Source organism: Frieseomelitta varia, unplaced genomic scaffold, assembly GCF_011392965.1.
Source record: "Frieseomelitta varia isolate USP_RPSP 00005682 unplaced genomic scaffold, Fvar_1.2 scaffold_89, whole genome shotgun sequence".
Classification (NCBI taxonomy): domain Eukaryota; kingdom Metazoa; phylum Arthropoda; class Insecta; order Hymenoptera; family Apidae; genus Frieseomelitta; species Frieseomelitta varia.
Window position 1 is genome coordinate 727,856 of NW_025110689.1, and position 68,836 is coordinate 796,691.

At 35.1% G+C, this 68,836-nt stretch overlaps 10 protein-coding genes across 15 annotated transcripts in view; 2 read left to right on the forward strand and 8 right to left on the reverse strand.

Annotated features, from left to right (window-relative positions):
* Nucleotides 1-857, forward strand: part of LOC122537145 (L-threonine 3-dehydrogenase, mitochondrial) — a 3,390-nt gene extending 2,533 nt beyond the window's left edge. For both annotated transcript variants that reach the window (XM_043670127.1, XM_043670125.1), the window contains 2 exons: nt 258-524; nt 594-857. In XM_043670127.1, coding sequence (XP_043526062.1) covers nt 258-524; nt 594-754 — 428 coding nt within the window. In that variant the 3' untranslated portion in view covers nt 755-857. The remainder of the gene's footprint in view (nt 1-257; nt 525-593) is intronic.
* On the reverse strand, nt 790-3,104 carry LOC122537143 (DNA primase large subunit-like). Of its 2 annotated transcripts, XM_043670122.1 has the most exons (7): nt 2,815-3,104; nt 2,396-2,733; nt 2,079-2,312; nt 1,866-2,000; nt 1,432-1,810; nt 1,209-1,367; nt 790-1,129 (listed from the first exon to the last, which is right to left on the reverse strand). In XM_043670122.1, exons 1-7 carry the CDS (start codon nt 2,966-2,968, stop codon nt 855-857), a joined length of 1,674 nt encoding a protein of 557 aa, XP_043526057.1. In that variant the 5' UTR covers nt 2,969-3,104; the 3' UTR covers nt 790-854. The 2 variants fall into 2 exon arrangements, with proteins under 2 accessions (XP_043526057.1, XP_043526058.1); XM_043670123.1 differs by lacking the exon at nt 2,079-2,312.
* A 318-nt stretch (nt 3,105-3,422) lies between these two features.
* Nucleotides 3,423-5,225, reverse strand: LOC122537144 (nucleoside diphosphate-linked moiety X motif 19-like). The gene is made up of 5 exons (XM_043670124.1): nt 4,957-5,225; nt 4,348-4,693; nt 4,035-4,267; nt 3,798-3,956; nt 3,423-3,728 (listed from the first exon to the last, which is right to left on the reverse strand). The coding sequence occupies exons 1-5, from the start codon at nt 5,035-5,037 to the stop codon at nt 3,450-3,452; spliced, it is 1,098 nt and encodes a 365-aa protein (XP_043526059.1). The 5' UTR covers nt 5,038-5,225; the 3' UTR covers nt 3,423-3,449.
* A 199-nt stretch (nt 5,226-5,424) lies between these two features.
* On the reverse strand, nt 5,425-6,242 carry LOC122537152 (succinate dehydrogenase assembly factor 3, mitochondrial). Its single transcript, XM_043670136.1, has 2 exons — nt 5,934-6,242; nt 5,425-5,769 (listed from the first exon to the last, which is right to left on the reverse strand). Exons 1-2 carry the CDS (start codon nt 6,108-6,110, stop codon nt 5,590-5,592), a joined length of 357 nt encoding a protein of 118 aa, XP_043526071.1. The 5' UTR covers nt 6,111-6,242; the 3' UTR covers nt 5,425-5,589.
* A 7,355-nt stretch (nt 6,243-13,597) lies between these two features.
* On the reverse strand, nt 13,598-16,516 carry LOC122537155 (cysteine dioxygenase type 1). Its single transcript, XM_043670138.1, has 5 exons — nt 16,082-16,516; nt 14,186-14,327; nt 14,002-14,110; nt 13,752-13,921; nt 13,598-13,644 (listed from the first exon to the last, which is right to left on the reverse strand). The coding sequence occupies exons 1-5, from the start codon at nt 16,312-16,314 to the stop codon at nt 13,609-13,611; spliced, it is 690 nt and encodes a 229-aa protein (XP_043526073.1). The 5' UTR covers nt 16,315-16,516; the 3' UTR covers nt 13,598-13,608.
* A 6,619-nt stretch (nt 16,517-23,135) lies between these two features.
* On the reverse strand, nt 23,136-29,351 carry LOC122537166. The gene is made up of 19 exons (XM_043670151.1): nt 29,200-29,351; nt 28,837-29,112; nt 28,611-28,761; nt 28,356-28,515; nt 28,010-28,273; nt 27,723-27,936; nt 27,174-27,489; nt 26,692-26,999; nt 26,233-26,556; nt 26,115-26,163; nt 25,860-26,030; nt 25,706-25,817; nt 25,529-25,629; nt 25,128-25,454; nt 24,539-24,852; nt 24,314-24,485; nt 23,948-24,193; nt 23,427-23,666; nt 23,136-23,358 (listed from the first exon to the last, which is right to left on the reverse strand). Exons 1-19 carry the CDS (start codon nt 29,349-29,351, stop codon nt 23,152-23,154), a joined length of 4,104 nt encoding a protein of 1,367 aa, XP_043526086.1. The 3' UTR covers nt 23,136-23,151.
* Nucleotides 29,352-30,551: 1,200 nt separating this feature from the next.
* LOC122537185 (unconventional myosin-Va) lies at nt 30,552-49,400 on the forward strand. 4 transcript variants are annotated; one of them, XM_043670184.1, is made up of 22 exons: nt 30,552-31,217; nt 38,896-39,320; nt 39,746-40,046; nt 40,151-40,468; nt 40,880-41,368; nt 41,458-41,664; nt 41,901-42,023; nt 42,118-42,416; nt 42,700-43,318; nt 43,401-43,592; nt 43,663-44,025; nt 44,117-44,383; nt 44,463-44,565; nt 45,073-45,259; nt 45,365-45,397; nt 45,611-45,809; nt 45,885-45,978; nt 46,120-46,176; nt 46,444-46,614; nt 46,685-47,360; nt 47,425-47,707; nt 47,781-49,400. In XM_043670184.1, the coding sequence occupies exons 1-22, from the start codon at nt 31,191-31,193 to the stop codon at nt 47,898-47,900; spliced, it is 5,553 nt and encodes a 1,850-aa protein (XP_043526119.1). In that variant the 5' UTR covers nt 30,552-31,190; the 3' UTR covers nt 47,901-49,400. The 4 variants fall into 4 exon arrangements, with proteins under 4 accessions (XP_043526119.1, XP_043526121.1, XP_043526120.1 ...); XM_043670186.1 differs by lacking the exon at nt 46,120-46,176; XM_043670185.1 differs by lacking the exon at nt 45,365-45,397 and having other exon boundaries at nt 30,553-31,217.
* On the reverse strand, nt 49,034-52,407 carry LOC122537186 (T-complex protein 1 subunit epsilon). Its single transcript, XM_043670188.1, has 7 exons — nt 52,175-52,407; nt 51,296-51,720; nt 51,035-51,227; nt 50,442-50,711; nt 49,968-50,153; nt 49,413-49,731; nt 49,034-49,342 (listed from the first exon to the last, which is right to left on the reverse strand). Exons 1-7 carry the CDS (start codon nt 52,280-52,282, stop codon nt 49,209-49,211), a joined length of 1,635 nt encoding a protein of 544 aa, XP_043526123.1. The 5' UTR covers nt 52,283-52,407; the 3' UTR covers nt 49,034-49,208.
* A 1,570-nt stretch (nt 52,408-53,977) lies between these two features.
* LOC122537154 (prohormone-3) lies at nt 53,978-57,514 on the reverse strand. The gene is made up of 6 exons (XM_043670137.1): nt 57,360-57,514; nt 56,798-56,984; nt 55,922-56,048; nt 55,683-55,832; nt 55,356-55,444; nt 53,978-55,143 (listed from the first exon to the last, which is right to left on the reverse strand). Exons 2-6 carry the CDS (start codon nt 56,966-56,968, stop codon nt 55,000-55,002), a joined length of 681 nt encoding a protein of 226 aa, XP_043526072.1. The 5' UTR covers nt 56,969-56,984; nt 57,360-57,514; the 3' UTR covers nt 53,978-54,999.
* Nucleotides 57,515-59,057: 1,543 nt separating this feature from the next.
* The window catches only part of LOC122537157 (serine protease filzig-like), a 14,307-nt gene continuing 4,528 nt past the window's right edge, over nt 59,058-68,836 (reverse strand). Inside the window, exons 2-8 of the mRNA XM_043670140.1 lie at nt 66,977-67,064; nt 61,776-64,315; nt 61,159-61,609; nt 60,736-60,922; nt 60,354-60,619; nt 60,121-60,275; nt 59,058-59,740 (exon numbers count right to left, since the gene is read on the reverse strand). Of these exons, the coding sequence (XP_043526075.1) occupies nt 59,579-59,740; nt 60,121-60,275; nt 60,354-60,619; nt 60,736-60,922; nt 61,159-61,609; nt 61,776-64,315; nt 66,977-67,064 (3,849 nt within the window). The 3' untranslated portion in view covers nt 59,058-59,578. The remainder of the gene's footprint in view (nt 59,741-60,120; nt 60,276-60,353; nt 60,620-60,735; nt 60,923-61,158; nt 61,610-61,775; nt 64,316-66,976; nt 67,065-68,836) is intronic.

The following is a 68,836-nucleotide window of genomic DNA, read 5'->3' on the forward strand; positions in this document are numbered from 1 at the left end:
CTGCATCATGAACTGGAGCATCATCATTAGAATAATAAGGCAATTCATTGGTTTTTAAGGACAATAGTATTAGTAAATTGTTGAGCGTCTCTTGATCATGAACCGTGAGATCGCTTCTTGCGTTTCCCTTATCTCCTGAAGCGTAAATCTTAAAACAGTAAACTCACATGAAAAATAAAACCATGAATTGTAAAAAAAAAAGATATTTTTTATATAACTAATAATTGTATAGGATTATATCTTTTTTTTTTTTTTAGACTATGCGGTTGCAGTTTTTCACGAAGGATTAGTGACTAAAAGATACGAGTGTTACTTGGAACCTTACACAAGATTACCAATGATGTATATAAAAGATTGTTTGTCAGCGCTTTTTCAGTTTTTAAACATTCCAAACGAAAAATTACAAAGAAGGGTGTACAATGTTACTGCCATGAGTTTCACACCCGAAGAGTTATTCAGTGAACTTAAAAAGCACGTTCCAGATTTAAAGATTTCATATAAACCAGATGCAAGACAATATATTGGTTGGTTTATAACACTTACTATATATCATATATTATGTATAAAAAGACAATGTATTATTTAAATTTTAGCTGAGAATTGGCCACAAGTTTTTGATGACAGTGAGGCGCGTCGGGACTGGGGTTGGCAACACAAATACAATTTAGAGACATTGGTAGAATCAATGGTTCGCAATGTAAAGAAAAATATGTCAAACAAGAGATCATTAAAGGAGGTTAACAGTTATGTATAATACCGTTCTGAATTAATATAAATTAGCAAGACAAAAAATATTATTTATTTTGCAATAAAAATATAGTACATAATTTAGCAAATATATATTTTTTTACACTTCATATATCTTCACTCATTAATTGAGCAATATCATCATCATTGAGATGGGTTTCTATTCTTTTTGGAGTTGCTCTAGTGGTTCTAACTGGAGTCATATTTGTTCTTCCCATTTTTGTTGATGACATAGAACCTCTATCTCTCTTAGGTGTCATGGTATTCCTTAAAGGTGTACCAATACCTTTATCAATATTTCTGGGAGTACCGATGCTGGGAGATGCAAGTCCAGGACTAGTGAATCTTCCACTTTGTGAAAGTCTATCTTTATTTTCCAATTCTATGTAACCAAACAAAAATAACTTTATTTCTTAAAACAATTTAGATATGTAGTTTTTTAATATGAAACGTTATTATACCTGTTCCATTATTAGCTAATATAACACGACTTTCCGCGAAATATACATTTGGATGACTAATAAGTTTATCTGGCATACGTTTATGTATAAATTTAAAGTATGCTGTACAAGCACCAAGATAGTTCTGTTCTCTGGCGAGATCTGCTATTTCATTAATAGCTGAAATATACAGAACTGTAAATATCGTTTTTAGAATTTAAAAGTAAAGAAAGAATATTCTTACTTGCTGCAGGTACACCATAATTAAATAATTTTTGCCTCAATGAATTCTGATCCATGTGTTTAAATGCACAACCGTGATATTCTCCAGCACTTACAGAAGAAGATATAATTTTTGGACATCCAAGAGGAGTGTAATTCGTCTGTTTACCTTCTTTACCATAAGTATGTCTTATAGAATAGGCATATTCTTTATCAAACTTTGCTGAATCAATTTTCTTTGTGAATTCAGTTTTCCAGAAAGACAAAGCATCTGTCATTGTTACTCCTATGCCTTTTATAAATAAACCATACTGCATACGTCCACTGTTTTTAAGATGGTGATGAGTTTTAAGTGATTCATGTAATATTCTCATGCATAAGGGATATGATGTTTTTGATAACTGAAAATTATGCAACATTGTACAAATGTAAGTTTATGAAAAATAAAGTGATTACCTCATCTAATTTATCCACAGGTGTAGTATCAGTGGTCCAAACAACAGATATTCTATCAGCAACATTATTTAGAGATTTGAGACATGAGGTTATTCTCTCATCGCCATACATACGTCCAACAGACATTCTTGCTTCCTATATATTGAAAAAAAACACAAAATGAAGTACAATTTAAACAGTACTTGATTAATTAGGGCAATAAAAAAATCTTACTGGCATGCCATCATATAAATTTTTTTTAAAATAAGAAGCAAATAAAGATACTAAGTCTGCTTGTGGTATAAATGCTATTCCTTGATTCAAATAAACTCTACGTGATCTAATTAAGTCAGTAACTTTATGAAAAGGCACTTTATAAAATTCTGTCACATCAATATTCTTGACTCTTGCGGATGATGTAGATAAATGAAGTTCTTCCCTAAATTTATCTTTTTCTTCTGGTGTAATCTTAGAATAACATTAAAAAAAAAAAGAAACAATCATAATTTTAATCAGTAATGAATTTGTTTTGTTTTAATTCTATTTCTTACTTGTTGACATTCAATTTTATGCGTATTAAGCAATTTTTCTACTCCTTCTTTATCTAATGAACTAAACCTTAGTTTGAAAAACTCTACTTCTTGATTTATAAACCATGACAGGTTGTCTGATTCAAAGCAATATGACAGTCTCAATATAAAATGTGAAATATGATCTTTTCTTCTATATTCTAAATCTGTTTCTGTTGGTGAGTTGCAACTCTTTGCATATAGAAGATGTGCATAATATTTAAGCCCATCTTTAGTTAAAGCTGTGCTTAGATTTTGTTTACGTTCTTCTAGTGTTTTAAGATCGGTTCTTACTGCATTATTTTCAACATGTTGTAGAACTATAAAAAATTATAATGATATATAGTTGATGATAATTAAAATCAAATGACAAATCAGTCATGAAATTCAATAGTACTTACGTCTTAATCTTTCTTTAGCCAATTGTTCAAATTCTGTAAGTAGTAGTTCCCCTCTTGGAGGAAAGTCATACATTTGCAAATCATGTTGATAAATATCCTCAAGACCATTATTTTTCGGCTTAATTGTTAATCTTCTTTTTTTAGTATATTCCATTTTTTCAAAAATATACTCAATCTTTCTGTTATACCAAACTCATTTGTAATTCTATTGCTTTATATAATTATTCATACAATTTTTTTTAGAAAAAAATATTATATAATAGTTACAATTGACAAAATTACAAATGGAAAAATACGTAACTATTTAAAAATACTTTATTTGCCTACTACTAATTTAATGTCTTTTAAAGCACCTAAACACTAAAGCAGCCATATTTACTATATTACTACCTTTCCCGCGCTTTTTTCCCGCTATTTTTCAACGAAATAAATAATACGTTCATTACGAAATATTTATATATATATATATATATGTTCATTGCAAAATAATTATAACAAATCGATATATTAATATATCTTTATTAAAAATTAATATATAATTGTTAATAGCTTAGTACAATAAAATGTGATTCTTACAACTAGCACTTGATAAAAATGTATATTAAAAGAGAACTGTACATTATTAAATATATTTATTATAATTTAGAATTTTCATGTGTCATTGCAATAGAAACATTTCTTAACTGAAGAGGAGCCAAATGGCCATCGGCACTATCAAAATTTTGAACGTAAAATTCTTTCACTTGGAGATTGAAAAGTTCAATTCTATTTTTTATAGGAGATATATCTCGAAATTCAGAAATAGTGATGTCAGTTCTATTAATAATTTGTTTCTCAAGCAAATTAACTTTATCTGGATACATTGAGTCTCCTGGTAAAACTAGCACTTTTCCATCTTGTAATTCTATTTTTACCTAATAATATATATCGTTAAAGTCACTTTTTAAGTATTAAAATAGGTTTTTGAAAATTCTTTTACTTACCGGTAAATTTAAGAGTACGCCCATTTTACTACGATCAATTGCGAAATCTATTAAATTATGTATACTTTCGAACTTCGCTATTCTTGCAATTTCATACTGTTGTGGCACAGCAAATGCAACGTCAGAAGATGAAAATAAATAATTTCCGGGCGTATCCCACTAAATTAAAAAAAAATATATTTAAAAATTAATATATATCAATCACATTATATTGACACATTATTAAAACAATTTTACTTTCAAATTTTCCATTTCTGTAACTTCACAAATAGTTTGAGGCACAGTTGAAACACAAGCCAAGTAGAAAGCAGTATCATAACGTTCAGTAAGATGAGTTGGTGTTAACCAGTTACTCCATTCATAAAGGGACCATAGATCTGGATAACAGTTAAAGTTTTCGCATAATGTATAAAATTCTCTAGCATCGTTGTGTACCCTTGTTTGCCAATTGTATAATTCACTTTCAGAAACTGGACAAGGAAGAATAATTGACATTTAGTTTAATAAAATAGATTTCATTCTAATGATTGTCATATGTAAATCAAATTACTATTCATATATTGTGCCCAACCAAAATCTTCTCGTCTATCTTCTTGCGATTGCTTGCAAAGAAGTACACCACATTCTTCGAAAGTCTCACGAATTGCAGTAATTCGTAATGAAACTTCTTTTGGCAATTCGTTTGGTCTAAATTTGAAAATTTGAGGACGATTTGAAGTATTTAGACTTAGAGATGTAAAACTGTTAGTATCAAAACCGAAAGCGGTATAAAGATTGTGCCATTTTAAATCAGCATCGGATGGATCTGTTACTCCTCCAGGAAAAACATATGTATTGGGCAAGAACTTCGAATTCCGATGACGTTTCAAACACAGTAGATTATAATTATACTGAAACTAGATATTATTACTAAATTTTGAGTATTTAATAGCTGTTTTTCTAACAAAAGTAATTCATGTAAAGAATTTAAGTAAAGAATGATTCAAATTTTCGCGCGTATTTTGTGTATAAAGTATGATTTAAAAATACGATATAATATCGATATTGTAAGTTTGGTTATATATATATTATTATTTTCTTTTTATAACAACAATAAGTTTCATTATGTAATAATAATAAATGATATAAACATTTTAATCAAACATATAGCTTAAATTACCTTTGTAGAAGACGAGCGAATATATCTTTTTGTATGACGTGCAGCTAATATTAAACTAGCAGATTCTCTCCAAGCTTTCATGTTTTCTTGTTTTAATTAACGTACTTACGATTTTATATTATATTTATGTTTGTAATTTAAAAAATTTTTAAATAAAAATAATTTACAAGGTTATAATTCCACAAGACGTAGTTATAACTTAACTGTCCACACTTGTATACTTACAACGTAACCTCAATGATAAAATAAATGAATATTTATCGGTACTATCTTTTTTCACAATTGCTAAGTTTGAATTGAATATTTTCTGATATTTGTTGGCTTTACTTAATTTTTCAGTTATATTTTTATCAGTACTCTATCAATATAATAAAACACTTGTTTTTTTGTTGGAATTTCTTTATTTTATATTTTTTATAACATTAAATACATTAGAATGTGTTAAATATATTACAAGTTATGAAATATTATAACATATCTCATTTAAATTAAATTTTTATGGATTGTATATATACGTAAGAATTATAACAATGACATTGCATTCAATAAATTATAATTGCATTAATGATATACTATGTAATATCACATATCCTGAAAACTATAAAATATGAAGTAATTTAAGAGAAAAAAAAATTACGTATCTTTTCCTTTCTTGTTATTTTTGCCAGTTGCTGCAATCATTAGCTCATACAACTGATACATTTGTTCATCCCTAAATTTGTTTAAATCTTTTTCTTCTAAATTTTGACCTAGAGGTTTAGCTGTACGTGGCCCTTTTAGTCCAAGTTGTTTAGTAAGCATCATAGCATACTCCTATAAAATGAATTAATTTCATTATCTATTTTAATTAGGATTATTCTTAGCTACTGAAACAAAAATATCAATTTAATTCATGTTTATTGATACTTTTATTTTTACAATAGAGATAACCTACAAAATTACGTCAAAAAAATATTGAATTACTTAATATTACTCACTGCCCATTCTTTCAAAAATATGATTGCTGTAGTTTCATCACAATTTTTATGTCTTCTGAATTCATCTCGAACATAACTAGTTCCCAAAGCTTGAATTTCAGCTGGTAAACCACGATGTAACCTTAAAATTGCTTTGTACAGCATTCTAACGCGCTGTACGTGAGATAAATTAGACATAATTTATTTATTAAAAGAATGTTATCTACACATGCTAATTGATTGTTTGTATATATTTTCTTCAATATTACACTTTATTAAAGTAATACATTAAATAAAATCTCGCGCCAAATATCATATAATTCTGTATGTGTTTGTAAGAAAATGAAACAAAGAGAGAGAGAGAGAGAGAGAGAGAGAGAGAGAGAGAGAGAGAGAGAGAATGAAGATTTATATAAAGGATGTATGATGTATATAATTATTAGATATTAACAATAGTTAATATTCTCAAAATAAGCATCATGTTTTAAGACTTAAAATTTTAATGAAAATTACTTCTTAAAATGATCCAATCAACCATTCAGTGGATATAATTACATATTTTTTTCATATTAATATTTGCCACAGTCTTTTTTGTTAATATTTATTGTCATTTTTTTTTGTTAATATTTATTATTAAGTGGAAATAATTTGAATTTGCATTTTACTTTTATACTTTTAAATTTCGACCAATAGCGTTCATTAAACTTTGGACCAATCACCTGTCTTTTAATATTTTTAAATTTATAAACGCTATATATTTTTATTATTTTTTTTAAATTCATTGTGGAAAGGAATGAAGTGTTAGTAAATTATTAAACGTAGTTTTAGTTAATTTTCAGAATGGGAATTATTAATGTAGGATTTTTATCAAATTAAAATTAAATGCAGCTTTATTGTATATTGTGCGGATTATTGTTTAAAGATGATACTCCCTCCCGCCCTCACGCTATATTTTTATTGACCAATCAGATGCATTTATTGTCTTCCCTTAGTTATTGTTTCCACCTATTTGCAATTGGTCATTTGCCGTTGTGTCCTCGTCCTGTTAAGGCGTTTATGTAATTAGTTGGATTTAATACATTAATTTTTCAATATTATCTTTTGTTATGTGATCTAATTGATCATAAAAAGAAGAGGACAGATATTAGGAAGTCCACGTAAGCAATTCCATTTATAAAATTCATTTTTTTCTTAGTTTATCATCATAAGAAAAATTGGCAGTGTTCTGCCAATTTTTTTTATCGTATAAATATGTAATTTCATTATTTTTCATAATTTCTTGAAAATAATACTTATTTTAATTAATTTTCTTTCATTTTGGCATAAAATGAGTCTTTCACACAGCTAAAAAGCATAATTTCATGTTCAAAATTAATTTTTTTTTTAACCGTCACCGACGGGGTTCAACAATCTCCCCGCACGGAAAAGTCATTTTGGCCATTGTTAGTTTTAATATTAGAACATTTTATACTTTTGGCGTCCATCTTGAAAAAAAAATCTCTCTAATGAAGAATACAAATATTCTTCTCAAATATATTTTATGATAAATACTACCTGTTTACTTAAATAGTGAAAGAAAAAGTGAAAGATTAGTATTTTAATCTATTTTTAATGAAAATTTATTGTCAAATTATGAAATACTTGAGTTAAAATTCAATTTTTTGAAATGTTCTTTTATACTTGTCTACTGTATTGTTTGAAATTTCCGTTAAAAATTTTTGTAAATTTTTTGTAAATGGTTCTATATAAAAGAATTATTAATGTGTTATGAATATCATTTCAACTATTATTTTTATTATTATAATTATTTTTATTATTTTCTGTTGTAGAATTTTTAATTAAAATGGAATGTTTATCTATGTGATAAAATTGATGAGGTATCTATTACTATTTCTTTGAAATTGCTACACGTAAGTGAGTAAGAGATTTAGCTATAATATTTTAATTATAAAGAATAGTACAAATAACGAATATAACACTATTAAGGATTTTATCTACTATATATGACTGAATAGTTTATATAATTTTTTATTAATTTTAATGATTACGTTTTTTTAATAAATTGGGAATTATGTTTTATTAAATAAATTAATATAATAAATAAAATAAATGATTGAAATATTTATACAATGATGATTACTGCAATGATGATTTTCTATTTTCTATATTCTCGTAGAACTTTATTGTATGTGTATGTATAACAGAAACAAAAATATTTGACAAAAATGTGTTCTATGAATTTTCCTGTCTTCCCTTCTTTAATTATCTATTTCTTTCAGCAAATTTTGTGATCGTGCGTAATGCGATCGTAGAGTCTGTGTTTGTTACGTGGTATACTTTTTTGAGCATCGTGGCTCATTTCTTTTCTTTACTTGAATAATAACGTAAAAGTAGAGTCAGTGTCCGTTTGTTGTTTAACATTTTAATCGAGTTGTAAATAAAGTTGTAAATAAATCTGTACTTCGGTCGCGTTGTGAAATTGAAGTTAAATCTGGCTGAGGAGAGGATCTCCTTCGGGCTTAACACCGAAACTTAAAACGTAAGTATTTAAAGTCAGTACTGATATCTCAATTTAGTTAGATTTACAATTGATTAACAGTTTTTTTTTTTAATTTGTTTCAAAAAATAGCCGATGAACATTGCCGTTAAACAAAGAAGTGTCGATGTCCATAAATGTGCATAATAAGAATGCAATGTAAGTTTATTTCTTTTGTTTGTTGTCTAACATTATCTAATACTTCTATATTTTATATTATTAAAAATTGTTTTGTTGTATTACAGAAAAATTAATGTCGTACAAAATAATAGAAATGAAGAATATTTCCCACCAAATGATAGAGTCTAAATTAATTGTAAGTAACCTTTTTAAAATTGAAGAATATTTTGATTAACTTTAGAAAGTCTCTATTGTTCGTTCTTTCCTATTTTTGATGCAGTTGTACCTGTTTATGTGTATCGAATTTCAACTTTGAGGTAGCAGCCGTTTGTTATTATCATTGCCAGCAGCCGTGCATGGATGTGTACAATTTACCTATTTAACGAATGGTGAGTTTTACTTCAAAGATCTTTTATATTTTCGCGTGTGAGCATAGTGAAGATTATTTCCCTTTTGTTTTATTATGTGTTGTTATATTTGTTAGTTCAGGTTAGGGTTTTCTTGTTTCTTTTTTGCAAATTATTAGAGTAGAAGTCGGATGATCCTCCGATTTCATGAAAAACATTTGCTTGTTTTGTTGAATATACTTTCTGTCTTAATCTTGTTTTATGAAAATGAAATGTAAATATAAAAATAAAAGCAATAAATGTATAATACATATGATGATGATTCTGTGAAAGAGTATATATTAAAAATAAATAAAATTAAATAAAAATAAATAAGTTTTATATGTAAAATGATATTATTATGAACAAGAAGACAATTCGCGATGGTTAAATTCTAATAACGAAGTAATAATTTTAAATGTTTTTAATTGTATTTCGAGAAATTTACTTCGTAATAGGATTAACCAAGAGTATAATATGATGAAATAGAAAATGATTATCATAATAATGATTATCATAAATAAATAATAAATGTTTTTTTCATCCAAAATTTTTCACTTACTAAAGTTTTCAAATTCTTCGAATATCTTTGATTTTATTAAATATATATTTTTAGATTTCTAATTATTTTTGGTTAATTATATTTCTAAATATTTACATATTTTGTAATAGAATCGACCAAAAATATAATATAATGAAATAAAAAATGGATATCAATAAATAAATAATACAATTACACTTAATGGAAGTTTCCAATTAATAAAGTTTCTAATAAATTCTTTTAATACTTTTGATTTTATTAAATATGTATTTTATAATTTTATACTAAATATACAAACAAAGAAAATTAGCTCGTTTAGATATCTTATTAATGATTCTTTTAGTTTAGGATTTTCAGCATATAATCAAGGTATGTGTTATTTATTGTGGCCGTGTTTATTTTTTTTAACCCGAAACTTATGAGCGGGCTCAGGTGCTTCTCTCATAGATGAAGGTGGTGAACACGGTTTTATTTTTAAGACTCATTTTTAGCGACTGACAATATTTAGCGTTTGTGCACGATGCAAGTTCCATACGTGTGTGTGTGTGTGTGTGTGTGTGTGGTTAGGTTTATGGGAATTGCATCGGATAAATTTAATAAAAAGGAAATAAAATATAAAAGAATAATAAAAAGAGATAAATACGAAATCTGAATTTATATTTAAATTCAGAGTTTGATATTTAAGATATGAAATGAAGAACATGAAATACAGTATGTTATTGTATAGACAATATTATACAGATTATATGAACAATATACGAACAAATATGAACTGATATAAATAAAAATGATGTTAAGAGATATAATTATTATATAATATACAGAGAATGTTTTATGAAATCTCTGAAAGATACATAACAGATATAGTTGACACAAATGAATATAAATGAAATATTCTATACAGATGAATATTTAACGCAATATTCGCTAATGTTGTCAGTTGATTTCAGCAATTGGTACGTAAATTTACTGTATGAAAGATTGAATGCTACAAACTCAGATGACGGAGGCGTCCCGGGACGCATCTCCCTAGGGTAGGCTTGCATCTGGGTAGTATGTATGAGAACCGTGGAGTGTATTGTCATGTCTTATTGTTAGATCTAGCGGGAGGGGAGAATAGCTAGCTTCTGGTATGTATGTATGTGTGTATTAATTATAAGTAGGTAGGTCCAGGAAAGGCAGATAAAATCACATTCTTTATTTCGGGCAGGCTATTAGGTCGCGTGATTTATCTGTACCTGGGATTCAAGTGGAATCAATTAATGCTCCATTAGTTGATTCCAATTGCTTCTGGTTCATACCTTTAGTTTGTAAGTCCGCCCGCAGTTCTAGACTCGGACGAAAAATGAAGTATATAAGTGACATGAAGTATGGTTCTATTTGAAGATTCATGTTAGATCTTGTGTATTGTACATCGAACAGCTATTCTGTTAATGGTTGGTCGTAGTATGATGTACATTATTTAACAATGCTTGAATAGAACCCAGTGGATTAGTACAAGAAAGCTGAAGAGAGAAGAGGCTAAAAGCTGAAGATTTTAAAGAATGATTTTCCATTATCGAATGGAGAATCATTTTTGAGATTTATATTTGAATTTTATTATTGTTTTCTGCTTATTATCACTATGCTCACAGTATCGAAATTACATAAAATGCGCCGCGATGTTATTGCCAATGATATAGAAGAATAAATTAATAATAATTATTCGATTTTAAAAATGATTTTTTAAAGTTTTTTTTAAATGAATATTTATTTAAAACTATGATTTTTAAATCAAAAGAAATCATCATTGTAGTAATTAACATTTTAAAAGATGAATTTTTATCTTTTAGTTAAATATTATCATCTAAATATATGTTCATACTTCAAAGAACATACAAATATATGTTATACTTCCCAATTTAATATTACAGAATTTTTTAATTATAGAAGATGTACAGATAACAATTCAAAACGATATAAAACAAATTTTTTTACAATTCAATTTGTACTATATTCGACATTTTAATTGTACCGTTTATATAATATAAATGAATAACGTGTAAAATTTGATATTTAAAATTTGCTTTCTGTTACAGATTTATATTTTATATATGTACTTTCTTTAATTTTTGCATAATATAAATTTTGTTTGTTTCAGTTTGAATTATATTCTTTACTTATTTTTAGTATGTTTCTATATCTCATTTGTATTTACGTTTATGTCAGTGTTTAATGCAATTATATCTTTTGTATAAATAAAATTTTTTTTATTTGATGTATATAAAAATACTTGTCTGTTTCAGCTTTCAGTTATATTTTTTATACAAATTTTTTTAGTTTTTAAATAATTTTATTCATGAATTTGTTTATTTGTTTCAGGTTACAATTATAAGAACATATAAGTAAGATTGATAATGACATTATATTAAATATATTTGTTTATTATACTTTGTTGATTAATGTTTAAATGATTATATGTACATTCAAACATATATCCTAATGTCTGAAAAAAATCTCCATTTTTTAATCTGACCAAAAATTTAATTCTTTTTTTGCAGACTTTTATATATTAATTTAGACTTCCTATGTACTGTTCAATAAAGTTGGAAATTTATGACCAATAAGTATGGAAATTTATGTATGTTAGTATGATTTACGTTTGTTTATTTTATTTTAGTATTAAAAGAAATTCTTGCATTTATTTAGCAAACTAATTTATGTTCATTGTTTCAGGAAATTTTTATTCAAGTATTATTTTTTAATTTCCCGTCTAAAAATTTTTAACTATTAGTTTAGGCAGATTCTTAGATATTAGCTTAGGTAGGATTTTATACATCATTATTACCTCAGATTATAGAAATTGATAACGTATGATGATTTATGTATATTTGTTTGTATTTTTTCTGTTTCAGGAAATTTTTACAGGTATTATTTTTTAATTTTCCATCTAAAAATTTTTAACTATTAGTTTAGGTAGATTCTTAGATATTAGCTTAGGTAGGATTTTATACATCATTATTACATCGGATTATAGAAATTTATAACGTATGATGATTTGTGTATATTTGTTTGTATTTTTTTGTTTCAGGAAATTTTTTCAAGTGTTATTTTTTAATTTCCCATCTAGAAATTTTTAGCTATTAATTTAGGCAGGTTATTAGATACTAGTAGTAGAATTTTATACATCACTGTTACATGGAATTATAAAAATTTCTGCTAGCATATGATGATTTATATTTGTTGTATTTTATTTATACTTTTCTGTTTCAGAAAATTCTTTCAGGTATTATTCTTTAATTTCTCATTTAGAAATTTTTAGCTATTAGTTTAGGCAGGTTCTTAGATGTTAGTTCAGGCAGGTGCTTAGATATTAGCTTAGGCAGGTGCTTAGATATTAACTCAGGTAGGTTCTTAAATATTAGCTGAGGTAGGATTTTGTACATTATTGTTCTCTAGGGTTTGGGAAATTTGTGTTGGTATATGATGATTTATATTTATTCATTTTGTTTCTGTCAAGAGAAATTTATTAAATATTAATTTATACTTTTTTATTGTAGGAAAGTTTTTTTTCAAGGATTATTTTTTAATTTCGCGTTCGGGTAGGATAGAAAAAAAAGTTCATTCACATCACGTCTGTAAAACGAACTTAGTAAGTTCGTTATACAAATGTAGATCGAATGAAACTAATAAGATTGAATGAAAGATTTGCATAAAAGGAAGGGAGGATGGGCGCCGTGGATCAGGGTGGGTCTCCAGTTGCAGCAACCTCCACGTGGTGAGATCTGGGCAATCGATATTATTTAAAACATAGTTATTAATTATGTTTCAAATAATAAAGAGCTAATTGGCTGCGCTCGCGTTATAAAAATTGATCGCACTTTTTTCTTTTATTTTTTTTTTTAATGCACATACTAGCAAAAGACATTTTGAATAATTTGGTATAATTACATGAATTGAATCGTTAGAACATTTAATTATATTTAAATACACACTTTTAAATACTTAATAATTTTGTTTTTTTACAATCATATGCTAATATTTTAAAAAATAGTTATATTACCTTTTTATTTTATATAACCTAGAATAATTTTTCAAAAGATTATCATTGGCATTAATTTTATTCTTGATATATTAATTATCTTCAGGACACCTAGCATCTTGGATTTCCTGCAAATTTAAAGAATTTTGAGTTGCAACTCTAATATTGGTGATATTGGTGATAGTCACAAAAAAAGAAAGAAGATAGAAGAATGAAAAATGAATAGCAATCTTACCCGGTTTCGTTTCTCTCCGTATTTCGACCAAAATGTAACTTTACACGAGGTTCTTTGTCCAGTTTGTTTATTGAAGACGGAACAGGAAGAGAACGGTGGTGAATACAAGTGTAAAGAAATAGCAGGATTCGCAGTACTTGGATTTTCAACTCGATGAAGTCCTAAAGAATCTGTTGCAAGTTGTTTGTAAAGTTACAGTAAAATCTCATCAGTGTTATAATAACGATAATAATGCATCTATAAATTATACCATTAATGTAACATATTTCGTTCAGTCCAATGGTATTTCTTTCCAATTCTTGTAGTTCTTCTGGTTCCTTTGTCTCATCGTTGCGCTTTTTAGGCCATGCATACCGTGTCTGTCCATAAACCATAAACTTTTTAAAAATATATTCACTATCGACGTATGAAAAAAAGTAAAATATTTCATTCACCTCGCAAAGTTCACCTTGCAGAATTTTCATTACACAATGTGCATTCGCATGATCATGTATAGCTGAACCATGACCTTCTCCCCAACATAGAACCATTAGATTGAACCTTCCATTTCCTTCATCGACTAAATTCCTTGTATATCTGAGCAGAATGATTCACTTAAGTTTTCCTCTAAGGATTTGTATACTATTAAATTAAATTTAAAACATTGGTGAATCACACAAAACCAGAAGACAATAAATCTGTCTCATTGAGAATATAATCGATATAGGCATTGTTTCTAGGTGTTTAATGATGAAAATGTTTCATCCACTCGTTACTTTCGATCCGATAAGTGTCGCGTGTCAAAGAACCGATGTTCTGAATCAAGTATAATGTTCAAGAGAAGGGGGAATACGTGGAAAGTGTGTATAACTAGCCGTTCACCGTACAAACACTATCGATTTACGTGCAAAACACATGGACACTGAAATGTTCCGCATACTTACGTTTCGGTTGCAATGATGTCGAATATTTTTGATCATGTTTTTTGTTGGATTGTATTGTTAAATAACATTATAGATGATAATGCTTCCATGTCAATTAACGAAACGCAAGTAGAACATGCGCTACGATGTCTGTATGAAGTTGATCGAACGAAGTACAAGAGAAATCAATAGAACATGAATGTTCTCTTAATTTTTATGCAGTTAACTGTTTTTCTTCCGTTTAACGTAGTATGTTTTACTCTGTAAAGAGTTTATACATGAACTACAGTTTCCATACTTTCGCGTGTGATATAGAAATCGGTCATGTTAGTATTTACTTGTAATAATTCCCCTTATATACATACATATATGTTATAACGTGGTCATCATTATCTTTGCAATTCTTATTTTATTAATTTTCATTCAAAATTTGTGTTGTATTTTATGACAGACAGAGGAGAAAGTTGAAAACAAATTCATTTGTTTTCTCAAATCAATGACATGAATTTCTACTCTTAATTAAAAAAAAGAAAAAAAATTGATAAAAATTATTCTCTTAAATTGTTTTAATTATGATCTAGACACATCATATATTAATTAATATAAAATGTAATTAACTCACGAACACAAGATGGAATTACAAATGTATTAGTTGATATGTCGTTTTGCTGTAATAAACTTTAATAGACGTTATTTATCATTTTTCGATTATGTAAATGAAATCATCGTCTCAGATCAAACTATTGCAATGGTGTCATCATATAAGTTGTCATTTACATTTTTCTGGAATTCCAGACTATACTTTTATTGCTTTAATATACTGATAACTTGCTTGATGCTTGCGTTATTCCATTTATTTTAGTATTATAGCAATAATATGCGAAGTGTGACATTGTTGAAGTGTAGTACTTCTTGTAATATGTTTTTTTTTTTTTTTGCCCAGATAAGAATAATGACGCTTTTAGTAAATTAATTTTTGTTATTCCTATCATAAATCCGAGGTTCCCTTCTTATTTTTCTTAAGGTCATTTACTTTATGTACAGATAATGCCTGGGGTACAAGGTTATTAAAGTCATTATTTAAGATTGATTGTGTCTTCAATAAAGCAAAATATTCAATAGACGATCAGGGTTGAAGAAACAGTAATGGATGATAACCTATCGTAAAATTCGCCATGTTAATTTTATTTTACGATTCATGCAGTTGTGTCATGTTTGTGTGTCAACTGATATATTTACTGAGAAATTCGATAATCTCCTCGCGACCGTAAAATTTAGAGGAAAATATAAGATCTTGTTTGTGTTTGTTATTAATCGAACAATTAAGTATATGGTTTCGTTATGATTATATTTTATATTAAAAATTTTTACTGTTTATTTTAAATTATCGTAATAACTTTTAACAGAATTTTCAAATTGTTAGTTTACCTATATCTGTCAAACTTTGCATATTTTTTCCATTCCAAAGGGTTGCTTTTATATGATGCCATCAGATCTTGTACATCGTCTATGTTCACGTGGTCAGTTTTGAAAGCTTCGTGCAGAGCATCGACGAGTTCACGAAGAGTTAAAGAAACTTCTCTTTGACGTGCGTTCTTCTCGTTTAATTGTTTGTCCCGAGAAACACAAATTAATCCAGGATCTTCACTGTACACTTGCATTTTTCAATTTGTCACTTTTTTCAGTCGTATTGAATAAGAAATGAAAAAAAAATCGTGATCGAAATAAACGAGACAAAATAAAGAAAAAGCAAGGAAGAAGAATTGATTTTCAAAGAGAATTCTGAAAAATTATTTGGAAGTGAAAGCAAATAAGGAACACGTGCAGCGAAGGAAGAAAACGTTGTCGGTCTACGGTTCGTCCCGTTCTAATAAAGCGGAGGAGACAGTGTCTTGTATGAAGCCTAAGATACTCCCTACTCCTGACAACTCTAGCAATATTTTGTACACAGCTGTTAGGCAATTCTTTCGAGGTCTTAAGTGCATTTTCTTTCTTCAATTTCGGACAGAGTGCAGCAACAAAACACTCAATGTAACGTTTCTTAAAATTCAAAGAAAAAATTCTTAAAATTCAATGAAAATAATTTTTGCAATTAAAATTGCACAGAATTCTTTTGTATCGAAGATTAATTTAAATTATATTTTACATGACGTGGAAAAACAAAAATATTACAATAGTATGTTGTGATTTTAGCAAAAGTAAATGCTTGTTTCATTAATAACTCATTCTACATTATCAGAATGTTTTGCAATATGAATGCTCTATCGTAACTAAGGCGATCACAGAGTTCCCCTATTTTTTTACGATTACGTATGTAAAAGTGAATCTATCAATCTTTCTCATATACTTTGATAGAACCTTTATAGAAGCTGAAGTGGGGGTTACGTTTGATAATCAGTTAAAAAATGCTGCTTCTGATTGCAAGAAATGGAAGATCGAGAAAGCAATAGAATCGTGCAAATCGTTGTACAAAATATTCTTAACGATGTAATTCGAGGAAATTGCTATTTATTTCTAAATTTGAAAATTTTCCTGAAGACTGTGAGATTCATATTAGAGTTCACTCGAAAGAGTTGATCTTTGTTCCCACCGGTGATTTGTTTCAGTTGACTGTACATTCCAAATTGTAAGTCAGGTAACCACAGGTGTCACATTAGTGCACACAAATTGTCCTTTCGTCATTATTCTTCGGTTTCGTGGATGTTTTTCCGCATGGTGTGCTCTCCTTCTCTTTCGTGCAGCAAGGTGAATCAGTGCACCTGCATGGCCTCGACTTGTTGCGCTCTCTGGCTGCAATGCAGCTGTAGTAAAGAATGTAATAAAAAAAATCGACAACTGGAAGTACCAGATCTACGTCCGGGGTAATTAGTGAAAGAAGTTATTTCCATTAACGCGAAATTTCTCCCCCTTCGTTTTTCTTTTCTCTCTTTTGTAAAGTTATCGTAACTTACATGCACGGTGAATTTTTACAGTAATAACATTTCGCTTTCAACTTTTTCTGGCTGGGTTTGGATCTCTTGCATCTACAGGGTGTTGCTTTGCAAACACAGCAAAGAGCTACTATTATCTTCTTCTGTTTATCGCTCTTTGCGTGATTAGACTCACACTTGCAATTGTTGTTTGCTTTCTCCATACATACTGCGATAATTTTTCGTCGTGTTTTAGGGCTACAGCAAATAATACCTTGATAGGATATATCTGAAATGTCCTTTCTACTTAAACCCTTTGACAGTGTAATCAACGAAGATTTCGAGCATTTTTTTAATACTGAATGCAAAAAGTACACATTTTCTATTATTTACAGAAAATTAATATTAATAGTTGCGTTTTACTTTTGTAAAACATTTAAAATGTTGTGATTCGTCGTTCGTTTAAATTATATTCATAGTATTATGTTAGGTTTACACCGTTAAAGGGTTAATTAAATTAACAAAGACATCCTACCTGATATAGTATTTTATCTTTCTATCCTCTTTCCTTTCATCCCTCTCTACGGTGATGTGGCAACAGCAAGGAATCTTTTTACATCGCGCACAACAAGTAGATTTGATTATTTTTTGTTGCAATTCATCCATCACGTCAGAAAAGACGCTTAGTCGTTGATAAGGAAGGTCATCAGAGTTGTGTTGCTTAAGCTTCTCGCAGTAGCGGCATTCACCAATCGATTCGGTTTTAAGATCGACCAAGTTTCTAGAGAAGTAACGTCGTACTTCTTCTCTAGGCTTCCATGCAGTAACGAACATGGTGCGATCGTTATCAGGCTCGGTCGGGACCGGTCTTCCATCGCAAATTGTTTTCTGATCCTTACACATGCATAGATCCACGGACAGTTCACAGTACGAACATTTTTTTATCGGCGCTCTGCACGTGCATTTGTCGCGTGGATTGTCGCAATAAAGACAGAACATCGATTTCATGCATCCGTTGCTGCTTTTCCTTTCGCAAATTAGTTGACAGTTACACTTATTTCGCGATTTGTAACAATTTACGCAGTTAACCGTCAACCTACAACTGTTCGAGCGTAATTAAAATGGAATTTTAAGATAGTTGAAGAATTGACTACAAATAGTTGAATCTAAACATTTATAATAGTGAGAAATGAATTTTCGTACCTGCATTCATTCCGTGGCCTTTGACAATTTTTACAAGGAATTGTTCTTCTACAACCACACTCTTCCCAGTTTCTTTTATCATGGTATGGAATTGTACGATTACTTTCTTGAGAAATGGTGTGACGACATTGCCTTTCCCTTTTTAAGCAACTTTTAGGATAATTTACAGGTTCGTTATTGGATCGATATATCGGTAAATGACAACAGTTGCACGTATTCTTTTCGGTTGTAGCATAATCGCCTAAACGATTTGTACATATTGTTTGGGATTCTAATTCGGCAAGCTGTCTAGATAAAAGTTCGTTTCCAGACTGCACGTTAACATGCATCATTTCAGTTGATTTTTCCTTTTGCGTTTTAGTTATCTGAAGTTCAGGCTTTTCCTCTCTTTCAACATCCAGTTTCTCTTCAAACTGTGGTTTCGTCAATGATTCATGAAATTCGCGGTTTTCGATGTTCTCTTGAGCTTCAGATATTTTTCCATCATCTTTAGAATTTTCTTGACTTTCCAATTCAGTATCAGTAGTTTGAGTTGGCGAAACAGGCGTATTTTTACTGTTAGTAATAAGTAATGATTTGTTTGTATCAGGATTTCCTTCGTTGGAATTAGGATTTATTTTATCTTTTATATTCTTATTTATTTCTTCTTTTTTGGGTCGTGAAGGATTGAAAGTGAGATTATTTTTGTTATTCTTTTTATTCTCCTCGTTTACAAGTGACTTTGTTGGATTATTTATGCTTGAATTTTTGTTGTTCTTATTACTGGATTCGCCGTTTACTGGAGATTTTGTAGAATTAATTGCATTTGGTTCAGGCTCATATTTTTTCCCCAGTATAGGTATTTTTTTTAACATAGGCATACGTATTTTTTTCGGTATAGATATAGATATTTTCTTCGGTATAGGTACTTTTTTTGGTATGTATTCGTTTAATTTAGAAGGAATCCATTTTTCCTTCAGTTCATTTGTAGGATTTTTCCGAAACTCGCTAGTCTCTGTTTCAGAAATATCAACAATTTTATCGGTATCAATATCAAGTGGCGGAGGTTTAACGATCCCATTTTTTCTTTCCTCGAATCCCTCGGGTATTGACTCTAGACGTTTCGTTTTATCTGTAATCTGTTTTAAACCTTTAGAGAGAAATAATGGTTTCAAAATTTCCTGAACCTTCGTATCTTTACCACTGTTTTTCTCTTCCTCTATCATCATTTTCATATCTTTCATTCTGTCATTGTCTCTCTCTTTCTCGACCATGGTTTTCGTATTTTTACTTATATCATTCTCTTTCTTCTCTAACGCTTTCTCTTTCAAGTCTTTCTCTACCAATTTTTCTTCTACTATTTCAACTTTTTTCAGAGTTTGTTTCTTTTCAATTGTTGGCTCCTTGGGCACAAACTTGCCAGGTAACTGCAGTCTCTTAGGCAACTTGTATTTTTCTAAAATACGCGGCGACACTTGGATTTCAGGTTTCAAAGGAACCGTGTCTTCCGTCGATGGTTCTGGCAATTTTGCTTTCTTAACAGAAGGCGGGGGAATATCTCTCTGAGCAGTAATTCTTATAGGCTTTGCTCGTATAGGCTGTTTTAGAAGCTTTTTAAGTAAAATTACTTCAGGTCTGATAGTTCTCGATGGAACGAACTTTGGCACATCATGCACAATTTCTTTCAGTTCTTCGTCTTTTTCCGTCACAGTAGGCAACTTTTCTTCCTCGACTTCCTCCATTTCCAAGATCTCTGTATCTTCCTTTAATTTCTCCGCGCTTTCCTGGATACATGGTACAAACTTCGCAGTTTCTTTCAAATCCTCCGAAGTTTTAAAACAGACAGTTGCTGTTTCTTTTTCTTCTACAGGCGGTTTCTCCAATTTTTGACAAGTGTTAACATCGACGCATACATCTTCTTCTTCCTCTGTTATACAGTTACAAGTCATCCACGATTCTTTTTCTGCTGTCTTGAAAAAGGATCTTCTATCTTTACAGTTACACCAAATACTAGATTTATCAATACATACATTTTCGCGAGTTTTCAGAGACCATCTACGTATTTCACTATCCTTAGTACGACAACTTAAATTAGGCTCCATTGACCAAGCGTCAGACGAAGCATAATCTGTATTTCGACCGCTGCAAATCGATTTCGTGGACCACCCTCCGTTCCCTGAGTTCGATGAACTTTTCGTTGTATAGCAAGGTTCCTCTACTTTGTCGCATATCACGAACTTCGACTTTCGGAACGACAAGTCGGATTTGTCGATCGCCGCGATATCTTCCATGTCTTTGCATTCGTACTCGATCAAAGTAGATCCATTTTCTGCACGGGAATCTTTGTTATAAATGTCGAGAATATTACAACTTTCTAATTTAATCGCGCTTCCGGAATCCTCGTAAGCTCCTGAACTACAGGCAATGCTGTCGTCTTTACTTTCTTCGCTCCGCGGCAGAAGATCGAACGAATTCTGTTCTTTAGATCTTCTGCGCTTGTTTCGAATGCACGTCACAAGTTTGTTCGATGAAACTTTTGACTGTTCTGTCGTTGTTTCTGAACCCGATCTCACGCACGATTCAGATTCGTCTTGTTTTCTGACTCCCTAGCGAATAAAATGACAAATTGTAAGATCCTCCGAGAAAAAATACTGCGAATATATAGAAAGTAAAATTACTCGAATATTTTCGTTAGCTTCCGAGCAAATGTAAATGTTCACGTTCCCAGTCATTCTACGATTGTCAGTTTTTACGTTGTTGGACGATCTCGAGCGTTTCTTCCTTTTTGTCTCTTCGAACGCGTTTCTTCTTTCATCATTCTGACGTTTCGAGTTACTGAAGTTCGCTCGAGCACTGTTATATCTCTCCCGCAGTCGATTTCGATTTCGTTCGTTATTTTTACGCAATTGTTCGATGATCGAACCGTTTTGACACTGAGTCGTACGCGGTCGATATTCACGCTTCGTTTTCGCCAAAACTCCTTCCTTGTCTACGTAACAAGCTTTATCGAACTCGGCTTCTTCTTTTCGCTCTTTATCGGCGACGCGTTCTTCTTTCTGCTTTTTCAAAACGCAAAATAGATATCATATGTTAAGATAATCATTCTTTTCATCTTATTTGCGTATGCACTGACAAGAAAAATTTGGTAAAAATTAAAGTATCCTGGATACTCGCATCTTAAATACCGTTTTACATTGTTTGACGATACTCTGCATCGCTTCTTTAACTGAGTTATTGATTATCTCGGTTAATTTCATTGGAGAGAGTTTATCTTTCGGATCGTGCTGGCTGGATGTTTCTGTAGAATCTTCAGAACAAACGCAAATTCTATTCGTATCCAAATCTACTTCTTTGTACCTATTTCTCGTGTAAATTACCGAATTGCAAGTTCCATTCGCGTCCGAATCTACTTTTTGAAATTTTTCTTTCGTGCAATTTATGGGAGTGCATATTTCGTTCGCGTCCAAATCATTTTTATCGTTTTTAATTTCACCTTTGATTTCACCCTTTAGTTCATCCTTGATTTCATCCTTGATTTTATCTTTCTTTTCCTGTTCGATTGTTCGTAAGACTGTTTTATCTTCGATATGCGATACTTCTTGGTCCTTAAGATGCGTTGTAGTGAAAGTTTTAGTGTCTATACTTGGCGAAGTTAAAAAAGGAGTGTTTGTTTTTGCTTCTTGCAGTGAATGAACTATATTTGCATTACCTTGTTTTGCAAATTTTTCTGATTTTTGTTCTGGAAGTGATTCGTTGTTCTTTTCTCCTAAAGTTCCTGAGCGCGGATCCGTTTGCTTGCGATTGAACGACTTGCTAAGCAACATTTTAACATCACGGGGATTCCGCTGTATCTTTTCTCCTACTTCTCTCTTTTACAAATCCTATTTTTCTTCGATTTTGAAGGAACTTATGCATTTCTTTCGACATTGCCAAAATTCGCTTGTGTGTGCCAGGAAACAATAATTTCATTTCATATCAGACGCATGATTGTTATATTTTTTTTTTTTTTTCACTGAACGTTTGCATTAAAGGTTATACATACATTTTCATAGAGTACAAAATTTAAAACAGTCGAAAGTATCTTTACCAGTCGATCAGAGTTATGAAGTGTGATGCGATCGTAGTATCGAGATTTTTAAATGAGAGATTAATTCTATAAAATGGTCTATGAAATGCTCGTGGGTATTTACATATCTTATACTATATATATTGATAGCGAGCAAAGATTAATTCGGAGAATATACGCAGTTCTCGGAAACAGCAAGATAAATCGTTGTATTTACATCACAAATGTAAAATAATAAGATAAAAAATAATCGAAGATTATTTGTTTGAAACGTTAGAAATTATTAAAGTCAAATTATACATGTATATAAATACATAGTGTCCGGGTTCATGCAGTTTTACCTATTGAATCGACTCGTTATTATCACCTGTTTCATCATCGGATGTTGAAGTACTAAATTTACGTGTTTTTCCAACACAACTACAAGTAGAGGATGCCTCGCTCAAAACTTCTGGATCACATAAGCGATCATAACACGTAGTTTCCATTTCTTCGGACTTCGTATCTTCTCTGGGTGTTTTGCATTTGTGCTTTTTACATTTAGATGGCTAACAAAATAACGGATAAAGAAATATATACTCTAGCAGCAATAATTAATATTTGTATTTCGAATTACCTTGAGTGGCGCTACTATTTTACGAGCCAGTTTTCTTATCGCGGTCGACTTTCGTCGAGCTTGACTTTGCAGTGGATAAAGTTGCTTTACTTTTTTACTTTTGTCCGCCTCCTGAGACAAGCATATTAATGGCACACTGCTTTCTTGACGTACGGTCCTTTTTCGAAATTCGCGCAAGACATTTTTATATGCTTTCGATTCTTGATATGGAAGTCTTTCACCTTGTCTATTTGGTTTGAACTTAAACCAAGTAATATATTTTTGATATATTATAAGTAATATATTTTTTTTAATGGAATCCAAAATATATCTAATTTCGTATTGCACTACTATCCATGTCTCATATTAATCTTTCAAATTTAGTCCTGAACTAAGAATTTTAAGGGCTAAGAATGGAAAATTACAAAAGTAATAAATTGGACCATTATGGTTTTAGAATATACGTGTTCCACTTTTCCTGAGCAACTTGTCCGAGTTCTGTCATTTTTGAAATACACGTACAACGTGACTTGAATACTTACCGAAGGGCCAGCTGCAGAAGAACGATCGATTCTTCGATCTTTCTTTTTAATGTCCGTCGAGATAGAATCCGAAGATGGACAAGGACTTTTACTTCTATGTCTTTTAGCTTCTCTTTCTTGAATTAATCTCATTCGATCGTGTCTTTTCAATTCTTCGATCAGTTCTGGACTCTGATACATAGGCAAATATCTTTTTACCATAGGCATTTTGAATCTTCGTCTCGCCATCTCTGAATGATCAGGAGTCTGAATGATTAAAGCATAACGAATATGGTATTTTACGTGTACTTTTACTTTTTTGCATTATCAATGCAAAAAAGTCACGGAAAGCAATGCAATTTGTTTTAAGTATAAATATAATAATACTGATTCATCGTTTTCCGTCATGCTCCACGTATCTCTATATTTAACTCCTGCTGGCACTTTTATGTCTGACGATTCATTGATATTCTCTACTTGAACACATTTTCCTAATCGTGAATCGGTAGTCTCGTCTACCTCGAAGTAAGCGGTGTTTCTCACAGCAGATTCTAAATGCCTGTTTTTATCGTATGTTTATTAAAAATCATTATAATTATTCATTCTTTATACCTTGGTAATCGTTTCGTCTCGAATTTCTTTTCGTACGATATTCTTCTAGTTAGAGTTTCATCAGAATTATCTTCCGTTGATGTCTTTCTACTTCTGGCGAAATATGTTCTATCAGTGTCCCTGTCTTGCACTCTTAGCAAGCTTTCGGTCTCATCGTTCGTTGAAGATGAAGAGGAGAACGAAGAATCCTTCGTCTTTCTGATTTTTCTATATAATTGCGTTGGCTTTGATTGTTTTCTGTGAAGCATACCGACAATTGTATCCATAAGCGATGGACGTTTCTTTTGCAATCCTTTGCATGTCTTCTTGTCATCCTGTCGAAATAATCAATTTGTCGTTTTGACAAAATTTTTTACCTTTTCTTTTTTCAAAAATATCAGTAGTCTAAAAGTAATTTTTTAATTCATTTTAGTTTCGACACTGTTAAAAAAAAAATTTTTAATTTTAAACCAAGCCAAAAATTGTAAATACTCCGAATTTGGTTTTTAACCAAAATTTCTGTTCCTTCAATAAGACGTTAAATCTCTGGGAGGAAAAAAGAATGATCCGAAAATATGAAAATATTCGGGGGACTTAAAATGGCTCGTACTTCTCCTTTACCGAGCCAAGGAATTCTCGCAACTGCACCGACGATTCTGTTTATACGACCTAGTTTCCTCTTATCCTCTCTATCCTTCGGGAGTAATTCTTCCGAGCCGTCGTCTATTTCTATGTGTATTACTTCTTCCTCGTCGACTTCCTCGCTCGGCCAGAATTCCGTGTCGGCGATCGAACTTGATGAATCCGTATCTCTCACCCTGGCAGTTGGTCGTTTTTTTAATTTGGCACGAACTTTCCTACGTGCTCTTACGACGAAGCCGGAAGTCGGCGATTCGCTAGTGCAGATTGGTTCTTTTACAAACGGCTGGTTGAATATCTAAATGGGATAAAATTAGATGATAGTTGAAATCAGTTGAAAAAGTTTTGCTGTTGTATTTTGTTAAAACGCACTTGGATCGTTACATCGTCTCGAATTTTTTGTGCTTCCACATCTTTGAATCGTTTTTTCACTTTCACAATTTCGATTTCTTCTGGAGATTCATCTTGATAAGCTGGAATAATAATTCGCTGGAATAAAACATTGAATTGTATATAGTATAATGTTTAGTAATAAACTCAAACTCTCACTGTAACTGTACTCGGTACTCTGATCGAAATCTTCCAGGCATTTATCATCTATTTGTACAGTGATGTCGTCTTCCACTATTTTCCTTTCTTTCTTTTCTGCTATTTTTTCTTTTTCTCTTTCTTTCGTTCTATCGGGTATTAAAATTTTCTTTACTTCTTCTTCCTCGCTCAGTATCTCTTCATCTTCATCTTCTTCTTCCACGATTTCTTCGTCTATACATTCTTCCTCTAATACGTCTTCATATCTTTCTCTTACTGTATCTTCGTCTTCGTATTCCTCCTCATATTCTTCTTCTACCGTTTCCTCATCAACCATAATATCTTTCTTTTCCACCATTTTATCTTTCTCTATTATTTTATCTTCTTCCTCCAGCATTCTTTCTCTTTCCTCTAATTTTAATCTCTCTGCTTCAAGTATTGTTCTTCTCGGTATTTCAAACTGATCTTCCGAAGAATCTCTAGTATTTGAAGAATGTTAGTAATCACAAGACGAGACATATCAGAATTTTTATTACTAATTCATTTACTTTTCTTCGCTCATGTCGGACAGGTCACCGTAGTCCATCGGTGAGCGACAAATGGTGCACAAATTCTGCAAATCCACGAAACATTGCGTACAATATAAACCAACGCAATCGGGAGTTGGGCATTTGACAAGCAACTGTTCGGCACGTTCGACTGCGCCGCACAGAAGGCACGCTTTCTGCTTCAGTGGGAAAAATGTGTTCAATAGCGGAAACGTTGCCCACAGTTTCTCTTTTAAAGTCACTTTCTCGATCTCTTCCCCCTCGGTTAAGCCGAATTTTCGGCGTAATTGACGTCTAGCAAACTTTAAAAAACTGCCCCTTGATCTACGCAGAAGTAGAAATTGGGGATTCGAAACGAAAGCTTAGAAAGCTCAGAGAGTATTAAGTTGTGGAGACTCAAAATCTCTAGTGAAAATAATTGAAATTCACTGACAATGAGCAGGAGTGAAAATTTGATACCTGATGATGTGATTGTACAACCAAGCTGCTCTTTGTTTCGCTCTCTCGGGGTAATACTGGCACATAACGATCTGTCTCATTCGTAAACCATAAGGTTCGAAGAACGCTATCAGCCAGCAGAGAAAGATCAAAATGAGAATTTGTATGTATTTGTCGAGATCAGGAGTTATAGGATTCGGAAGACAAAGCATCGTGTCGATTTCTGCTTCCCTCCCGCGTGGTGTGAACGCTTTTACGATACTCTTATAAAGATCAGCTAAATAGCCTTTGCCTGATACGTGAATGGTTACCACGCTTGGCCGTTCGACCTAAAAATTACTGCGTTCACGTGTGAAACGATTGTAATAAAAGTATATAAAACATTCAACTACAGTACTTTAATAATTGAAACCTTGGTCTAGGATTGGCTACTTTCTTAATTGTGTTTAGAAAAACATGAATTTGCGTATGTACTCGCAATCTAATGGTAATCGTTATTTTACCTTGCTTTGAAATCGTCCATAGAGTTGAATGGTGTTCAATATCCAATAGAGACAATAGTCCGCCGATACGTACATGATAAGTTGAATCGTGGCCAAGCTTAGAAACACTATAGATTTTGCTAATTTAGTCCTTTCGGATTTTATTAGTCTGATGGAAGTAATTGGCACGTATCTATTTCGTTCTCGTATATTTAATGGCAAAACTGTCTCTTTGTCTTGACGTGCCCTTATCAAATCGATGGTACGTAGATCATTGGTTATATATCGATTGTCGTAACGCTCACTGGTTAGCCACTTGTAACGATAACGCAGTACTCTGAAAATGTTGAGTTTTGTAACAAATAAATATTATCGTAAAATTGTTATTTAAGTCAGATGCAATAGATTAAAACATATAAATAATAATATTTTTATATCGTAAGCCCATGGACCAGTTCATTCGTGAAAAAACGCGTTATTTATAAATATATATTAAATATTTTTCGTAACGCTTAAATTGTTACTTTTGAAGAAATGTAAATGTACAATTTAACATTGACTATAACTTACCTGAGTATGATAAAGAATATGAAAAAGGACGTGACGAAATTCATGAAATCGAAGAACCCAAATAATGTGTCTGTTCTCGAACGTATTTCTGCGGCAATATTCGAGGACACATCTCCTATCGTCTTGCTTTGGTTCGTTTCGAAGTGAAACGAATGGGAGAACTTGACCTTAACGTAGAACATCGCTTTCATGTGCATCGTGAACTTCTTAACCTCTTCAAAATATCGTTTGCAATTGCTCGACATGTCGAGGGAAGAGCGGATAGTCAAAATTTCAAGGCAACTCACTACGCTTTACAACGCCAACCACGGTGTCGGCGATATAAGAAACAAGCATGCAAATGAAGTCTAGCGGCTTCACTATGTAACACAGAGTGCTGACCACGTACGTTATGTTGCAAACTAATCCGAAAATTGGACCCAACTTTGCTTTACAGTCTGCCACCGCTCCCTCGAAAACGGCCTGACACCTGTCGAAAGGTGTGCCCAATTTCTTGTTGCATATATTTATGACACTTGCCAACCATTGGAATACCGAAGTGATAACTCTGACTGGAATCAAATGACACGCGAAACAAAGAGTGCAGCGTGTAGAACAGTCGATACATATCGAAAGTGTTCAGTTTGTACTTACGTATGCTAAGAACGACTCTCTTAATCGCGATTAGAGTCTGCTTGATCTTTTTCACGACTGCCTTGATCGTCTTTATGACTTTCGATATTGCATCTCGTAAAGCATAAAACGGTTGCTTCGCTAGATCTACGACGGTCTTCACCGCTTCTTTCAGCTGTTCCTGCAGAATGAACGATCGTCTGAATACTCGATGATGAAAAGGTTCGATGTTTCAAAAATGAGGACTCGAATCGACGTAAGAAAGATGTAATGTACTTGTGCACAGGCCAATGATTCTGAGAGTATACCGGTGTTGTGCAAAGTATTCTTCACCGGTCCTGTTAAAGCTAAAATAAACGCGTACGCCATCAGAGCTTGCCTTCCCCGTTTCGAAAAAAGTTGTGGCAAGAGTAGAAACACGATGCATCTGAAATACGATATAGAATATATTGATACGTTGTTCGTGAAAACGAACGATGCCCGAATTTGTAATATAGCATACCGAATTTGGAAAGAAAACGCAAGACCCAAAGTGAGAATTACTCCGATTACCGCGCAGACAAACGTCGCGGTCGATAGTTTAAAATTCAATTGAAAAACGAAAAATATGAAGAATATGTACGTCAAGATTATTCCACCAACGAATCCTGCAAAGCTTTTCACTACGTAATTTTCCAATGTGCCATCGGTACGAATTGCAACGATCTTTCTGTGCGCCCAAGAATCTTTTGGAACAGCAAAGATTTTACTGCAGACGTGTTTAACCTTTCTCTTAAACCTATTTCGATTTTTTTTTGAAGATAGTCAGTGTGAGAATAACATTAATAAAATTCATCGATTATTTAATATTATGGTTGAATTTAACCATATTTTTCGTCGACGAATTCGTTGTTTTAAGGTATATACAGGCTTGATAACACCCTTCGAAATCTCGATTGATGTCAGTTTTTCGTCCTCGTAACTTTGCCTCAGTTTTTCTAATTTATTGGCTTTCAGAACCAATTGGAAAAATGCCATGATAGTACTGTCTGTCGATTGTTAATAAATTACACTGTTAACGTAAATTCTTTTTACTACATTAATCGCATAACTTATGGTTAGCTTTTACTGTGGGGATGCAGTTTTTTCTTTTTCTATCGAACTGAATGAAATGTCGATAGTTACATAATACTATTGCTACGTTCAGTTCTATTACAATAGTAAACACTGGCAGATCTATTTAAATGGGATTTTGATCCTTAAGTTCAGCTTTTCTTTTACGTTTTTGTTCAAAATTACTATTTTTCGTCCGTGGTTAACATTTCGAAATACGGTTTCTCTATTACAGTAATTAATAATTTCATGATTTTTAGATTTTTGTTTAAAATCCCCATTAATTTAAGGCAACAATAAATACTGTAATTTCTGAATTTTTTGCAAACTAAAACTACACTTCTACAGTTTTTAATGTATAATTCTGTTGACTAAATGCTAATTTATAAGTCTGTGACATATAATGCTAATTTATATAGAAAATAAATAATTTAGTCAAAAATTAAGTTGACCGCCTCTTAAGAATGGTCTTGCAAATGAGAAAACGTTCACGTTCAATTTCATAAATAATTTTCGGTGCAGATGTAACAACATTATTGATATTTTCTGATTTTAATTCCTGTTACTAGTAGCGCTGCGGTGCAAAACCTGTTTAAATCGATATGGTAGAATGTGACACGAAAATGGTACGGGAGTCAAGTGGTCCTCAAAACATGGAACATGACAAAAAGATTGGATTTGGATGTTCGATAATGGTCCGAACTATAGTTAATGATTTCATAATTGCTTCCAATTTTCGTTCTAACAATTACTAATGCTGTTCTCTTGCTCCATACTCAATCAATAACGTTGCACGAAAACGTGGAACATTTCTTCTTTTTTTAATCGCAGAGCACGTATTGTTGCACATCTGGTCTACCTTGTTCTTCGTCAATATCATTTGCAATATTTCTGTTTCATTATCTAGAAATATTGATAACGTATCATACGAGTAATCGATTAAACGTGTTCACGATGCCTGTTACGAGTACCACGTATTTTCTTGGAACTTTTCTTTCGTTAATTTTTTTTCGTTAAAACAATTTTCGTTCTCAATAACGAGAACGTTGTTAAGAAACAATTTTAATTAACAGAGCACGCGGAAGAATTCACCTGTGGTTTTCCCATTCGTCTATCAGATGGCGTGAAACTCGTAGTTCGATCGTCGAAGAGAGACGTCGATAGTCGGTGTAAACACGAAGAAAAAGGAAGGAGAAGCTCGCTTCGACTGGAAAACCGTGGTAGTCGTTGTGTAAGGAGTCGAAGAGGGGCGCCGAATCTAAACCCGATAACGAACCAGCTGGTGGCAGTGCCGTCGTACGACGTTTACGTGGAAGTACGGCTTTCGTGAAAATTTATTTTTTGACCATTCGCGGTCAGTGTCGATGATTTGAGCGGAAAGATTTCAAAAACCATCGGCACAGTGTCACGAATTCTGAGTTCGTGAAAACGATTTGTTTCTGGTTCTTGTTGCTTTGTACTGGTGATTTATATCGACCTTGGTGATTCTTGATCGAAACAGGGTAGAAGAAAAAACAAAAACAGAAACATGCCTTGACCGCACCTCGAGCAAGGTGACGTATTGTACAACAAGATGTATTGTACAGTTGAGGGAAAATCGCTGTGCTTGTAGCACGTACAAGTTACGATTGGACGACAAATGTCGTAGGTATTCTTATCTGTGCTGAGGTGTGTGTGTGTATGGGTGAAATCGTGTGTGCCTGTGGGTGCTGCTCCTCTCGCTTGTATCTGACCTGACCTAGGTGAGCACCTGGACCAACAACGATGACTACGAAGGAGTTATACGTGAAGGTACGAACCAGTTCAGTTTCTCAAAGCCATCGCCAGGTACTCCAAGATCCAGTTCTACGATGGCAACTGGTTTAGTAACACTGTGACAAGCATGTCTGTTGACATTTGCAATTACCTCTTCGTGAAATCTCTTCAAACCAGGAGTAAAGGGCCTCTTTCACTATCGAGCGGTATACGAAATGCGGTTTTACTTCACGTTCGTGTATCGAGTTAAACAAGTTTCGAGTATCGTGAGCCAAGTAAAAAGTGTAGAGAGTTCGTCGTTGTGTCATCGTCGAATTGCAAAATGAATTTCGATCGTCGACTGTTCTCTGAACATCTGTATGATTGTTACTAGTATTGCATGCATAATATTGTGCAAAGTTTATCTCGTTATTCGCACAGTCTCTTTGAAATTCCGAGTGAAAGAGTCTGCTCTGTTGTTAAGCAGAGTGGCAGAGAAGGTCTCTCGGTAAATATATTGGAATACAGTTTGTGTAAACATACTACATGTGAAATTTACCATGGGAGGTATCAAGATTCTGAAAAACAGCTAGATGCTCCTATTCCTCTTCCCGATTTTTCAATGAAAATATTGTAGTGTCGCTCTTTCATTCCGAACAAACATCCAGCGCAAGAGGATTGACCAAGATTCTATTGATCTTTAGTTAGTTCCTGGTATTATTCTCGTTTCCATTTACACGCGGATCTGTGTGCATAGAATTGCGATATCGATTACGTTTTTTCTTTCAATTTGGAAAAGGTAGGAAGCGGGTCGTTAAAATCTGAAACGAAGCAGACGACGATTTAGCAAAATCGAACGAAACTTTCTTCTTTTTTCGTCGCTGATGCATAACGTGCAAAGTTAATTGTTTGAGAAAATCATGGTACACATTGTGGACGATATATTGCTCCAATTAGTTGCAATTTAGTAGCAAGTGTCCATCATCGATCCGATTTTTCTTAAATTTCTTAAATTTAAGTACTACTTTCACCCAAGGTTTCTATTTCTTTCGATTTTTAACCCCAGTAACTTTCAATGGTTTCACGTACATAATGCCGCTTAAAACTATAACTACATCTTATTAATGACATTTGTTGCAAAAAAGAAATAAAAATGTGAATAATTATCTGTAGAGAAGTCCACAGATCTCAGTGACCTTTAGATATATTGTCAAGGCCAACATCCTGAGTAATGTCACTTACATATATATACGCTGCTCCATTTTAGTCTCACAGATGTACAAAAAAATATTTTCTAGTATTCACAGTCTTCGTTTAGTATTTACAGCCGTCAATATGCAATCATTACCATAAAATTTCATATAAATTATAATTTCTTCTACTTCAAATCGAAATCTAAAGTTACACGTATTATCATTGTCGAAATCAGTTTGGAATAGTAGTTCATATCTTGATAAATAATTGTCAAAAGTTGTAGAGGAACGACGTATTACATTTCTAATTCAGAGTTACGGCAGAAAGCAGCCGTGGAACGAGGAACGAACGAGCCTGAAAAATCCAGAAGTTCCTTTTAAAACAAAAATCAATAATTGTCGCGTGGAAGCTCGGAAGCTCAAGACCTAAATTTCGCTTTAAAACCAGTAAGTACATACTGCGACATCAGGTTGACGACCACGACAACATTTGTTGTATATAAACCAAACGTTTCTTGACAAGAGATTACTGTGTCGAAGCATTAGTTATGTCCTTGGTTGTGAAATATCGTTCGTAGTGTTCCTCGCGTCGCTGCTTTAAACCGTGAGTATTTATCGGCTCGAAATTGGCGTGACAAAAAGGAAATTTCGCTGGGGGCTTAATCACGATTCACACGTGAACAATTATTCATTAATCGCGAAAATTCAATTAAAAAACGAAAACTGGTGTACGACGTTCTCAATCAGCTGATAATTACTGTGGTTTGTTATTATGCGTGAGAATGTTGCGTAGAAATTGTACAGCGAGTGTAAAAACGATGCGAACTGTGAGAAATAGCTGGTCGACGAGAACACGGAGTTTAATCCAGCCCGAACCTGCCCCTTTAAGGTCGTGCCGTGACTCTCCATCTTGGCTGATTTATTGCCTTGGTCAAGTGAACTGCCGAGGGGGGTTGCCCGCGGTCGTATCGCAATTTTCGTCGTTCCTCCAATAATATTCATTTTTCAGTAGCAGCCGGGTGCTAAAACCAGCAATGCTAAAGACACGCGTTCGAACTACACTCGTAACTGTAAACGGGCATATGTACATCTATGGGACATCGGTAAAGTCAGGGACACACATTGCTCGTGCAGAATGCGCGTATTGATTTAGTCATCTTAGAGTCTTTGAGTTTTCACAATTTATAAAAGCGAACGGGAAAGTATGAATCGTGCACGAGCACAGTTTAGCTGTTGAAAAGCCATCCGTGAAGTGAATTCGAAGCGTATGGATTTTTGTTCCATCATCCTGTAATGACACGACGGTATATAGTAAACTGATGGAAGTGATACAACTCAAACAGGATTCTCAGGGAAAGCGAGATGTTATTTGAAAGCTTGCAAGACAATTATTTGTTAAACACATGATGTTGACTGAAGCAACAGAGCGCAGGAAACACTTCTCAAATATTAATTTTGTAACCTTTCATTTTTAATCTTTGAAATACTTCTTTGACGATCTTGACATTCTTCTAACACGGGATTAAATCATTTCGAACTGTGACATTTTCGAGACACGCGTGTAATATGATCGTAACGTTATTCGTAATTCTCACTCTCTGCGCGTAGCAGCACCAACGATAAAACATTTAATTTCGATTTTATTAATTTTTTTAGTTAAAATGCACGTAGCTAGATGAACTTTTGTCACGATATAACCAAGAATTAAGATATCGGTGTGAATAATCGTTGCAATAATCGGTCGATTATTACATAAAGGCGAGTGGCAAATGTTTTCCGAACCAGTTTCGACACATTTATACACGACAGGCGAGAACACGTAACAAAGTAGAATGTCGTCTAGGTAGGATGCCAGCCGGTTCGAGGCACAAGGAAATAATGAAATTATATTATGCAACGAGACGAAACTCGAACCCTGAGTCTCGATCGCGCCTTTACATTTAAAGGTAAGCTAACCCCATTCGAAACTGTTGCTCGCACGATCAGTTCGAGGAACGTGATCGCTGGACTTCGCTTTAGAACCAGGCAGTCCCTTTCTCTCGGAACAGAAAAGCACAGCGTCGTTGGAATAGGTCGTTCTCCTTGCTTCTCTTGGTGCTCCGTCACAAGGAGACGCAGCAGCCACCATCGTGGACGTAAGTCCACTCCGCGAGATTTTATCCTAAAGGTCAAGGAAGATTTCTTCTAAACTCGTTGTCGCACGTTGACCAGCAAGTTAGTAGCCGGTGTAACGATACTAAGAGCAACATGTTCGTCTCCCGTTCTTCCCCTCGTAATTTTTCCACGTTCGTAAATTGATTTCGCGTGCCTTTGAAAATGCATGCGTGTACCAACGCGCGAAGGATAAAGTTAAGGATAAAGTTAATAAACTTTAATTGGCCGGTGATGACAGCAATGATCGTGATATTGCAATTTAGCGTGGAACAAAACCGCCCGGTTGGCTAAATACGGTGTTGCGATCGTCCTTTTGTGCAGCCTCCGTGAAAAAAGGAGGATTCCTTATAGCAATCTCCCACGAAGGCATCCAAGTTTCGCGATCTTACTCAACGGGGACTGAAGGCATGAACTCGCATTCTCACGCTCGTAAACCTCGTGTTCGATGAACACTGTGCACGTGAATTTGCATTTTTAGCTACATTTTCCTTCGAATCACAGTATACGAACACGGTATTTGGACATAATGGAAATAATTTTATTACAGAAATATTTAACCGTTCAAATTCTCTATTATATTAAACCATCTTTAATTCTTTCTAATTATATATTTAAGATGGACTGCTCATGTAATGTATTAATTTCTTACAAAATACATACATCTTTACAAATAAAATCGCGATAGCGCTGGTCTATCTCATTATGGCTAATATGATTTCGAAACGTTTTACGTAACACACATAAGAGATTCAGAATTTCTATAAATGTTCGAATACTTTTATGCAGTCCGCTATAAATACAGCCCTTATAAAAAGTATTCAGATACTTTCGTCACGCTTGAATCAAACGCGATACGTTACTTCATGAGCGAAATGCACTCGGTTCTTTTTTTGAAAAACGCGTGGTATTTTTAGACGGTATTGAAGGAGAAATTATCGGGTGCGCAGGCATGCCTTCGACACGGTGCGATAGCTTTGCTACCAGTGTCAACGATGCCAATTTCAACGCACGTGGTGAGAAAGAAAAAAAAAACATATGTGGGAGGAAAACTTGACCCGGTTATTCTCAATAACGGAGAACCCGGCACCTTTCTCAGGAGCAATGATGTCGAGCCACAACGATCGATATCGCAACAACAAACACACGACGTCAAGCCGTTTTCATACGTAGCACGTTGCTCTCTAAATGTGCTCATACTTTGGATTAGCCGCTCGAAGCGCAATAACGCTAAACCTTGGTGAACAACGTTTCGCGATAAATGTTAAAGTTCACTTTCACGTGGCTCGTCAACAAAGATGAGAGAGATAGGCATGGAGAAATGTTAACAACGAACAAACAAGTAGAACGATAAATTATTCTCTGCATCGTGTATGTATGTACGTGCACGAAGAAAGACAGATATGATGTCAAACGTGTCTGCATTACCAGAATATGTATTTCCCGCCAATTGTGTTATGTTATTACGTTAGGGTCTTAATTTTCAAGAGAAAGGTTTCCGCAGTCCTTAGCTTTCATTTTGATCAATAAACGTGCAAAACAATCGGAAATACGCGTGCAGAAGATCTTCACGCATTTCAAAGCCAGTCAAGTTGTACGTATTCACTTGCCACGACCGTGTCGTTGCATATCTGGTTGTATATTTTGTGGGAGGAATCAGTGGCGAAATGATTCATTCTGGAGTGGTTTCGCGGCTGTAGATAAGATTATAGCTTCTATCTTCTCGTTCCTATAATTGCGTGAATATTAAACGTGAAATTCGGTGCTCGTGAAACGTCATCGTGCAATTAGGAATTTGTGCAATTTTCATCTTGAAATTGCCATTCTCAAACGGAAGATATCTTGAACTTCGAAGTCAATTTTTTAATTACATCCCACATTAGCGAGGAAGTTGACAAAACTCTTGCTTCGTGCTGTAAATTTACAGTCAGCTTGGTTTCATTTATCGCGGATGCAGTCGATAATATCGAAGTTGCAGCGTAGTAAAAAATTGCGTAGTTTGAATATCCAAACGAATGGTGGGTGGAACGCGACAGAAGCCGTAGATCAGTAGTTGGCAAAGCTCAGACACAACATGTGAGTGGACTGCATTCGCACAGCTGGCAAAGCTTCCCTTATGTTTCCACGATACTGTATCGAAGCATGTCAGGGGTACTTCCGTAATTATCTCTTTATCTGGCCGAGAAACGCAACAATACTATTTTTCAAATACATATTACATTCTGGAAACATTTTCCAATCGGTCGTTCGTACTCATTGAAAATAGTGGCCGGAAAATAGGCGTGAAATATTTATGAATGGGAACTAGAGATTTACATATTTAATTGCTAGTTGCGCAATCTACGAGAGCCGTGAGAGAAGTGGAGCGATAGAGGGGGCTAATTAATTCGAAAGAAAGAAGCGAAAGTCGGATTATTCTCATCTTTGAACTCGGCGATTGTCGTGCGTAGATTCAGCCGTGCGCGGTTCACTCTCGTTCTGACCACCTTTTCAATTAACGAGCCGCGTGAGAACCCGGCAGGATTTTACTTTTTCTATACCTTTCCGTGAGCAAGGCTTTAGGAGAGTAATCGTTATTTGGTACGTAACGTAGAAAGCATGGGAACTGTACTTCTTTGGTACACTTCGACGCACGAAGTCAGGCATGAAACCTGTTCATCATAGGAGAAAGGGTAGGATTTGCTAGGAATTAGAACGATGGGACGTTCTACAAGTCATCGACCATTTATTCTCTGAAGACTAAGGACGATCGAATAAATGTAAACCGAATGTACGAATAGAAGAGAATTTAATCGGTTAATTTCGAGCGTTTGCTATCATTAAGATATTTTTTTTTTCTGATAATTTCGGGCGAATCAAAACGTTGCAATTGCATGTGTCATTAAATTTTTTTCACTTCGACGTGTCGATGTATTACAGATTACATTTTTCGTGTAAGGTGTTAGCTTTCATTACGAAATTCGCGAATTGATTCGCAAAGATGCGTTTACCAGTAAATCGATAATTGTGCAATTTAGAGTCGCAATGTCAGCAATCAACTAACCTCGAAACGCAAAAATAAAATAACTGTGCTATAAGCGCAACGCAGCGTTAGTAATCATTGTTGAATTATGGTGTTTCGTTTATGGCTGAATGCCTAAGTACGGTGATCATCGAAATTTCGAGGTTGATCGTTCCATTAATAAAAGTATTCCAATTTGCGAGAAAGTTGCAATCGTTGGTTTAATAATATTTTAACGACAGCTCGTCGAGGTATCAATACGTTTAAATAAAATATCGACGCTGTTGAAAATTTAATCCCTTTATATCTTGAATCTCTATATATTTTTTTTCTTTTTTTTTATTTTCTTTCAATATCCTTCGAACGATATCTCGTATAATAGTTGATATAGAAGATTGAACAAAAGTTCACGGTTACTTTCTATTTCTTTCTAGGCATAGATGACTCGTATGTACGCGTGCCACTATTCTGTTTAAACACATCAGACGTCTCGATTGTATTTTTAATCAGTTTTCTAATGTCACAACGAAGTTCAAAGAAGACAGCAAACTTTACCGTTGCCCGATATTTTTTTTCAGATCACGTAATTCGTTTTTTGTCTGTACACTGTGCTTGATAACAGTACATTTTGGTATTTCGTGTGTCTCGTTTGGCTCGGTCGTGAGTCACGTTCAAGAAGCATTTCTTTGATACCGTTACGAATTTGTTTATCTTCTAAAGAAAATTACATTCGACGGTGTGGTTTCGGTTCTCTTCTTTCAAATTAATAATGTTACCATCTTCGAAATACCTTTCATCAGCTTTAAGAAAATTCTTTTTTAATTCTAGAGCTGATAATTTGATAGTTTTGGAAGGGAATTTTGAGGAAAAAAAATTTCATCCGGCAGTCGTATTTCAACTGTGAAATATCTTTTCTTCTCTGAAAATATTCTACTGAAAATCGATGATCTTTTTTCTCTTGACACGCCACGGAGGAACGTCTCGCGGTTGAAAAGTAATAACTACGTTCTAATGTGATAATCAATCTCGATTTGGCGCACTTCGCGTCGAAATCGATACGCTGTATCGCCGACCTCATTTTCGTACGTACCACTCGCAAAAAGCAAAAAGCAGGTCATCTTTTGAAAAGAAGGAAAATTAGACACTAAGTAATTAACTTGTACGAGCTTGCTCGTGCTGTTGAAAAACTTCCTACTTGGACTCCTCGTATCTTGAGGCGATTCTTCACCGTTGAACCGTGCAGCTTAACTTGTAAAACGATGATGACACAGCGCCAAGTCCACTACCTTTGCCATCGTAACGAACTGTAAAGTACCATGTTGATGCATAATAACTGCTTGACGCTTAATAAAAGTCAAACCAGAATGAAGGAAAAAATCTGTGTTTTTAGGGTGGTAGGGTATGGGTACCGCATTCGGAGAAGATTTGGGAAGGCGCGGTACTCCTGGAAGATTATAAATTAAATCAGCCAACCTTGAAAGTTCGTACGGATGATTCCAATCAAACAAAGGTCCTGGAGATCAAATCAGACTCCGATCTACCACCGTTGAGAAATCCCGACATACTCATAGGGGAGAACAATTTGACGTCGTTGTCGTTTCTTCACGAGCCAGCCGTTCTCTATAATCTTCAGATTCGTTTTCAACGACACTCTATTTACACGTATTGCGGTATCGTTTTAGTCGCCTTCAACCCGTACAATGAACTTCCAATCTACGGAAACGATACAATATGGGCGTACAGGGGTCAGGCGATGGGCGACTTGGAACCTCATATATTCGCCGTCGCCGAGGAGGCTTACACAAAGCTGGAAAGGTTGAGAGCTTTTTTCTACGCGGTTGTAAATTTTTTAATCCTTTGAGTGCTCGAAAAAGTCAGGCTTGAAAGCCTTCTGATTTGACGTGGGATAAAATTTTACGATTTTTATGTCAGCATTCGAAAAAGTGAAGTATTTAAAAATAATATTTTAAATTCATCAAGTAGATAGAGGAAATACAAATTTAATGTGAAAACTAAATAAAATGTGTCCCGTTTATTCTAAAACTGTTGCAGTAAATATGATGAGCAATTTTTAAATTCGTGTCACGAAAACTGTTCCTTTATTTGATTGTAAGAATCTTCATATTGTAATGTGTTGTTGCCAGTGACGTTAATCAGATCATTTTATGCAATCTCAAAGGATTAAAATAAAGTGATTAAAATGGAGCTTGGAATCTTTAAATGTTACGTGATAAACGTAGGGAAGGTCACGATCAATCTATCATCGTTTCCGGGGAATCCGGCGCCGGGAAAACTGTCTCTGCAAAGTACACGATGCGATATTTTGCCACAGTCGGTGGTTCAACGACCGAAACGCAGGTCGAGAAGAAAGTTCTTGCCTCTCTGCCGATCATGGAAGCTATCGGCAACGCAAAGACAACGAGGAACGATAATTCTTCGAGATTCGGCAAGTTCATCGAGATTCAATTTAACAAACACTATCACATCACCGGAGCCAGTATGAGAACTTATCTTCTGGAAAAATCGAGAGTCGTGTTTCAGGTACACTAACTGGTACACCTTCGTGTTCGTTCTGTTCTTTTTTTTTTCTTTTTTTTTTTCTATTAATAAAATGGACCAAACAGTTGAAACGAATGATTTTCTAGACTTACGAGGAAAGGAATTATCATATATTTTACCAAATGTGCGCAGCCTCAGCTCGTCTCCCGCACTTACATTTGGGCCACCAGAATAAGTTTCACTATTTGAATCAAGGAAATAATCCTTTGATAGACGGTGTAAATGACTTGGTGTGTTTCGATGAAACGATAAGCGCACTGACCATGCTTGGATTCTCGTCCAAGCAGCAGGATGACATGCTTCGTATTTTAGCGGCTATTATACATTTAGGAAACGTTCATATAGGAAACGTTGATAACCAAAGTTCGAACAACGAGAGCGATACCGAGGCTAGTTACATTCACGTAAATATCACGATTTTACTTTTACAACGGAAATCCATTCCGTCTTCCTCAATTAAAACGTTCTGTTCAACATATTTTCACTTTCCGAGATAGATGGAAATATTCGAAGTTTCCCGTGCTTTTCAGCTTTCGAGTAAGATTACACTGTACAAGTTAAATATTTTAAATTGGACGAAGAAAAAAATAGGAAGCACATAAAAATATGATAAACATTGCGCTATATTTATTTTATATTTTTTTGCAATCAAGACTTGCATGAAAAATCGTTTTACATGTTTCGTACATTATGTATTTTCGCATTCACAGTCTAACGATGAAATTTCAGTTTTCTTCAATTTCGAAATAGATGGAACGTTTTAATTAAAAAGGAATGTAATGACGTTCGATGTATCATGATTGTGATCTTTTCAGCCGTCGGACAAGCATCTCTTGACGATGTGCGAGTTATTGGGCATCGACGCGAATGCAATGCGAAAATGGCTGTGTCATAGAAAAATCGTGTCGATGAGAGAGGTATTTTTAAAGCCAATGAACGTGGAACAAGCGGTCGCTGCCAGAGACGCACTGGCCAAGCATATTTACGCGGAATTGTTCAACTGGATCGTGACTGGTATCAATAACTCGCTGCAGTCTCAGAACAAGCCCCAATGTTTCATCGGTGTCCTGGATATCTACGGTTTCGAGACGTTCGAGATCAATTCGTTCGAACAGTTTTGCATAAATTACGCGAACGAGAAGCTTCAGCAACAGTTCAACCAGCACGTCTTCAAGTTAGAGCAGGAGGAATATTTCAAGGAAGAGATCGAATGGACCTTCATAGATTTCTATGACAATCAACCGTGTATCGATCTCATAGAAACGAAACTGGGTATCCTCGACTTGTTGGACGAGGAGTGCAGGGTCGGTAATACTTTCGTTCTCCGAGTCCTCCTGAGTCAATTCGTTCAAAACGTTCGTCAGGTTTTTACACAGTAGAGATTTTTACGCAGATGCCGAAAGGTTCGGACAGTTCGTGGGCGGAGAAACTTTACTCGAAGTGCGGAAAATCCAAACATTTCGAGAAACCACGATTCGGAACGTCTGCCTTCTTGATTCACCACTTCGCCGACCTGGTGCAATACGAAACGATTGGGTTTTTAGAAAAAAACAGAGACACCGTTATCGAGGAACAGGTTGACGTGCTGCGAAACGGAAATGTACGTAAAATTCACATAACTCGACGCTTCGGACTGCGGTTACAGCGGATTGCGTGTTCTGACGAGCTATCGTTCTAACGAATCACGTATCTGAAGATCGAAATGCATACGCATACGGGAAAATCGACATGTATGATTGCTTCGATACTTTTCAGGACACGAATCCACTGTAGTCATAGTCCAGCGCATAGATATTATTTTATACAGAAAATTGTTCATGTCGTTTGTTGTTTCAGAATAAACTGTTGAAGAAATTATTCAGCGAGGAAGATCCGAAACTCATGGTACCACCGAACGTAAGAGTGAAAGTGTCCGCTCAAAAGCCAGTATTAAGTACGCCTAAGCAAAACAAGAAAACGGTAAATCTTTTAATGGGGTGAAAATTTTTCTTCGTGATTCTCTGTTGACAATAATTTTGATGGATAAACGTTTGTCGTTGCGCAAAATGTGCAGGTAGGTTCCCAATTTCGCGACTCGTTGAACATGTTGATGTTGACATTAAACAAAACTACACCGCATTACGTGCGCTGTATCAAACCGAACGATACGAAAGAAGCATTTGAATATAACCCGGTTCGCGCGGTGCAGCAGTTACGAGCTTGCGGTGTTTTGGAGACGATCAGAATATCAGCGGCTGGTTTCCCCAGTCAAAGAACGTACAACGAATTCTTCCTCAGATACAGATGCCTCTGTAAATTCAAGGATATTCGACGGGATGACCTCAAGGAAACCTGTCGACGAATATTGGACAGGTTAGTTACATTCACTTTCATTACCGTCCCAATGTCATCTCCTTTTTTTCTTCTGCAATAAATCTATCATATAAAAAATAAATCTTCTGTCGGATTATTCGGAAAAGTCATAGCGTTTCTGACTAATCGATTTACTTTTACAAAGAAAGATCTAATTGGATGTAAAATTGGATATAATTAAAAAATACATCGGGCATCATTTTCCAAGAAGAAAAATCTTTTTCACCATGAATTTACCAGACAACCCAATACGTTAACCTCACATAGAACGGAATTTCTTCAGGTACATCAAGGATGAAGATAAGTTTAAATTCGGCAAGACGAAGGTTCTTTTTCGCGCTGGCCAAGTGGCTTATCTAGAAAAGTTACGAGGGGAACGACAACGAGACGCTTGTATTATGATCCAAAAAACGGTGCGCGGCTTAATTTGTCGCAGTAGATACAGGAAGATTCGACGCGCTGTACTTGGTCTTCAAAGATACGGAAGGGGTTACATCGCCAGACAGAAAGCTCAGGCAGTGAGGGAGGAAAGGGCTGCGATAAAAATTCAAGCCCGTGTGAAAGGTTGGCTGAAGAGGCGCCGATACCTTCGGATAAAGCGCACAATTCTCGGCATTCAGACGTATGGCAGGGGAAAACTGGCGCGAGAAAAATACGAACGAATGAAAGATAATGCCGCGGCGATTGTAATTCAGAGATTCGCCAGGGGTTATCTCGTTCGAATGGCGTGCAAGAAAAAATTGAAGGATATTATAATCGTTCAGTCTTGCGTTAGAAGGCGCATTGCAAGAAAAGAATTTAAGAGGTTGAAGGCTGAAGCGAGAAGCGTGGAACACGTGAAATCCCTGAACAAGGGATTAGAGAAAAAGATCATGATGTTACAGCAAAAGATCACCGAACTTGTATGTTTTAACAAGTTTATTATTTAGAAGTCTAGAATAATTTTGATTTTAACGATGAATGTTGAAATTATTTGATTTTCAGATGAAAGAAAATCAGTCGTTAAAGAACGTTCAAAACGAGATGGTCGATTTGAAGCACAGATTAGAGGGATTGAAATCCGTAGACGCGGAAAATAAGAAATTAAACGTTATATTAATAGAGAAGGAAAGAGAATTAGAAAAGATACAGAATATTGTGAAAGTTGAGAGAGACGAAAAAATGGATATTTTACAGGTAAATAGATATTCTACAAGATATTTTAGAAAAGTTGTACAGGGAATTGAGTGTCGTATATTTCATTTAGGACAAAGAAAGGAATACACAAGAAAAAGAACAAGAGAACAGGGAACTTCAAAGTGAAATCGAAAAGTTGCGAAAAGAACTTTCGGTAGCTAACGAGAAGCTGAAGAATAATCAACGCGGTGCTGAAGAGAATTTGAAGCATCGTTTGGAACAAGAAAAAGATCTTCTCCTGCTGGATCAGGATCAGGATCGTGGCGCTTATCAGAAATTATTGAAAGAATATCATGAGTTAGAGCAACATGTAGAAATATTAGAACAGAAACTTGCTATGCACGGCCCTGCACACTCGCGTTCTCTCAGCAATGCTTCCAGTAGTAGTGGGCAAATCGTATCTACGGAACTTCCACAAGACGATCAAAATATTGTAAAATTATCTTCTATATACTCTTATTTAGATTTAGTTTATTTCCCCAATATATATAGTTTAACGTTCCCTTTGATTTCGTTCAAATAAGGATCTTGGTTACGGGTCGGTAAGATCGACTGCTCCTTCTTCGACCTCTTATTCACGATTGGAAACGATTGATTGGAATCAGCAAAGATCAGATAGTCCACCCGAAACAAATGGTCCGGCTCACGCGCCGGTAGATATCGGATTAGTGTTGAAGCTTCAACAGAAATTAAAGGACGTTGAGAAAGAGAAGGGAAGATTAATCAGGATGGTGGAAGATTTGGAACGTGATAGCCCTGAAGAAAGTTCGAGGATGCAAGATACATTTAGGGTAATTCCACGTGCGAAAAGTCGACCTATCGAAATGATAATCACTAATAACTAATGACGATATTAAAATTATTTTGTAGCTTCAAGAATTGGAAATGGAAAATGCTCAGTTAAAGAAAGATTTAGGTTCGTTAAGAAAAAGTGTTTCCACAGGCCTAACTGGTGCACAGCAGAATCTCATGGGTAATTTGTTAATTTACATAGCTAAGGAATTTTTTCATTACGTGCTTTACCGAGTGCTATAATATTTGCTTACTTTTTCTTCAAAAAGTGTGCTCGTTTAGTCTAGTTATAGTTAGTTTACTGTGTTATATTTTTATTTTCCTGCTGTACCATTAACTAAAGCTAGGTTTATAAGATGTACAAATACACTGCGTCCTCGTAGATTTTGCCTCTGCTTCTTGCTGTCCTTTATCTGCTTGATGTATTCACGTTAATGTTAATAAAAAACATTTTCTGTAAATCTTTCTTTAAAAACACTTTATACTTTAAAACTTTAATACTGAATAGTCACAGCCCATGTCATACTTTCCGTTGTTATTATTTATAATGTTGAAAGCAATAAAAAATTTCAGAAGACATTCGCTTTTCTTTCGCACGTTTCTCATTTTATTCTTATATCAAATAATTATCTAAAAAAGATAAGATAAATAGATAAATGAGGGATACGATAAGTAATTTCTATTTTAGGACAATTCGATGCGCTTCAAGAGGAGCTTGAAAGAAGACGAGAAGAGTGTATTCAATTGCATAGCGTGTTAGCAGATAATACGCGAAGAATGAAGAGCTTAGGCTCGAATTATGGCCGCGATGTGGATATTATAAACGAAGACGGGGAATTAGTGCTTGCTTTCGAGACTCAGAAAAAGATCAATAGGTATTTTGAAATTTTCTAAATTGTTTAATTTTTTTTCCACGGAAGGGAGATATTAAATCGTATCTAATCGTGTTTTGTCGTTTGTGCATGCACTTCAATTTTCAGTAGTCTTAAGACAAAGCGAAAGGCCTCGAGAGAGTGAGTTGAGCAGATATTTTGCAGCGATTAATCAATGATCCATCTAGCGACCATTACGCCTTTCAGTCGCGATAGATCAGCGAAATTTGTCGAACATTCATTACTAAATATCTCATTTGTTCATCGTGACTTAGCGCTAGTTCTTACGACTTTTGATTGAACAAGTTTATTGGGAAGAATATATGAAATGATCTTATTTATCTTTATTTAAAGGCAATTAGAAGATGAGCTTCAAACGAAGGAGAAAGAGTGGCGAGCACAGAGGGATGAATGGCGTGCGGAAATCGATAGGTTGCAGGAGGAAATTGAGAAACAGCAGAAATTGCTATCTGTGAATTTGAACAAATCGCCACAGACTCAAACTGAGGCATATATGCAACACGAAATTGCTAGGCTTACGTCCGAAAATTTGGTAAAATTAGTGCCAATAATCAAGTGAAATAAAATGTTAACATAATTTCTGATTATAATATTAAATTGAATACAGGAACTACAAGAAAAATATGATAAAATAGCAGAAGAATGCAGGAAATTCAAAAGACAGTGCAAAATACTTGCGAAACGTCTGAGAGATGCCGGTTGTAAGTATAGATTGCTAAAACTAATTAATCCAAAAATAAATTTTCTTTATTTATTTCTAAACGACATGGAGGGAATAGTTACATAGTAAAAGTTATTAAGAAATAGTATTAAAATTGTGTAATATTTAAATGCTTTCTAAGATGAGGGAGACGATACTAAGGAACATAAGGATCGCCCTTATATGACAAAGGGCGCTGGTGAGTGCATGGTCCAATGTTCATTGCACTTCTCGTATACCATAACTCACCTTAATTCTTATAAACTAACATCTATCGTATTATCACTTTAAATTCTAGAATTTTTTAAATTTGATTGTCATTGTATGAAAAAATTATATTGTTACGTATTAAGTCTTTGTTTCGAAAATTATTCCATACATTCCTGATTTTATTTACTTTACATCTTTAGATTATTAATTTGTTCGCAATACGAAAAACAAAAAATATTTAATACTTATTTTACAGTGCCAGATACAGCAGAATCTGTAAGCGATTCTGCGATAATGTCTTCCACTAATCATTCAGGAGATAATGGAAGCAATTTGCCAGCTATCCGGAAGAAAGAAAGGGACTACGAGGGCATGTTCGAGTTTAGAAAAGAAGATATCAATGTGATAATACGTCATCTCGTTATCGGTAAATTTAGTTCATTTTACTTATTTTGAAGGTGCCAGTATCCTTTGAACTATCATAATTCTTTTTCTAGATTTAAAACCTAGAATCGCGGTGACATTACTTCCTGGTCTGCCAGCCTATATACTTTTTATGTGTATAAGGCATACAGACTGTATAAACGATGATGAAAAAGTGAGATTGTTATTAACGGGCTACCTCAACGCTGTAAAACGTGTAGTCAAAAAACGCGAGGACTTTGATTCTAGTGTACTCTGGTTCAGTAACACCTTAAGATTGTTACACAGCATGAAACAGTATTCGGGAGACAAACCTTTCCAGATTGAAAACACTCCAAGACAGAATGAACAGTGTCTTAGAAATTTCGATTTAAGCGAATATCGGGTTGTATTGAGCAACGTGGCGCTTTGGATTTTCAATAATATTGTAATGAATCTTAAAGAAAGAATTCAGGCTCTAACGGTTCCTGCTCTTCTTGAACACGAAGCCATATCAGGCCTGGATTCTAACAAACTCGGTCGACCACGATCGTCCTCCATGGGAGAGGAACCAGAGTCAACTCAGCAAAAACTTAACAAACTTCTCGAAGAACTTACCTCAGTGTATAAAACTCTTCAGTTTCATGGTGTTGACTCCGAGATCGTCGTACAACTTTTCAAACAACTGTTTTATTTCATGTGCGCTAGCGCTCTGAATAATTTGCTTCTAAGGAATGAACTTTGCCACTGGACGAAAGGCATGCAAATAAGGTTCGTAAAAGTTACAAATTTTATTAAGAAGTGTGAAGTTTAATTAACATTGTGTCTTCTTTAGATATAACTTGAGCCATTTGGAGCAATGGGGAAGAGATCGGAAATTAGAACCAGCATCCGAAGCCCTTCAGCCCATTGTACAAGCTGCACAGCTATTGCAAGCTCGCAAAACAGACGAAGATGTCAATTCTGTATGCGAGATGTGCAACAAATTAACTGCAAATCAAATAGTAAAAATTCTAAATTTGTATACACCAGCTGACGATTTCGAAACGCGCGTTCCAGTTTCATTTATCAAAAAGGTACAAGCCAAACTGAGTGAACGTGGTGAAAACAACGAACAGGTAAGTTTGAAATTCACTTTATGTATCTTATAGTTAATAAAGGAATAATTAATCGGTAATGAATCTCTTCCAGCTGTTAATGGATCTTATGTATTCGTACCCAGTAAGATTACCATTCAATCCATCAGATATTCGACTAGAAGATATCGAAATACCAGAAGTACTTCATTTACCCATGCTCAAAAAGGTATAATCATAGGAAAAAAGAAATTTAGAGGCCCTGCTGTGCATATAACTTTTAGTTGAGTAACAGTCTAACGAATAATTGAATTCGTATAGCTTATTTATTAAAAAAAAAAAAAAAAAAAAAAAAAAAACAAAGAAAACAAAAAAAGACAAAAAAAAACGAAGAGGACGAGGAGGAGGAAGTAATTTAAATTACTTTGGTCATAATAGATAACGCATCGAGAGGGGTCATTATATTTTATATATTTTTTTTTACTCGTGTAATTTGTATTTTATGACTCATCATTCCTATTCTTCCGCGTAAAAATGTCGATTTAACGAATCCGTTATGACAGATTTTCGTTATTAATGTATAGCGATTGTACGTCAAGATTTAAGGACGCTGTTGATATAAGGCTCTGCTGGGGCTTGCAATTTAAACATCTGAATTGAATGAAAATATTAGACGTACATAAGAATAGTGAGATATGTACAGGAATACAGGAATGCAAGTATATACGATGAAACGAAGTGCCGAATTCTGTATCAAGATACAGAGATGTTGTTATCGAGATTAAAGATGTTTAAGAAATGTGTTTTACAGTATTGTTAGTCTATCAAAAGTTATGGCAAAATATTGCAACTCCAAGCATGAACTTCATGCATATAATAAAAGAAATTTATTGTGTAAAAAGAAGGCGAAAGAGATATAACGTTATGTTGGAATAGATTGTATATTTTGTGATAAAAGAGGAAGATTATCTATGATCTGGTTCCTGCAGGCCGAAGGCAGAAGATATTGCAAAAAAGAGAGAGGAAGACAAAGGTATATATGTGTTATAATATAATTTATAAATCTGCAAGCGATTGTATTTTGTGCCATTTTATTAATAGAATGTTACTAAATTCTTTTTCTTACATTCATCGATCTACGCTTATGTTTATGATCTGTGAAGTGATTTCTCGAAGATGAAATTCCCACAACTCGAATTATGTAAAGAATATCTGTGTATGCAATTATACCTTGACTCGATGTGACAAATTTATTTGTTCCTATGATAAAAATAAAAAAGTATCGTTGACGGAAACATATGCCACATTTAATCAATGTATTATACATACGATTAGTAGCAAGAGGATTTAAAGAAAAGTAAATTTTGGTGAAAGTAAAATTATTTATTTACTTAGTCATGCCGACGCATAAATTATGACGATGACAAGAAGTTAACTAAATTTAATACAATTATTAATTGAAAACGTGAATGAAGCTCAAAGCGAAAATGAAAAAATGTTAAAAAATCCAATAGTGCAAGTATCGACGTAAAAAATAAGCAATTTAGGCAGCATCGCCGGCATCATTTGGTGAACGTATGTCATCGATTTTAAGTATCATCTTGACCAGTTGTGTAGCCAATAGAATTTGTTGTGTTTTACTCGTTAATGTTTCGATAACGTTTTGGACTTTCATATCTGAAAGAATAAATAACTATTTATTTCTAATTATTACAATAAAAGACAATTACAATTATTCGATGCATACCGAAAGTACCATGGTTTAGGCAGTCTACGCCAAAGGCAGGATTTTTTTCAGCCAACTGTGCTGCTTTAATGTCAGCTAAAGTATTTACAGGTGAAAGACCAGAATTTTCAGCAAGTGCCATTGGTACAGCTTCCAGAGCTTCGGCAAATGCACGGAAGGCATATTGTTCCAAGGTGCTGATCTTATTGGCTTTCTCTGCACACGCAAGGGCACAAGAAATTTCGGGAGCGCCTCCTCCATATAAGATCTTTTCATTTTTTATTACATTACGAACTGTACACAGTGCATCGTGGATAGCTCGTTTTGCTTCTTCAATAATCTAGAAATTGAAATAATTTATAAATCTATATACGTGTACTGAACAAATGAATGCAATAGTATATAAAATTGTAGCATTAGCAAAAAGAAATTTTAATTAAATTAAGTTTAAATTAAACAATACAATATGCTAATGCTTTTTTCTTGCAAGGTGTCTGGTCAGTTAGGTATATTTGAATACCGCTGAAATTCTCCTTGCTTTTAGTTTTTTTTACAAGAACTTTAAGTATTACTTACCATTTTGTTCCCACCGCGAATGAAAATAGTAACTGCTCGAGAGTTTTTGCATTCTTCAATAACAAGCATTCGATCTTTAGTAGTACCAAATGTTAATTCTCTAACAACGCCTGCGTGGCCAAGTTTTTCTGATGTTAATTCTTCGAAGCGAGGAACAATACGGCCACCCGTGGCAATAGCTATTAACTGAAAATTTAACATCCTTTTTTACCGATGTCACTTTTCCTTTTTTTTTTTATATATAATTAATAAGGAGGGAAAAACCTGAGCCTTCAAACTCACAACTTTTGATCATTAGATCTAAAATAAAGATAATTAACTAATAAATTTAAAGGATCTTTATCATTTTCATAATAGAAAACTAATAATTAGATCCTAAAAAATTAGCTTATTATTTTCATTTTTATTCATTTATTATTTGCCATCGTTAGGCATGAATAAAATGAATATATAGTAAGTAGAAACAAAACTTACTTCAATTTCTGGACCACCAACCCATCTAACCGCAGGTAATTCATTTTGAAGAAGAAGATGATTTGCTTCATCATCGAATCCCCATTGACAAATAGCAAGTGTGGTACCAGCATTTTTAACCCTTTTCACCATCTCGGTGAATTTTTCTTGTTCGTATTCACGTAACGCTCTATAATCATCGACTGAGGTGACATCCAGCTTGTGTTTAGTTTTTGGCTTAGGTGGTTCAAATGGGCATGTTAAAATAGCTAATTTGACATTTTCCAACCTCTGTAATATAAATTTTTCTTTAATAGATATTTTTTTGATAAAATAACTTATAAGAAAAAAAAAAAGATAAGAAAAGAATGCCTTCAGCTCTCATAATCCTTTGATCATTGAAGCCACTGTAAAAATCCAATTATTAGATAGCCACTTAAACAGAGACTTTAACTTTTTCAATAATTAACAAAGTAACCAAAGAAACAGTTACAAGTCCCAACACTAAGCAAGACAAAAAAATAATCTGTATCTTTACCCTTCTCTGATTATGTTTGTCATCATTAGGCAGAATAAAATATATAAAAACAGAATATAGTACGACTGATTTTTACCTTAGGCATTTGAGGATGGCTAAAGTCTTTATCAATAACAACACCACGAACTAGAACAGTATCTTCTAATCTGCCTCCAACTTTCCCTTCTATTTTTATTAATTCAAAGTTCACATCACGGGCAATAGGATCTAAAACTGCAAATACAGCATTTACAGCTATTTCTGCCATTTGCCTGTGACACTTGTTGATGCTAAAAAAAAATAAAGGTATTACTTTTTCTTCTCTACATTAAATTCAAATAATGTAAAATATAATTACATTTTTGAACCCAAACTAGTCATTGCAATTTTTATGTAAGGTTCCAGGTTGTCAGGGCTACCTTCGAAATCATGTACAATCTTTTTTAAATGATCTGTTGCACATTTTGCTGCCATTTCAAAACCATCTGCTATTCTAATTGGATGAATTCCTTTGTCCAATAATTGCTCTGCTTGTTCTAACAGAGCACCTGCTAAGACAACTACACCAGTAGTACCATCTCCAATTTCATCATCCTGAGATTGAGACAACTGAACCATTAACTTTGCAATTTCATGGTCTACATCCATATTTTTTAAGATTGTTGCCCCATCGTTTGTTACAGTAATATCGCCATCAGAACTGACCATTAGCTTGTCAAGGCCCTTGGGACCTAATGAGGTTTTCAAAATATTGGCTACATCACGGGCTGCCAAAATATGTGACTGCAATCAAACAATTACTTATTAGAATAACATTACAACGATAAATTTTCAGGATTTTGTTGGACTTATTCCATGATTGGATGAGATCTTCTTAAGATCTCCTTATATGGGCAAATATCACCATCATTGTAATTCATTCAATTTTTTAAATTATTTAAATATTAGAATCATTAAAAAAGAATGACAAAATAAAATAATATAAAATATTTGCAGATTACAATTTAAGATATAAATATATACATAATATTAGTTGAGATTATATTGCAATATTAAAATCAACGGCCGAGCCCAAAATGTCGTCATTACTGTTTCACGTGGTTGACCTAATAAACCTTCAACGTTTTTAATTTTTGAATCCAGTATAATTATGAGAACATAAAAAAAAAAAAAATTATTACTACTTCTTTTAACAGATGCATAAGAAAATTGTTCAAAAAAATATAAATTTATTTACCTTGATAGCATTAATGCCGGTTAGACGTTTTTGCTTTTCCTGATTACGGAGGATAATAAAAGGCCGACCATATTCATCAAAGGCCACAGTGCCAGGTATTGCAGTCATTTTGTTTGTCCAAAAAATTCGGACACTAAGTTTAAAGCGATCTCAATGAAAAGAGTGTCCCTACAAACTTACGTTTCTTCGTCGTCAAAACTACGCAACCATTTTGTTCCTCATAGCGGATGTACACGAATACGTAGTGCCATCTATTCTGGAATGTTCTAGGTTTGGGTTAAGACTTAGGAGAGGAGGGAATTTGAAAAGAAAAATTAATACTATAAGGAAATAGTTTGCAAATTTTTTTCTTAAACATTGATTAGAAAATCAAATAATTAGGAAGATCATTATTTCAATCTCTTACCCTAGAAGATATGCAAATTGCAAACTCTTCTACTGCTTATTCAACTTTTTTTGTATTTTTAATAAAGTTTATCAGTATAACTATTTTTATTAAAAGAGAATATAAAAAAATTTTAATAAAAGAAGCGGAAGATATTTTTACAGAGAATGATGAATAAATAAACGAGATTTAACTGTTTTATATGCACCACAGTTTATTTCACATTAAACTATTATAACTCTGTTATTATAATCTTGAACATTACATATATATAGTTATACACATATAATTATCTTGGAATTAATTCATTTGATAGAGGTACTTTTGACTCCAGACAGTCCCTCAATGAGCCGTACGTTTAAATAATATGACATTTCCTATTCAAAATCTCCACGCTGGAAAGAACTTACTATTCTATGATATGTATCAGTTTCATCAATTAGTTCATTTTTATTTCTTTGGTTCTTTGAATAATATTAATCTAAATAAATCAGAGAAAAACAAAGATAATAGTCGTAACAAGATCAAAAGTTTATGTAATATAGATACTTAATCGCATATCATAAGTCTTAATTAAACTTATATTGCAAATTACTCGTGTCGTAATCAATTCAACCCTTGTGAGATGACGTACGCACGACGCATCAGAGGGTAGTTATATTATAGACATACGTTTGCGGAAAATATATGAATACTATATAAATATATAGCGTTTAGGTATACATATCGATCAAAGATAAAAATATAATTTCAATAAGATATATCTCATAATAACATTCACATTTAAAACTTTCTTAATGGATTAGGCATTCACATAATACGTGTTAGAATTCCTTTATACGATAAAAGGTCAACATTAGAAGTATAATATCGTGTAACTAGAAATATGTTCTCTTTGTGTGTTTGGACTCTCAATGACTAGCATTAATAGCGTAGAAACGAGGGGTTGTCCAGATTTCGCAACAGGTACTTTACGCATCAGAATGTATTTCACGACAGTGTTTAAAATAACACCGCGTCTCTCGTGATTACAATTGTAACATTTGCTTTATTCATATTCTTTATCTTTGTAATTATATCGACAATTAACACATCACTTCGTCTTATACGTCTTATACGTCATTTAAAATCACGATTCTAACATTTAAACATAACGATTTTCATATATATATTGTTTTAATTATATTATATTATATTTAACATTACGATTTTAATCAACACTTAACGAAGCGATCTCCGAGGTTTCAATGTTCAATAGAGCGATTCCCGCGATTAATAATAGAACGATTCCCATCTTTAATCAAGTGATTTTCACATTTAAATCAATTTTTCTACTAACTATCTAAGTACATCTCTAATAATTTGGAATATACGCTAGGTAAAGCAAAATTCATTGCTGCATTTTTCAACTTTTTTTTTTAGATTCACGTCAGTTAGAATGCTTTACTTTCAAACTTTATCATATGACTTAACGATAATGCATAAGTTACATTTGTTAAACACCGACGAAGACCTTTGAAAATTTCTATCCGTATGATTCACCATTAGATCTACCACATTTATTTTATATTTTAATACCGTTTCGATAACTCTTCCTCGTTTCAACTCGTTCTCATGAAAAATATTCCTTTATCACTGATATATCAAGGGTGTCTGATCTCTGTCTTGAGAACCAGGAGAATTAAAATATATTTTATTCTGTGTGTGCGTTTGAGTATCTTAAGAGTAAATTTAGGAAACTTGATTCGAAGACCTCTTGTCTTTGTTAATCACTGAAAAGTGAAAATAGCTTTTGTCGTGTACAGGTTAAAATAGGTAGAAAGAATTTCTACTTTTAAAAAATTTCAAACAAAATTTTGCCAGTTACATATCACGGTTACTATACACGTTGTGAAGTTCAAGTTTTCTAACACTTTCATCAGTACCGTTATTTAGATTCCAACTATTCAATTTCTATACATTTTACAAAATTTCTATCTCTAATATGTTTGATAAAATAAAAAAAAAAAAAAGAAAGAAAAGGAAAGAATAAGCAAGAAAATAAGACTAGCAAATTGTCAGAAAGAAGGAAACTTTTTCTCTTCTATCACACACCCTACGCATCATTCATCAGAAATTAGTATCAATCTTTAAAGACACGCTGCATAATGTTTCTCATTAATATATATAGTATATCTTATAATTATATAAGACGGACTATTCTGATATGTATCGTATTTATCAGTCGTAATATTTGGAGGAAAAGAATTGAAAAGTGCGTTTAATAATCTCCCTGCTCTTCGTTATCCTGACAGGCGAGAATTACGAACATCAAAACAATTTAGGGAATTTTGAAGTAATACATATATTATTATCCTAAGTTTCTCAACGTAATGAAAAGAGGGATTTGATTCGTGACATTTCTTCCATTCTCACCAGTACACGAGGAACAACGAAGCTCTTAGGCGAAGGCAACTCGTTTAAAGATTCGATTTCCTTGTCCAGTTATCCGTTTCTCACCAGAAGTGTACTGGACGACAGATTTTATTTGGTCCATTGCAACTGGTCCGATGCATACTAGAGGATCTTTGAAATACGAACAGACCTAGAGAAAAAAGACAATAAATTCGTAACAAGTTGTTCGTAATATTTTCGAAATTATTCTATCAGATCATTCCACGAGAAATATATTTACATGCATTCTTCCTTAAAAAATTCTTGATATCTCAATCGATTGATTAAAATTAATTATAATTGATCATATTGCTATCTACAATCTTCTTAATTAACTGTAAATTCTTCGAAAATGTAAAATACCTTTCTCGGCGTTTGTCGATGACGTCTTTGAAGTTGACAGCACAAACCGCGGCTGATGTCGCATTCCCCAGACACATTACACTCTTCATCTGCAAGAATTAAAGATAGAATGTCCTAAATTTAGAAATTGAATATATATATATATATATATATATATATATATATACACATGATTTTTACATAAGAGAGTCTGTTCCTTTGACGTAATCGTTTGTGAATTGACCTTTATCGATTATCTCTAAATTCCTGCCACGTAGGAGACACATATTTACTGATATTGGCGCATCGACAGCATCGACTTTTATATATTTGTATATATGTACTTACTGTACAATTTATTCGAAGTCACTGGCGGCTGACACGAACGAGTCTCGCTGCCGGCAACTTCGGCGCACATCAAACCAGTTTCACAGTCGTTATCGTTTCTACAAAGTTCACCCTGCTTCTGTCCCAATTCGAAAACGCAATGGCCAACATCTATAAATTCAAAAGGAATTATATATGATAATACAGTATTTTGATTATCGTCTTGGAGTTATTTGAGAGCACAAAGGAGTGACAATTACCTCCATCAACGTTTACGCAAATGAAAGACGAACAACAGTGTTCGTTAGCCGTACACCTTCTTTCATAGCATGGTACAACCTCTTCTAAAGAGTCGTAAGAATATCCATAGCTACTAGCCAACGGACGCTACAGAAAGAAATAAAATATCGGCAATTAGTATCATTCGATAGCGTTATTGAGAACAGAGCAAAACTGGCTTTTTTATTTTATTCATAAAATATTTTTCTAACACACTGTTGTGCCATCGTTCGGGCAGTAAAGATGTAAATTTAATTCATACTTATTAGCGATTATAGAAAAGATAATTTTATTATAGAATAATGGTCATATACTTGGTACAATATATTCGCTAGTTATTCATCTGTGGTCATTATTTATATTTTATCGGAATTCATTGTTATTGCTTGTAACTGGTAATACGTACTCGGTACGATTTGCATAACAGTGCGTTAATAAAGTATTAGATTATCGATATATGTAATTTTTCGTTTCAATTTTCGCTAGAAATTTTCTTACAAATTTTTTTCTCTTTGTTACAGAGAAAATGAGAAGATTCGAAAACTGCAACAAGGTTAATATAATACATTTTTATTACAACACAAGTTATGCAGACTTAGCACTTAGATTATTTTAGAACAGATTTCCCGATTTTTTTCTAGTAAAGGCTCGTAACGAAATTTTGTTGATTGAATTAATCATTAATGTTGAAGAAAATTTAATGATGGAACTCTTATTTTAGAGAACTAATTGCGATATAAAATCGCTTACACATGAAAATAACATATCGATCGTATACCGGTCGTACTGCGGCAAAGTTGCAACAGTTGTTTACTGTGTATAAGGACATGTCGATATTGAAGAATCTTCTTTCATACCTGATACAATCCTGTTTTGCTCATGTGATCACCGTGACTACCATAGCCAAGATTTGATAACATCTCTGGGCTGAAACGATTAAAGAGACCACCCCATGCCTCGACACCAAGGTGCATCGTGCTCGTTAGAGCAATTACCAGTGCAACACACGTGTACATTTTTTGTCTCATGCCGCTATCTGAACTCCTGAAATTTAACCAGTTTTTAATAATTCTTTCTTAAATAAAATTTAGTACTGCGTTATACTAAAATGAAGTTAATTCGAGGCAAGAAATCAAGTTTTTTTTACTACAAAACCATGTAACTGTTACAACATATGTCGTAATTAAATTCTCATCGAAAAACAAGCATCAAAAATGGTAAAAACTGCAAAGAGGAACAATAGTAATTTTTTTAAAAAATGTATTACTAAAATCTTTTTGCGCAGGTTAAAACAATTTAGTTTTATAAAGTATTCGTTTTTAAACGTCGTCGAGGATCTTGAACAGAGTGGGAGAAGAAATGTTCCTAGATAGTCTTACGCAAGCAAAAATTCGAGAATAAACTTGAACTTGAACTTACAGACTTTTCCCTGTAGCTAAACTTAATTGATGTTTCTAGGCAGATGGATCTGGAAGAATCAGCTTCCTCTCAGGATCAACAAGTCCTCAACGGAGTTTGCTGGAGGACTGAGTCGGAGCCGCGCTTGCATTGGCAATCTATACTCCTACGTTGTTCCGGTTTCCCTTGTACAAGCTCGTGCAAACATGCGCGCAAGCGCGACACCTGACGTTTTTACGCATACCATCCAGGTGCCATTTTATTCATTCAGATTTTTACTTCGTATTTTCCCTATTTAGCTTCCCTCTAAGGAACAGGAAGATAGGCAAGTTTCTCGATATTTTCAACGCCAATTTTAAGAAGTTTCTGTTTCTGTAAACCGTCGGTGCATGAGAACGTATTTTCGATGATTAAATCAACGATACGACGTTTGTTTGCTTTGAATTCTCCTGGAAATTGTGTTTGCTTCGTAAATGCGATTCACATTGGATTAATCGTCTCGTGGATGTTACGTTTGCGAATATTCCAAAAGAATCGGAAACACGATACAAAGGTGTTCTCATAAATTCTTCTTTCGTGATAAAAGATATTGCGCGGAACGTTTTGACGTACGAGTGTGATATTTCAGCTTATCAGCTTCAACAGTTGCATTCATTTCAAATGAAATAAAAATTGTATTCCACCTTAGGGTACAGCAGCGCCATTCGTTGGGCGTACTTTCGCGTAGGTGTTTAGCTCTTTCTTCGTCGTCCTATGCGGTCGTCATTGTTTCCATCTTTGTTGGTCGTATTGATCCGGAATGTCCTGATGTTCCACAGGGCGGTCGATCCTGCTCCATATATTCGTTTCCTAGGTGGCCCATGAATAATAACTATATATGGAATAGCAAAGAGCATGCATTTCACGCTCAAGTAAAACATGATGTCTCGGACGTCGTGTTATTTTTGTTTTGACGTTTTTCCTTTCGTTATACGATTAAAGTGATCGCGGAACAGCTCGAAAGTAAAACGCAGTACAATCCTCTCCCTTGAGAACATTCAGATTTTACGCGATTCATGTTCATGTTGGTAGATTATGGTTCAAATACTCCCGACATGCACTTGTTCCTGAAGATGTTTTCCGTAAACATACTCGTGCTAAGTATACAACCTGTCTTTGCAAATGCCAAAGTATGCAATTTACGTTGAATGTGTAAGGGCTATTTATAACGTTCTGCATGTTTTCTCTCTAGAGGAAACAGCGAAGTAACAAATCAAGGTTTTAAAATGTTGGACGATTTTTAAATCGTGATACGTGTACGTAGCCACTGTGTTGATTAATCAGTTTTGTATTTCACTTTTTGCCAGATTAAGGCGGTCTGATTATTTGCGCATGTTCGCGTAAATTAAGGTGTAGCATTCGCCAGAGTATTTTCGCTGGATGGTAGCATTATTTTGTTACTGTCGCGTGCTACTGTTGGACGTAACAGGTTCTGAACTTCCAAGAAATTTGCGATGGTTGAAGATAAGAACGCTAACACGCAGGGTTTGTTAATTATTATAAGTTCGAAGTTCTTTACAACTGGATTAAAGCTACGAGACGGTTCGCTTTGCTTTTGATCTCTGTATTTTCTCTTTTTCGTCTGTTCTTTTATCTACTTTTTTTCCTTCCTTCCTGCGAGTCAAATGTACGTTTCTCATGTGATGCGCGTGATAGGGGTGGAAAGAAAACATTCTTATCTCGTATAAAAATGAGTTTAATAAATAACAGCTAACAACGAAATAAATAAGGCTCGCAGTTCGTAATTGCATACATATAGCACGTGTAACACGTACTCACGTATATACATGGAACACATAACACGTTTATTGTCGGATGCACATAAATACGCGATCATTTTTCGTATACTGATGAAAAATTTCTCTCGAAATAGTCGTCACAAAATAACAATTCTAACGATAGGTCGTCGAAAATTTAAATAATTGGAAATCGACGATACGACTTGTCAGCAGTCTCTGCATGACTGCTTGTTAAGAAAATTGAAATTGTTCGAGTGACAGAAATTATTCAAAATTAATTGTATTATGAAAAATAGTATGCGAAATGCATTCGTGTTCGCTTAGTTCCTTTTGGTCCCTTGATCGATATTCTTCAATCTATTCCGAAGGAAATAAATTAATCTTCCTTTGTACATTTATACAAGTGGCACGGAATTATCAGCGCCTGTCACCTTGTCCAAGAAATAAACTATTTGCTGGCTTTCAGACTCCGGTGATACTGTGTAGCCACGGTTTGAAGTACGTTGTTCTCATGTAAACACCTGGAAGATACGGTGCAGCGCATGTTATTCCATGAGACACCGTGCCTACCAAAAACCATCTTCCGTCTGGTCGTTGCATCACCAATGGACCACCACTGTCACCCTGTGCAATTAGATAATGAATCGATTTTTGGAATACGAGGATTTGATTCGTTCATTAATAGTGTGCGAATTTTTATGCATTTATGGGAAATTTGAAATATGAAAATATATTGTAAAATGCAAAAAGAAACAAAAAGAAAGTAGAGTACAAAGTTTAACAGATGAAAGAAATTTCTACTTAGGTTTCATTTCTTTAATTATATTGACAAAAATTTAAAAATGTGTGGAAATTCACAGGCTACTTATCGAATATAATAACGATTGTGTACTTTTTTGCATCATTAAATTCATCTTAATCTATAAACGGATAAAAATTCGCAGTCCAATGGCTCTAGATAAATTAATCGCCTTTGATAAGGAGTGAACGTATTTTAAAAATACCTCGCAAGAGTCTTTTTGTCCATTAGCATATCCAGCGCAGAGGAAACTGTCGAGAATCAGTTTCGAATGTCCACCTGTCTGGAACATCTCTTGACAGACAGAATTCTTGATTATAGGCACTTGGACTTCCTGTAGAACAGATGGTACGCCGCCATCTGCAAATTGAGATTATCCATCGATATTTATATTAAACGAAATGTGACATCAGCTACAAAAGTAGAAATGATACTAACTGTACTTTAATCGTCCCCAGCCAGTGACAGTGGCCATTCTACCCGTAAAATCTATACCATCATCGGGCATACAAATCGGGACAATGTGAACGTCGAACTGTATCGGTGATTCCAGTTCTAAGAGTGCCAAATCGCTTTCGAATGTCGTTGGATTATAGCCTCTGTTGACGATCACTCGTCGAACGTTTCTCGTTACGCTTCGTTTCTCTTCCAACTCGCCAGACAGATCGAATTCTCCGAAAACGGCTACCAAAGTCGCTAAGAATCTGTAAAATACGTATTTATGCGTATAATCGTGTTGTTCCAAATATTTATGAACAGGCTTGTGGGACTTCCGTGTCCTGATATTGTAGAAAAATCCAAAAGTAGATATTGGACATACCCTGGCTGACAATGAGCCGCAGTGATGACGTATTTGTCCGTGATCAGAACACCGCCGCACTTGTTTTTCGTGAAGAGGCCCAACCAAGTGGCCTCTCGAACTAAAACTTGCCACGGCCATTCGCCGAATGTCGCCGCTTTGCCACCGACGATCCTCCCAGATTTAATCAAAGGTCTTATGCCACATTCTGTGAAAATGACAAAATTTCTTTTTGCATTGTACATGTAATTAATTGATAATGTGTCGCAATATATGAAATACAGGCTAATCAATTGAGGATGGCGCGACAGAGAGGAAAGGAAATTGGATGCTTCTGACACAATAGCCAAGAATTATTTTCGATTCACTAGCACCAAATTAATCAAAATCCAACAGGTTGAAGAATCATCGCGCGACAATGGATAAGTGAAAAAAAACACTTACGAGAACGAAAGTCACTCGAAGATGTAATCTGCGGACTGGTAGTTTCGACTGCGTTCGCGATACTAGTTTCTTCTTCTTCCGCGACTATAGCTTCCGTGCTCGTAGCCAGCGTTGTAGTAGGTCTTCTGGTTGGTCTAGTCCGTTTCGTTGTAACCTGGGGTCTCTTCGTGGTCGCGCCAGACGCCGCGGTTGGTTTTGGTTTCGTCGTTGTCGGTTTCGAAGGGCGAACTGGTTTCTCCGATACCGACGGCTTTAAAGTCGTCGGACGATTGATCGGCCTCTTTGTGGTCACGGGTTTCTTCGTCGTGATGTACGACGGTTTCGTCGTTGTCGCGGGCTTTCGCACCGGTTTCTTCGTCGTGGTGGCCGGCCTCCTCGTCACAGTCGACGCCTGGTTGGATATTGCAGCCGGTGTCGCGTTGACACGGTTGTACACAATCTCTTTGAGATCCTTCATGCAAAATTAGTGAAATTAGCCTAGCCTTTCACCCGTACGTGATAACTGCGGGTTTCCATGCTTTTGCAAAAGTTGCGCGCAGTATGCTGCTTGCTACGCAACTTCAAGTTTTCAACCAATAATGCTATAATTAGAGAAGAGTTAAATGCGATATAAATACCTGGAAGTTGCCTTGCAGAGACTGTACGATCGTGTTCACGAACGAGTCGACTTTATTCGTGAAAACGTCGTCGTCGACGAAAGTCGGTGTTGGAATATCGTTCTCGCTTATTATCTCGATGTCCGGGTAACCCGTGTTGTTGAACGTCTCAAAGATAGTTGGTTTTTCTTGTTGCGAAATCGGCGCTGATATATTGAGATTCGGATTCCTGACAGGAGGGAAGTTGATCAGATCGTCCGGTGCTGCTGTTTCCTCGTCGCAGTGTGGCGGAACAGTCGTTGCTTTGATGTCCGTCATCGTCGAGCTGGTAGGATCTTTGAAGACCACGGTGTTAATAGGCGTTAAATTCTCGTTTGGAAAGACTGAGGAAGGCGTAGACGGTCTCAAGTGGAAACTGGGCTTGCCGGACCACGAGGAGAGGGTAGTCCAAATCGTTGGTCTTCTCGTCGACAACTTCTCGAAATTTTCGGTCTCGAGTTCGGTTTCGGTGACGACAGACTGCGTGCTGTAGCTACTGTTCACCATCGGTTTCGACGTGGTCCCGTCTTTCACGTTGACGCTGAAGAAACTTGTCGAAACCACGTTATTGGTAGCAACGTTCGAGATCACTGTACTGATGTTGTGAGTTATAGTGGTCGAAACGCTAGGTTTCCTCGTTGTAAGCGGACTCGGTCTTACCGATCCGGTCGCAGGTTTGAAAGCTGTCGTGCTAGAACCGACAGTTTCGCTCGCTGGTCTCTTCGTAGCTATTTTCTGGCTAGTCTCAGTCGCGAACTCTGTACCAAGAGGCCCCAGAACTATCACAGTCGGCGCGGGAGGATTCGTTGTGGTTTTTACGGAATAATCGGACGTACCGGCACTGGCGAGAGTGGACAGAGTCGACGGTCTGGATGAATGCGAGTTGGAAGTGGGATATGAGGCAAAGGTCGTGGAGTGCGTGGGCACAGTCTCGTAATTGTAGTAATTCGACGACTGTACCGGTTTGTAGAACGTGTAAGGGAAAGATTGAGCGGTGGTTGGTCCAGGTACGGGAGGAGCTCTCGTGGAGATACGAACCAAGGATGGTTTCGAGGTCTCGTCGATACTGACCCACTTGTGGATGGAAGAGTTCGGAGTCGGGATCGTGGTTCCCGAGCCTGGCTTCGTGTTATTCAGAATGGAAATTATGTGATTGATTGCTAGCTCCTCTTTGTCCACCTCTATGTCGTCCTTTTTATTGCCAGAAGGCGCGTCGTAAGTAATCGTCGGTACTTTCACTAGTTCGTTTTTGTCGCTCAAGGTGGTCATCGGCGTGGTCGTTCTTCTGTTCGTAAAATCGAGCGCCTCTACGTTCTTAGTCGAGATTCTCTCTTCTATCGTGCTGATTCTCTCGAAGTTATCAATCGCTGTCTCTTGAGGGCGGGAGGTTGTCGTGAGCCTCTGCGTGCTGGCGTACATTTGGGTGACCACCGGCAATCTCGTCATCAGCGACGTGCCGGAAGTTTGATCTCCCGGGAAAGAGGACATCGCGTCGTGCATCGAAGATGCAGATTGATCCGGGAACTTTAGCCACTGCGTCGTTGAAGTACTTTGGTGAGTGGTATCCTGCGGCGGCCTCTTAACTTCCGTAAACGACACACTTTCCGTCACTTTCGGCCTCTGAGTGCTACTCGGCGAAATTTCGGTCGCTTTCCGCTTCTCGGTGCTGGATTCGACGTTAGGCTTGAACAAATCGTCTGGATTGTTCGTCTCGTTCAACGCGGCGGTCCCGTTCTCGTTCAACAGTATCGTGTCGGGCGAGGTATGATTGCTCTGACCCAATCCCTGCGAAAACAGAGCTGGAAGTTGGTCAACCGGATCGGCTATCTGAAGTATCTGATCTGGACTCAGCAAAGTGGTGACCGGATTAATGGCGGAATTGTCCCCGTGATTCTGTACGTTGTTCTTCGAGTCAGAGTGACTCAACAATCCCGAAAGGCTCAGGTCGTCTAAAACGTTCTGCTGACCCAACAGAGCTGGGAAATCTTCTTCCAAGTGACTTACGTCCGGTTGCGCGGATATTTGCGGTTTCTCTGCGTTCTCAACGCTGTCGTGAATCTGCGAGGTTGCTCCCAACGCTGGTTTCGCGGTTGTAGAAGGCACGTCGAACGTCGAGATTTTCGTGTACGTTGTCCCCTCGTTGTTCGCTTGCTGATTCGGCGTGCCGGGTTGTTCGGTTTTGACGGCGTCGTCCTGGGGCACGGTCATCCCGAGCGGCGTGCCGTCCGAATTTAACAAGATGGGAATATCCGGCACGTGATCGATCTCGTGTACATTGAATATTTCATCGGAGGCTGGTGCCATCGGGTCCTTGACGATGCTGCCAGCCAAATGTTTCGGCGGTAGTTGACAGCAAGCGCCGAAAAGGAACCCGTCCATACACGCACCGACCACCTGTCCATTTCGACGCGAGCATTCGTAATTGAACATGCATATCGCCGGCTCGCTCGACTTCACTCGAGACGGTATCGTTGGCTGACACGCTTTCGGTACTATCCTGTATCCGCCGAACAGTCTCTTGCCTGCAAAAAAGAAATCCAGAAATTACCGCGTAAAATTTTACACGTGTACGACGACAATTTTACTCGCTCACGATTTGGTTACGATAGCGGTTCGCGAAACAAGGCGAGCTTTTATTATTCCAATCAGGGCGTGCTACTGTAATTAGCAACGAGTGCACAACGGTTCACGACAAACGAGTTGAAAACGAAACTAACTGGACTCGTTTGGTATTCGCGACTGTCTAGGGCCGTACGAACTGTATCGAGAAATTCACTCGTTCCAAATTCTGTCGTTGCCCGTTTGGTGAAATCGTCGTCGTGTATCGTCCACCGGCCGTGAGTTTGAGTAAATTTATTGTGTCCATTTTTGAATCTGGGTCGACGTGTCTCTCTCTCTCTCTCTCTCTCTCTCTCTTTGGCCGGCCACGTACTGATATTCCGAAGAGATTCACCGATACGATAAAAAACAGGAACTACAATTTCCAATGTTCCTTTATGTTTATATATATATATATATAAAAGTAAGTATTTAATGTGATCGGTTATGGTCAGGTGACTAAGCCATACGCGAGCAAGCATGTAGGCTTTGCACGTGTCTCCTTATATGCCTGCATACTACCGATATAATGACCTACTCCGCGAATCGTCCGTAGAGCTTGTCAGGATCCTTCCGGCGTTCCAGATTTTTTTCTCTTTTTCTTTTTTTTTTTTTTTTCTTTATTATTATTTTTCACGGACTTTCGTTTCGCGTCGAACTATGTCACGAGCAGCGTGAACTTGGATACGTTACGAATTCCACGTTCCGACGATCACCTTCATTTACAGATTTTTAACAAACTATTCTGTCGATTTTAATTCCCCTCCAATTAAAGAACAAAGAAATGGGTAATTACACTGAATCGGTCAAACAATCCGCTACGTTTACCACGAAGAAAAGCGAAGAACTCTTTTTATAAAACACGATTAACATCTGAAATTTTCCTTTGAAATTTTCCACCTATGCAACACTGCCACGGTGATATTTTGCTCCGCTTGCAGCCGACGGACGTAATTAATAATTTTAATTAATTAGTGTAACAAACGAACGTGTTTTCCACCGGTTTCGAGGGAAACGTTATGTCGTATCGATTGTGTGTACGTACAGCTAGCACGGTCGGGTAGCGCAAACAGAGTAATAAGATGATTGCGTGATACTTGTATAAATGTTAACGACTGGTTCGAGAAAATGGGAATGCGAAAGTGGTAGAAGTTATGAAGGTTTGGAATTCGCGTCCACGTTGGTTTAATAAACCCGGAAACTTTTCTTCGTCAGGGAAATCGATCGAAATTCCCTCTGCATCGCGAGGGAACCTGTTTCCATTTAACTGCCTCGCATTCGACTGGTTTATCGAAGTCGTTGCGACGCGTTACTGGCATGATATTCGAAACGGAGCGGCGATTTACCAGCTACCTTCGGAGCGTCGCTCGAAACATCAAACGTGAATCGTCGGATATTTCGCGGCGTGATACTTCGCGGCGGTGTTTGAGATTTCTGTCGCCTATTGAGAACAAGCAAGCATTTAGAATGAGATACGCAGCTCGTGGAATTCGCGACTTTCGAAAGGAAGTGAGATGTAAGTGGAATTTGGTGTCAATGTTGGTGTCGTGCACGATTGCTAAAAAACGTGTCGCCTTGTACGCGGCTAAGGGTATATCCATAAATTGGCTGGTACTGAATTATGGTTGAGACGTGAAACTTCCACGCGTGTAATTAGCAGGCAGTGGGCTCGGGTTGGTAATGGAAAATTCTGGGGATAGCTCTCGGTGGAAAGTACGCGTGGGAAAACACGTTTGTCTCTACCATGTTGACAGATGCAATTACGCCGCGGTAGACAATTCACGCTCGAGCCACGACGGTATCGGTTAAAGTACATCAACGAATTCTCGTGTGGGCAATAAACCGAGATAAATCAGCCGGATTGAACGTTGAAGTGAGATTTTTCGTTGACTTTTGACATTCTCGTGCATCGGTTCACAATCAAGGTGCTTTCTGAAAGAAAAATCTTTAAAACAAAATGATGGATCGAATAAAATTGCCTTGGAAATTTTTATTCTCGTAGAATTTTCTGTTCTCATACTTGAAATTTTAAAGCAAAGGTGTACAGAATGTTACTTGTTATGTAAAGCTATATAAAGTTATATAAAATGTTCTAATGTAGTACTTGTTACAATATTTAATTATTTATTAGACCGTTTTTTTTATATCCATAAAAGTATGAATTTTGTTTAAAGTTTAAGAAACTTTAGATCTGTTTCTTTAGATCTGTAAAGCAAAGAAAATAAACCCATAGATTCTTCATCAGAAAACTTCTCAGTTTCCATTCTCGATAATTTCCTGCATAATTTCTGAAGAATACCTAAGAGCGATTACTTCGACGTACGTACGTACAAGACAAATATTAGTATAAAAATGTTCGTACCTCGAGAGAAAAGTAGAATTCTATGAAACTATAAAAGCCAAAGTATAAAGGAGAAGAGAGTGGAATCCCATGCAAATTTTATTTAAAAGCATTATTCTGGGATATCGTTTGCTGAGATCGTGTTTCACGGTTAAAAATAAAATCATAATCAACGTATTCGCGTATCGTAACTGATTAATTCTTGTTTAATGGCTACTGACTCGTTGCATAATGTAATTGTTACCTGTGGCTTGAGGCACGTAAGAGCGTGAAATGACGGACATTGAAGAAAGGATGACGAGTAATAAATGGATGTTCTTCCCGACAGCCATCTGCAATGAAAAGTCAGATCAGTTTTGTTAGAAGAAGTAGTTCAAACAGTCTGTATTTATCGATTAATTAGAGAAAAACCTAAGTGGTTTTGAACGACGAATATCACGTCCTGCAAGAACAAGATACATATATTAATCGTCATTTCAAATCAGCTTGCTACATGTACAACGTCTTCTGTAACGGTACAAGAAATTAGTAACGTGCGTTGCAAAAGATACAAATTGTAAACGAGTTCACTTTAATTTGCAAGTTATTTTGTGATTTGGGTCTCGTAGAATACACTCCAAATTTCCCAAGAAACTCCATTACATAATATTTCATCATCGGGTGAAAAAAAAAAAAAAAATGCAGAAAACACACGTAATACAGAAAAATAAATCTAAAGTAAAATATCTAAAGCAGAATAATTTATCATAAATGTTTAATATTTACGCGAGAAAGGAATTTCAGTCTAGATCAGAATCTACTGTCCATTCACCGCTTAAAAAAAAATCCACTGCAAGGAAACGTGATACTTTTACTAAATGTTCAAGAAAATCAATGAATATAACGCTCGAAAGTCTAAGGAGATCCCTAAGGAGAGAGAATCGTCGTCTTGTTACGAGTTACAATTAAAAAATTGGCAGTGACAATTTTATACTTTGTACAGGCCAGTCTGTCAGGACAGCGATAAAAGATAAACAAGGCGAGAGAGTCAGAGATACAACGAGAATCCGAGAACGGTGTTTCATCGCATCGGTGTGTGACTTGCTTCTCCTCGTCTGACGATACCTCCCGAGATTTATACGCTCACGTGCGTGTCTCGAAGGTGAGCACGGTATCCCTTCGTGTCCCGAAATCCCGTTATTCCAGAGTCGGTTCAGAGGCACACGAGGCGTTCTACGTATCATACGGCTGCGTAATGCTAAACAGAGAGAAGCGAGAACGACGACGATGAAGAGGAGCGAAGGAAGAAACATCAAGGGGCAGCGGACCATCGCTTCGTGATCTTGCATCTTGGATGTACGGAGAGGAAAGGGGCCGTGAGAAAGACGAGGAGAGCGAGGAAGCTGATTGCTCGAACGTTGCTTCTCCGGAGCCACCGGTAACCCAGTTACCAATTCCCCCTCACTGTCCTATTCTTCGCCGTTCTTCTGACCTTCTTAAACAACGATAAATTCGATCCCGCGTCTCGTAACAACGAGTTCCATTTTTCACCGACGAAACGATCGAAACTTTCTGCGAAGCTGAGCGAAGATTTCTTCGCCTTCGGAAGATGCAAAGGAAATTCCACGGAGCGTTTTCTCGAGCTGTTTTCAAACAGCCGAGGCAGTTGAATGCTTAACAGTCGATTTCTTCTTCTTTTTTTTTTTCTTCTTTTTTCGCGTGTTTCGTCGCTGTTACGAAACCTGTTCTAAGAATAACACCAGGAATCGAAGAGTGGAGGAAGATACCGGTACTACAAATTATCAATCCCTTGCATTATCCATTGACTGTCTTTCTTTCTGTCGCAAAACCTCATTATTCGCACGCAAGGCTGGGCTGCCTTGTGCGCGGGAGCCGCGACAGTTCATTGGAAATTCGTTTTTTACCGGGTTTGATCGACGATACGCGAGCATCGCGCACTGCGCATAGAAAGTTCATCGTTTTCTGACATTCGGCCTTACAAATCAGAATCCCAGTACGTGAACGTTGAGTGCAACGTTTCGATGCCACGATCGTGGAGAAAGTATCAGTATTCGATACTAGACTAAGATCGATCATATCGTTTTCGTGTTGGTCATCGCGAATA

Coding starts and splice junctions, on each gene's coding strand:
- LOC122537166 (XM_043670151.1), bottom strand. CDS start 29,351: ATGGCATTTTTCCAATTGGTTCTGAAAGCCAATAAATTAGAAAAACTG. Junction 28,274..28,355: donor GAGAGTCGTTCTTAGCATAC/GTAAGTACAAAC, acceptor ATTTGATTCCAG/TCAGAGTTATCACTTCGGTA. Junction 27,490..27,722: donor ATATTCTTTATCATACTCAG/GTAAGTTATAGT, acceptor CAACATTTTCAG/AGTACTGCGTTATCGTTACA.
- LOC122537186 (XM_043670188.1), bottom strand. CDS start 52,282: ATGACTGCAATACCTGGCACTGTGGCCTTTGATGAATATGGTCGGCCT. Junction 51,228..51,295: donor ACTAGTTTGGGTTCAAAAAT/GTAATTATATTT, acceptor ATTTTTTTTTAG/CATCAACAAGTGTCACAGGC. Junction 50,712..51,034: donor GCCATCCTCAAATGCCTAAG/GTAAAAATCAGT, acceptor TTTATATTACAG/AGGTTGGAAAATGTCAAATT.
- LOC122537152 (XM_043670136.1), bottom strand. CDS start 6,110: ATGTCTAATTTATCTCACGTACAGCGCGTTAGAATGCTGTACAAAGCA. Junction 5,770..5,933: donor TATTTTTGAAAGAATGGGCA/GTGAGTAATATT, acceptor TTCATTTTATAG/GAGTATGCTATGATGCTTAC.
- LOC122537185 (XM_043670184.1), top strand. CDS start 31,191: ATGACTACGAAGGAGTTATACGTGAAG. Junction 31,218..38,895: donor CGAAGGAGTTATACGTGAAG/GTACGAACCAGT, acceptor CTGTGTTTTTAG/GGTGGTAGGGTATGGGTACC. Junction 41,369..41,457: donor TGTTGGACGAGGAGTGCAGG/GTCGGTAATACT, acceptor ATTTTTACGCAG/ATGCCGAAAGGTTCGGACAG.
- LOC122537154 (XM_043670137.1), bottom strand. CDS start 56,968: ATGAGACAAAAAATGTACACGTGTGTTGCACTGGTAATTGCTCTAACG. Junction 55,833..55,921: donor TTGCGTAAACGTTGATGGAG/GTAATTGTCACT, acceptor TTGAATTTATAG/ATGTTGGCCATTGCGTTTTC. Junction 55,144..55,355: donor ATCGACAAACGCCGAGAAAG/GTATTTTACATT, acceptor TTTTTTCTCTAG/GTCTGTTCGTATTTCAAAGA.
- LOC122537144 (XM_043670124.1), bottom strand. CDS start 5,037: ATGAAAGCTTGGAGAGAATCTGCTAGTTTAATATTAGCTGCACGTCAT. Junction 4,694..4,956: donor TTCGCTCGTCTTCTACAAAG/GTAATTTAAGCT, acceptor AATAATATCTAG/TTTCAGTATAATTATAATCT. Junction 3,729..3,797: donor GCGTACTCTTAAATTTACCG/GTAAGTAAAAGA, acceptor ATATATTATTAG/GTAAAAATAGAATTACAAGA.
- LOC122537155 (XM_043670138.1), bottom strand. CDS start 16,314: ATGCAAGTGTACAGTGAAGATCCTGGATTAATTTGTGTTTCTCGGGAC. Junction 13,922..14,001: donor CGAAATATGTTACATTAATG/GTATAATTTATA, acceptor AACTTGCAACAG/ATTCTTTAGGACTTCATCGA. Junction 13,645..13,751: donor ACGGAGAGAAACGAAACCGG/GTAAGATTGCTA, acceptor TTAAATTTGCAG/GAAATCCAAGATGCTAGGTG.
- LOC122537143 (XM_043670122.1), bottom strand. CDS start 2,968: ATGGAATATACTAAAAAAAGAAGATTAACAATTAAGCCGAAAAATAAT. Junction 2,734..2,814: donor GGCTAAAGAAAGATTAAGAC/GTAAGTACTATT, acceptor AATTTTTTATAG/TTCTACAACATGTTGAAAAT. Junction 1,811..1,865: donor CTGTGGATAAATTAGATGAG/GTAATCACTTTA, acceptor CATAATTTTCAG/TTATCAAAAACATCATATCC.